The sequence below is a fragment of the Miscanthus floridulus genome, chromosome 5 (assembly GCF_019320115.1).
Source record: "Miscanthus floridulus cultivar M001 chromosome 5, ASM1932011v1, whole genome shotgun sequence".
Lineage (NCBI taxonomy): Eukaryota > Viridiplantae > Streptophyta > Magnoliopsida > Poales > Poaceae > Miscanthus > Miscanthus floridulus.
In genome coordinates, this window is record NC_089584.1 from 11,161,783 (window position 1) to 11,231,366 (window position 69,584).

The 69,584-nt window shown below is 45.2% G+C and overlaps 7 protein-coding genes and 2 pseudogenes across 9 annotated transcripts; 5 read left to right on the forward strand and 4 right to left on the reverse strand.

The window, feature by feature from the left end:
- Positions 1-12,458: 12,458 nt before the first annotated feature.
- Positions 12,459-13,985, forward strand: LOC136449499 (transcription factor bHLH150-like). The gene has a single exon (XM_066449543.1). The coding sequence runs from the start codon at positions 12,983-12,985 to the stop codon at positions 13,580-13,582; it is 600 nt and encodes a 199-aa protein (XP_066305640.1). The 5' UTR covers positions 12,459-12,982; the 3' UTR covers positions 13,583-13,985.
- Positions 13,986-14,121: 136 nt separating this feature from the next.
- Positions 14,122-18,440, forward strand: LOC136449498 (probable folate-biopterin transporter 4). The gene is made up of 7 exons (XM_066449542.1): positions 14,122-15,105; positions 15,604-15,731; positions 16,016-16,237; positions 16,319-16,771; positions 16,863-17,060; positions 17,694-17,831; positions 17,924-18,440. Exons 1-7 carry the CDS (start codon positions 15,004-15,006, stop codon positions 18,183-18,185), a joined length of 1,503 nt encoding a protein of 500 aa, XP_066305639.1. The 5' UTR covers positions 14,122-15,003; the 3' UTR covers positions 18,186-18,440.
- Positions 18,441-18,591: 151 nt separating this feature from the next.
- Positions 18,592-25,985, reverse strand: LOC136449500 (kinesin-like protein KIN-14A; annotated as a pseudogene).
- Positions 25,986-29,530: 3,545 nt separating this feature from the next.
- Positions 29,531-31,464, forward strand: LOC136451511 (GDSL esterase/lipase At4g10955-like). The gene is made up of 2 exons (XM_066452208.1): positions 29,531-29,818; positions 30,386-31,464. Exons 1-2 carry the CDS (start codon positions 29,559-29,561, stop codon positions 31,335-31,337), a joined length of 1,212 nt encoding a protein of 403 aa, XP_066308305.1. The 5' UTR covers positions 29,531-29,558; the 3' UTR covers positions 31,338-31,464.
- A 3,445-nt stretch (positions 31,465-34,909) lies between these two features.
- On the reverse strand, positions 34,910-37,087 carry LOC136449504 (large ribosomal subunit protein eL20z-like). The gene is made up of 4 exons (XM_066449548.1): positions 36,674-37,087; positions 36,127-36,206; positions 35,826-35,940; positions 34,910-35,170 (listed from the first exon to the last, which is right to left on the reverse strand). Exons 1-4 carry the CDS (start codon positions 36,848-36,850, stop codon positions 35,105-35,107), a joined length of 438 nt encoding a protein of 145 aa, XP_066305645.1. The 5' UTR covers positions 36,851-37,087; the 3' UTR covers positions 34,910-35,104.
- Positions 37,088-37,418: 331 nt separating this feature from the next.
- LOC136449501 (C2 domain-containing protein At1g53590-like) lies at positions 37,419-49,209 on the forward strand. 2 transcript variants are annotated; one of them, XM_066449544.1, is made up of 12 exons: positions 37,419-37,835; positions 39,254-39,328; positions 39,488-39,628; positions 39,804-39,899; positions 39,990-40,121; positions 46,329-46,481; positions 46,559-46,600; positions 46,724-46,772; positions 47,140-47,235; positions 47,306-47,489; positions 47,707-47,827; positions 48,029-49,209. In XM_066449544.1, the coding sequence occupies exons 1-12, from the start codon at positions 37,710-37,712 to the stop codon at positions 48,857-48,859; spliced, it is 2,046 nt and encodes a 681-aa protein (XP_066305641.1). In that variant the 5' UTR covers positions 37,419-37,709; the 3' UTR covers positions 48,860-49,209. The 2 variants fall into 2 exon arrangements, with proteins under 2 accessions (XP_066305641.1, XP_066305642.1); XM_066449545.1 differs by having other exon boundaries at positions 37,771-37,835; positions 39,504-39,628.
- Positions 49,210-49,268: 59 nt separating this feature from the next.
- Positions 49,269-52,193, forward strand: LOC136449503 (uncharacterized). Of its 2 annotated transcripts, none has more exons than XM_066449547.1 (9): positions 49,269-49,588; positions 49,663-49,754; positions 50,427-50,493; positions 50,619-50,649; positions 50,749-50,889; positions 51,288-51,313; positions 51,398-51,471; positions 51,594-51,695; positions 51,763-52,193. In XM_066449547.1, the coding sequence occupies exons 1-8, from the start codon at positions 49,547-49,549 to the stop codon at positions 51,652-51,654; spliced, it is 534 nt and encodes a 177-aa protein (XP_066305644.1). In that variant the 5' UTR covers positions 49,269-49,546; the 3' UTR covers positions 51,655-51,695; positions 51,763-52,193. The 2 variants fall into 2 exon arrangements, with proteins under 2 accessions (XP_066305644.1, XP_066305643.1); XM_066449546.1 differs by having other exon boundaries at positions 49,273-49,588; positions 51,594-51,679.
- A 3,492-nt stretch (positions 52,194-55,685) lies between these two features.
- On the reverse strand, positions 55,686-58,581 carry LOC136451512 (probable small nuclear ribonucleoprotein F). The gene is made up of 5 exons (XM_066452210.1): positions 58,436-58,581; positions 56,788-56,875; positions 56,637-56,674; positions 56,427-56,491; positions 55,686-55,874 (listed from the first exon to the last, which is right to left on the reverse strand). The coding sequence occupies exons 1-5, from the start codon at positions 58,439-58,441 to the stop codon at positions 55,811-55,813; spliced, it is 261 nt and encodes an 86-aa protein (XP_066308307.1). The 5' UTR covers positions 58,442-58,581; the 3' UTR covers positions 55,686-55,810.
- A 7,875-nt stretch (positions 58,582-66,456) lies between these two features.
- Positions 66,457-68,246, reverse strand: LOC136451513 (mevalonate kinase-like; annotated as a pseudogene).
- Between the last annotated feature and the right edge of the window lie 1,338 nt (positions 68,247-69,584).

A 69,584-nucleotide genomic window follows, 5' to 3' on the forward strand; every position in this document is an offset into this window, starting at 1 on the left:
CTATGTTAGAACTCCGATGTATGATAAACTATTTGTGAATTTGTTGTAACATGTGGCTTGTATGTTGAATCATGTATGATCTTGGCTTGTATGTTGGTTGATTCGAGATCCTTCGTGATACTCGATGGACTACCGGATATATATGGGCTCAAGTGTGATGGTTTGACTGCCTCGGTGGTTGCTATTGTACTTGTGATCTTATAATTTGGATGATTTTGTTACACTCGCTCGCCACCGCAACACCAGGCTATGCCGCTGGAGTCATGCCTGCCACCTGCCCCTACCCTCATCGCCGACACCAGCGTCGATGTCCTCCTCGTCAGCTTCTCCTATGGCTAGAGACCACGAGGGCGTCACGGTCATGCCTTATTTTGCTCTCTCATCGAGGCTCTGCACACCCTAGTGCCCCAGCGAAAGGAAGCTCATGGCAGCCAAGCTCATGGTGCTCTTCCTTTTGCCACCTCCTAGCCACGATCTGCCCATCATGGCAGTTATTGAGTTCCTCAATGCGCTTGTGGGGGTATGCCCCCGGTATCCTCAAGACAAGACGTGGGCCACACCATCAGAGGTGGCCCGGCCCACAAGATTAAGGCGTGCATGACACTACTCGGTGTGCACCGCAAGACATTGTATAGTACCAAATAGGATACTTTACTTATAACCCTGTCTCTCCAGACTATATAAGGAGAGGTAGGGTCCCCTAGTGGACAAGATCCATCAAGATCTATCTACTACATCTCAATACAATACACCAAAGACACAAGACGTAGGGTATTACGTCGGTCAGACAGCTCGAACCTGTCTAAATCGATGTCTCTGCGCCTTGTGTCACCATGCGGTTCTTGATTACGCGCACCCCCACCAACAAATCTACCATCATGGGATACCCCTCGGTGGACTGTCGACGATATTCTGTCGACAGTTGGCGCGCCAGGTAGGGGTGTGCGCTTGATCCATGGCGGGCCAGATGGGATCTCAAGATCAACGTCGTTCGTGGCAACTTGATTTTCCACAATGGTGTGAGCAACCTGACGGGCTCGACATCACGGCAATGACGGCTTTCCAGCAGCCTACGATGGGACTTCACATCTCCAGCAAACCAGATCCGATCTAAGCTCAACTTCGCCAATGCCGACCAGATAATGCCATACATCACCGACCAGACTTTCTGCCTAAAGCTAAGTCACGCTTTAATATTTTTCTAAATATTATTTAATCTTCGTTAATCGCCATAATGTTTCTCCGAGCTATTTTCTCTATATTTGCTCTCCAAATGATTTTTTGAACACCCAAACAGTCATGTTGATGCTCGAATGCCTCCAGAGACGGCCCTATCTCCGGCTCCTCCCTACACATGCTACGGGCTCCGAGCTCTGCATTATGGGTGATCGGCAGCGGCTCCTTGGTCACGCATGTTCCTCCTACACGTGCATGGGCTCCACGCTCGATGTTATGGACTATGGGCTAGCTAGGGCTGGAGACTCAGCTACACACTAACTGGTCAGGCAGTTTATATTAAACATAAATATATTTTCACACCAACTGATCGTTGAACTGCATACGTCATTTCATCACCATAGCTGATTTTTCTCTAGAGTTCATGTACTACCTATTCTACATGTTTGTATTACAAGATCATCGTCCAGGTGATCGGACCACCTGGTGCTCGGACTTCTCCACTGATCAACTGGTCGGACCGCTTGGTTCATGGGCCGACCAGTTGACTAGACTGTTCGTCGCTCATGCTTCATCGCCAGCTACACCGGTTACTCCTCGACGCATGGATACTTCGTGCTCGAGGACTAAGTGGGCACACTTCACCGCACGGACATCGTTAGCTACGTCGGTGCTCGGACCTCGCCGCCTACGCCGAGGACTCCTCAGTGCTCGGACCTTGCCGCCTACGTCGAGGACTCCTCGGTGCTCGGACATCGCCAGCTTCACTGGGGACTCGTCGGTGCTCGGACCTCACCGCCTACGCTGGGGACTCCTCGGTGCTCGGACCTCTCCACCTATGCGGAGGACTCCTCGGTGCTCGGACATCGCCAGCTTCGCCGAGGACTCCTCGGTGCTCGGACATCACCAGCTTCGTCGGGGACTCCTCGGTGCTCGGACATCGTCACCTATGCCAAGGACTTCTCGGTGCTCGGTCATCACCGGCGACACCGGGGACTCCTCGCTCCTCGGTGCTCGGACATCGCTAGTGACGCTGAGGACTCCTCGCTCCTCGGTGCTCGATCATCGCCAGTGATGCCGGGGACTCCTCGCTCCTTAGTGCTCGGTCATCGCTAGTGACGTCGGGGACTCCTCGATCCTCGGTGCTCAGACATCACCGCCTACGCCGGGGACTCCTCGCTCCTCGGTGCTCGATCATCGCCAGCGACGCCAGGGACTCCTCGGTGCCTGGACATCACTAGCGACGCCAGGGACTCCTCGCTCCTCGGTGCTCGGTCATCGCCAGCGATGCCAGGGACTCCTTGCTCCTCGGTGCTCGGTCATCGCCTGCGACGCCGAGGACTCCTCGCTCCTTGGTGCTCGAACATCACCGGCGATGCTAGGAACTCCTCGCTCCTCGGTGCTCGATCATCGCCAGCAACGCCGGGGACTCCTCGCTCCTCAGTGCTCGGTCATCGCCAGCGACGCCGGGGACTCCTTGCTCCTCAGTGCTCGGTCATCGCCAGCGACGCCGGGGACTCCTCTATCCTCGGTGCTCGGACATCGCCGCCTACACCGGGCACTCCTCGGTGCTCGGTCATCGCCAGTGACGTCGGGGACTCCTCACTCCTCGGTGCTCGGACATCACCAGCGATGTCGGGGACTCTTCGCTCCTCGGTGCTCGGTCATCGCCAGCGATGCCGGGGACTCCTCGCTCCTCGATGCTCGGTCATCGCCAACGACGCCGAGGACTCGTCGCTCCTCGGTGCTCGGACATCGCCACCTACACCGGGGACTCCTCGCTCCTCGGTGCTTGGTCATCACCAGCAACGCCGGGGACTCCTCACTCCTTAGTGCTCGGTCATCGCCAGTGACGCCGAGGACTCCTCGCTCCTCAGTGCTCGGACATCGCCTCCTACGCCGGGGACTCCTCGGTGCTCGGTCATCGCCAGCGACATCGGGGACTCTTCGCTCCTCGGTGCTCGGTCATCGCCAGCGACATCGGGGACTCCTCGCTCCTCGGTGTTCGGACATCACCAGCGACGCCGGGGACTCCTCGCTCCTCGATGCTCGATCATCGTCAGCGACGCCGGGGACTCCTCGGTGCTCCCTTGGTGGTCGGATCTAGCTACGTCTCATCAGTGTGCTATCAAGCTACTCCATGTTGTTCGAATCAGGGTGCTGATCTTAGGCAGCACGTCTGGGGTCTTGATATGCGCATGTCAGACGACATCAGCAAACTTTCAGACTTCTTTTCCTTTGACCCTGCTACAAGATTCATTCTTCATCTTCTAGCAGGCTCGAGGACTAAGTGGGCACACTTCACCTTACGGTGAATGTGCTTGTTCTCATCTCAAGGCTATGCCCGGGGACTGGCTGCCTGCTCGGCTGGTCTTCTACTTTCTGACCCTAGCACCACGTGACTATGTCACCTACTGTCAGGCTCAGGGACTAGCTGTGGGGGTATGCCCCTGGTATCCTCAAGACAAGACATGGGCCGCACCATCAGAGGTGGCTCGGCCCACAAGATCAAGGCGTGCACGGCGCTGCTCGGCGTGCACCACAAGACATTATATAGTACCAAATAGGATACTTTACTTGTAACCCTGTCCCTCCAGACTATATAAGGAGAGGCAGGGTCCCCTAGCGGACAAGATCTATCTACTACATCTCAATATAATACACCAAAGACATATGACGTAGGGTATTATGTCGATTAGATGGCCTGAACCTATCTAAATCAATGTCTTTACGCCTTGTGTCACCATTTGGTTCCTGATTATGCGCACCCCCACCGACAAATCTACCATCACGGGATACCCCTCGATGGACTGCCAACGATATTCTGTCGACAATGCTTGACATGGTGGTCGCCTCCCACTAGAGTGTTGCGCTTGACATATTGCAAGCATATGTTTCAGATGTTCCAGAGGTATGTTACATTGCAAGTGTTTCTCAAAAAAGGTATATTGCAAGTGTTTCATATGGATGTTGCAAAAGTAGAACGGGATGTTGCATATGTTGCAAAGTATTCCATAGGCATGTTGCAAGTTGTAGAGGCGTGTTGCAAGTGTTTGTTCAAAATGTTTTATTTGTTTCAAACGTATGTTGCAAGTATTTTTTATCTAGATGTTGCATATGTTTCACACATATGTTGCAAGTGTATGTTCAAAATATTTTAGCTGTTTCAGTCTTATGTTGCAATAAGTGTTTCCATGTTGCAAGTTGCAAGTGTTTTATCTGGATGTTGCATATGTTTTACATACATGTTACAAGTGTATGTTCTAAATGTTTCATCTACTTTAGATGTATGTTGCATTCAAGTGTTTCATGTTGCAAGTGTTTTGTGTTTTAGAGGTATGTTCATAGAGTAAACGGGGCGTGGCCTAGGAGCCATGGGAAGAGGTGCGGCGAGCCGAGGGCCTACTGATGGGGCGCGCGACACACCTAGGGTCCTGCGGATGGGGCATGCTCGTCTTTATCCTAGTTCCCGAGTCCCATCCATGTGGAGAGAGAGGAGGGGGTTGAAAGGTCCTAATATGGCTAGAGAGGGAGTGAATAGCCTATTTAAAATCTACAAATCAACTAGAGCAATTTGATTAGTATAACAAATAGCGAAATGCAGACTTGCTCTAGCTCTACAAGGGTTGCAAGCCACCTATCCAATAATTCTAGTTGTTATGATCACTAGGCACACAATCCACTAGGTCACTACTCACTAAGAGCTCTCACAAATGCTACACTAAAGAGCTCCACTAGGTGAACTTAATCCACAAAGCAAGCTCTCAATTCTAGATACACTAAAGAGCTTGATATAGCTAGTTTGTGGGAATGTAAATGAGTTAGTGAGGTGATTATACCGCCGCGTAGAGGAGTGAACCAATCACAAGATGAATACTTTATCAATCACTAGGAGAATATCAAAGGGCAAGAGACAACCAATTTTCACCCGAGGTTCACGTGCTTGCCAACACGCTACGTCCCCGTTGTGTCGACCAACACTTGGTGGTTCGGCGGCTAAGAGGTGTTGCACGAACCTCATCCACACAATTGGACACCACAAGAACCTACCCACAAGTGAGGTAACTTAATGATAAGAGTAATCCACTAGAGTTGCCTTTCAGCGCTCTGCCGAGGAAGGTACAAATCCCCTCACAATCACTAGAGATGGCCATGAACAATCACCAACTCATGTCAATCCTCCTCCGCTGCTTCAAGCCATCTAGGTGGTGTTAACCACCAAGAGCAACAAGCAAATCCCGCAGCAAAAACACAAACACCAAGTGCCTCTAGATGCAATCACTCAAGCAATGCACTTGGATTCTCTCCCAATCTCACAAAGATAATGAATCAATGATGGAGATGAGTGGGAGGGCTTTGGCTAAACTCACAAGGTTGCTATGTCAATGCAAATGGCCAATAGAGTGAGCTTGAGCCAGCCATGAGGCTTAAATAGAAGCCCCCACGAAATAGAGCCATTGGGCTACTCACTTCACTGAACACGGGGCGACCAAACGCTCCGGTCATATTGACTGGACGTAGGACCCCAGCGTCTGGTCATGCGATGCATGCCACGTGTCCCTTCTCTTTAAATACTGAGTGACCGATCCCAATGGTTAAGTGATGACCGGACGCGCTGCTGCGAAGTGAGCATCCGGTTGTTTCTAATAAGCATCCAGAAGCGAGAAATCACGACCAGACGCGTCCGATCATGCTCGACCGGACACACCCAGCATCCGGTCACTCAACGTCATCATACGTCAGACTGACCGGACTCAGGCCCTGAGCATCTGGTTAGTTTTCGCGCCAGTGAGACCGAAACAGCGCGCCCTCTACAGCCACTAACCAGACGTGCCGGTCCAACCGAGACCAGCGTCCGGTCACTTACAGTGACCTCCGTCTTTTCTATATAGGGCGCCGATGACACTGTCGAACTGTCTGCACTCTATGGGCGGACACTCCACCGGTGAAGTTCCTAACCCTTGATCAAATGTGCCAACCACCAAGTGTATCACCTTGTGCACATGTGTGTTAGCATATTTTCACAAACATTTTCAAGAATGTTAGCACTCCACTAGATCCTAAATGCATATGCAATGAATTAGAGCATCTAGTGGCACTTTGATAACCACATTTTGATACGAGTTTCACCCCTCTTAATAGCACGACTATCGAACCTAAATGTGATCACACTCACTAAGTGTCTTGATCACCGAAACAAAATGGCTCCAACCATTTATACCTTTGCCTTGAGCCTTTTGTTTTTCTCTTTCTTCTTTTCAAGTCCAAGCACTTGATTATTACCATGGCATCACCATCATCATGCCATGATCTTCATTGGCTCCACCACTTGGACTAGTGCTACCTATCTCATAATCACTTTTGATAAACTAGGTTAGCACTTAGGGTTTCATCAATTCACCAAAACCAAACTAGAGCTTTTAGGGGTAAGGGGAAGGAGCGGTGGGCGTAGGACGGGGCGATGTACGCATGCAAGGTGGGATGAGGCAGATGGGGAAGGACTACAACGATATGGTAGAAGTGCAGCGCGTTTCTAATGGGCCGTTTCGTACTGTCCGATGGAATCTTATCCCATCGGATGTCCGACGCCAGCAATTTCCTTTCATTTTTGTGAGGTTCAGATATGTTCGTTAACTCTATTAAATTGTCTATAGCTATGGAGATCTTGGGTTCCTTCGTGCAAAAACAAGTACCATGACTACCAATACATATCCTGATATACGGTATCCCCAAAAAATGATTATGAGGGGGCTGGTGTAGGGGGTGTTTTGGACTACTTCAGATCACATTTTTAGCCAAATAGATTTAGCTCCACATACTCTGCTCAAGCAAAAAGTATAGTTGTGAAAGCACCTAAAAGGGTGCTCTACAAATTCCAGGCTTTTTGTGGAGCTGTTTCATAGTGGAGTTCATGGAGCAGTCCCAAACATGTTCATAATATATTCAGGATGTAACTCATGCTCCTTAGCTTCTTATTTTGTACTCTAAGTCACAAAACTCGTCCATGACCCTCCCCTTAGGAACTAGCTTCGCCATCTGTGGTTAATATGTCAGGTGGAGATCTATCGCCCCCATGCTGCTTTCATAAAAAAACAAATACCGCAAAGCCATATAAGTCATTTTGGTAACTACGATCCATTCCGATCCAATGAGCGACTCGGGGGCACCCTCGCTGGTGCTCTAGGCGCCCCTCCATGCCTCCCCTTCCGGCCACCATCGCCGCCATTTGGCGTGCGATGGCCCCAAAAAAGGGTGTTGATCGCAACCCCCCACTCCCTCTCTCTCTCTCTCTCTTGTCCAACCACCCCCACCCCCTACCGTCTACCCCTTACCGGATCCGGTGCCTCCTTCCTCCTACACCCCTGCTAAGGCGCCTGTCGTTGGTCGGCTACCTCTTGATGGTCGCTAGATCTAGGTCTAAGGCTAGCTGAAAGGTCTTAATATGGCTAGAGGGGGGGTGAATAGCCTATTTAAAAATCTACAAATCAACTAGAGCAATTTGATTAGTATGACAAATAGCAAAAAGCAAACTTATTCTAGCTCTACAAGGGTTGCAAGCCACCTATCCAACAATTCTAGTTACTATAATCACTAGACACATAATTTACTAAGTCACTACTCACTAAGAGCTCTCACAATTGTTACACTAAAGAACTCCAGTAGATGGACTTAAGCTATAAAGCAAGCTCTTAATTCTAGCTACACTAAAGAGCTTGCTACAACTAGTTTACGGGAATGTAAATGAGTAAGTAAGGTAATTATACCACCATGTAGATGAGTGAACCAATCACAAGATGAATACGTATTCAATCACTGGGAGAATACCAAAGGGCTAGAGACAACCAATTTTCTCCCGAGGTTCACATGCTTGCTAACACGCTACGTCCCTGTTGTGTCGACCAACACTTGGTGGTTTGGCGGCTAAGAGGTGTTGCACGAACCTCATCCACACAATTGGACACCATAAGAACCTACCCACAAGTGAGGTAACTCAATGACACGAGAAATCCACTAGGGTTACCTTTCGGTGCTCCACCGAGGAAGGTACAAGTCCCCTCACAATCACCGGAAATGGCCACGGACAATCACCAACTCATGCCAATCCTCCTCCGCTGCTCCAAGACGTCTAGGTGGTGGCAACCACCAAGAGCAACAAGCATATCCCACAGCGAAACACGAACATCATGTGCCTCTAGATGCAATCACTCAAGCAATGCACTTGGATTCTCTCCTAATCTCACAAAGATGATGAATCGATGATGGAGATAAGTGGGAGGGCTTTGGCTAAGCTCACAAGGTTGCTATATCAATGCAAATGGCCAAGAGAGTGAGCTTGAGTTGGCCATGGGACTTAAATAGAAGCCCCCATGAAATAGAGCCATTGGCTCCTCTGTCTACTGAAAATCGGGGCGACCGGACGCGCCGATCAGATCGACCGGACGCTGGACCCTAGCGTCCAGTCACGCGATGCATGCCATGTGGCACCTGCTTCAAACGTTGATCACCCGATCTCAATGGTCAACAATACATTTAAGTTTTAATCAGACACGCTGCTTCGAAGTGATTGGACGCAGGACCTCAGTGTCCGGTCGTTTCCAGTAAGGTTCCATTCGTGACCGGACGTGTCTGATTTATAATGACCGAACGCAGGACTCCAGCGTCCGGTCACTTCCAGTAAGCATCTAAAGACAATTTTTCATGATCGGACGCATCCGGTTACTCTTGACCGGACTCACCCAGCGTTCGGTCAGTCACCCTCTTCTCTATACGCTGCCACGTTAGTAGGACCGGACGCACCCTATCAGCGTCCAATCATGAAGTGACCTAGTGTCCGGTCGAAGACCGATGCCAGTGTCTTCACTGCTACCACTAATCGGATGCTCCGGTCTAGTTGAGGCCAGCATCCAGTGCACTCTGTGAAACCCTATCTTTTCTATATAGGGCGCCGGTGGCACCGTCGGACACTCCACAGGTGAAGTTTTGAACCCTTTCTCCCAAGTGCTAAACATAATGTGTATCACCTTTGTGCATGTGTGTTAGCATATTTTCACAAACATTTTTAAGGGTGTTAGCACTCCACTAGATCCTAAATGCATATGCAATGAGTTAGAGCATCTAGTGGCACTTTGATAACCGTATTTTGATATGAGTTTCACCCCTCTTAATAGTACGGCTATCGATCTTAAATGTGATCACACTCTCTAAGTGTCTCGATCACCAAACCAAAAAGCTCCTATCAATTTCACCTTTGCCTTGAGCTTTTTTTATTTTCTCTTTCTTCTTTTTAAGTCCAAGCACTTGATCATCACCATGGCATCACCATCATCATGTCATGATCTTCATTTGTTTTACCACTCGGAATGTGCTACCTATCTCATGATCACTTTGATAAACTAGGTTAGCACTTAGGGTTTCATCAATTTACCAAAACCAAATTAGAGCTTTCATCGACGGCCTATGCCCTTTGGGTAGGGGCCAACGGCTACCTGTGGCTAGGGAAGTCCATGGCCTAGCTTGTCGTGCAATTGCGCGTGTTGGTCGGTGCCCCGCGCTGGCCCTCGCCGATGCCTGGTCGGTACGGTGCCGCACTGGTCGGTGTCCCATGACCATCCAGTGCGAGGGACATGACGCCTTCTACTATGCGAGCGCCCCCGTCCTCCCGCTAGTGTGTAGAACCGAAGTGGGTGCGCAACGTAGGACTGGCTCCCTAGGCCAATGCTCGTTGGTCGGAGGTGCCGCTCGGGGGCGCGGCTGACCTGACTGTGGTTGATTGGGTCTATGGTTGCAGCTGGCAAGGTCGGCAGGGGCCTCAGCCACTTGGGACGATCCGTGCCATGGCCTGGCTCCGCGCCCCTAGGGCCATATGGGCGGGCGAGGTGTGTGTCTATGGCCGGGCATGCCCCCCGGAGTGGTGTGTTGTCATGGCCAGAGTGCGTGCTGGCGATTGCGTCTGTACCACCATGGTGTTCTAGGCAAAAGCTCAGCCCGGCTTTGGCCGGGTAGACGACGGTGACGCCTCGAGCGCCACATTCCTCCTTGGAGGCGTCGTTGTTGAACCTATACCTCTGCACCGACAATGCTAGATTCTAGGCGTATGCCCTACCTTAGATGCCTCTAAGGCCAGCGGCGATGGCATCCATGGTGGTAGCCTTGGGCTTCACCCCTTCTAGAAGGCGTCGTTGAAGAATCACTAATGGCTACTTGCTTGCTCCTCGTGTCATCGTCAACGTCTGTGGTTCCTGTCGTGCAGCCGGCTCTTGGAGTTTCTAGCTGTGCCTGTGTATGCCTATGTTCCACCGCAATGGTTTGTCCTGTTGCACTTGACCTTGCCGTCATCGTTATAGCAGATGCTTTGCTGCTATCGCTTTATCCTTTGGCGGATGCTTTGCCATTGTTGTCGTTGGCCTCCTCTTTGGTAGATGCTTTGCTGTTGAGAGTGTCATGGTCGCTCCCCTCTGTAGATGCTTTGCCGTAGGGGTGTCTTCTTCCTTGACAGATGCTTGCCCATTTGTGGATCCCTGACGGATGCTTTGCTGTCATTGGCTCTTTGGCCCCCTCTCTGGTAGATGCTTTGCTGCCGAGAGTGTGTTGGCCCTCTTCTTGGCGGATGCTTTGTCGCCGTGGTTGCTCGGTCTTTGTTGGCGGACGCATTGCCGCCGTTGCTGCCGCATGCTCGTTCTCTGGGTGGATGCTTTGCCACCATGACTTGGTCTAGTGCATAGGCAACCATTGCGTTGTTGTATCCTTTTTCCTGCAGGCTCAGTTGGTAGGTCTAGGGTGGTGGAGATTGTCGCTCTATATTTTTCTTTTTCTTATCCTTTTCTTCATTCCAGGTCACTAACCACTACATTTGTGGTTTTGTGATATGTGCTAAGAGGGTTCTCTCGTAGCAGTGTCGTGTAATTCACTCTGCTTAATGGAAAACAGGCTATATTCCCCGATCGCGAAAAAAATTATAGTTCCTAAACGTATAAATCGTTTTACAAGAAAAGTGCACTTCCTTTCATTTCAGGAATGCATTTGAAATGCATCATTTTACAAGAAAAATGTATCTTTACATTTATAATCAAACAAATGCACTGCCAAAAATATATTTTCGATGCATTTAATGAATTTTGTTTGATGTTGTAAATGTTTGAAGTTTTTATATAATTTTGGTGAAAACTAATGAAGTCTGACTTAGAGCTATTAAAAAATCAGCTAAAATAAGTTGCCAGCTGCTAAAAAAGGTCTAGCTAATCCAGCATAGCTTATAACATGTTTGGAGCTTTCCTATAATAAAGCTATCATGGAGTGTTGTCCAGACACCTTCCTTTCATTTTCGTGCCTTTCACAGGTAATCTAGCTCTAGATATCATGAGGTGTTGATAGGCAAAACGTTTCTATATGGTTACACAAATGGGTTGCTAACGCACTAAACACACAGAGAAATTCTACAGGTACACTTATTTTGCACACAAGTAAAGGACAATTACGCACCTAAACAGTTCCATGTATACATGCAGCTTCCATCCAGTGATCCAGGTGATTTTAATCATTAGAACAGGCTAAACTTTTTAATTTAGTTGGTAGGTGTGCCCTTTCATATAATAGCAATACCCCTTTCATATAATAGCAATACAATCAGTAGTAGAAGGATGTGATGATGGAATTACACATTGCACTGCTTAAAATCACGGGCTAAGATATTTAGCTGCTACCTTTTTCAAAATCTATAAAAAGCTATATCAAGTTGTAGAGGAAGCTATTTCATTTAGTGGTATAGAAAACATGAAAATTCTGAATTAATTATGCACGAAAGCACTTAACCAAACAAAATTATATGAACCTAAATAAATACTTAAATACATATAAGAGCTCTAAGAGAACATATGCCTCTAGATGCATTAATTAACATTTACCATATCGATCAACATACTCACTACTATGCCATTCAATATTCAATGACCGACTGTTGATTTATTGCATCAGTATCAAGTAAAGAACCTAACATAGAGGCATAGATTGTAGTCCTTTAGACTAAGGAATGGATATTTTCTTCAAATAAGATTAGTGGTGCTAAAACTATTATGTGGCTAAGCCAAAATAGCAAGCTTCATTAGAGGCAATACTAGAACAATTGATAAAATCATAGCGGTAAACCCTATAGAAAAACTATATTGGGCTATTTACAACATTGATTGTCGAGAACCAACCGAAGATAAACAACTACTAAGAAGAGTAAACAATGCCTTCCACATGGTATCTAGACATCTAGTGGATCACTAAGGTTGTGATGCCGCCTTGCTACTAATAATGAGTGGAGCAGCAAACATGATGCATACCCGGACCATTTTAAGTGCAACACAACAGGAGCACTACAATGTAAAGGGCAAGGAAGGAGAAGCAACAAGCCAACAACCGACCAAGCCAAGCAAGAAAAAGAAAAGAAGATAAGAGAGAGAGGTGGAAGTGGAAGCAACGAACCCTCCTCCACGTCTACTACTCTAAAAATAATCCGCTGGCTGATTAGTCTATGAAATGATGAATCAGATCAGCAACAGCGCGGCAGCCCCGCACCGCACCGCACCCACTCCAACCCACCACCTTCCAAAAGCAAAGCACGTTGCTAATCTAACCACTCCCCCCCGCTTGCTCTCCTTTCTCCTTCGCCTTCCTCCTCCCACCACCAAACAGCACTACCACCAGCTCTCCATCCATCCTCGCCTCTCCCCCTGCCCCTGCTGCCCCCTTCTCCTCCCTCCCCGATTCCCTTGCTCCGTCTTGATCGGGCGGCAGGAGGGTCAGGCTGGCAGGTCGCGCGGCGATGATCTCCTCTCCGTCTCCCTCACCGTCGCCGTCGTCGTCCCGGACGCCCAAGGGCGGCTCCGCTGCGCCGCCGCGGAGTCAGGCCAGCAAGTGGCGCAGCGGCGCGGTGCGCGGGGTGTACGGGCGGCGGCTGCTGGACGCGCTCCGCGCCACGGGCGGGGGCCAGCCGCGCGCCGTGAAGGCGGCGGCCGACTCGGCGCTGGCGCTGACGGCGCGCGGCCAGACGCGGTGGAGCCGCGCCATCCTGCTGGCCGGCGCGGCCTGCAGCCGCCGCCGCGTGCTCGTCAAGGCGGGCGGCAAGGTCCGGCGGCCCCGCCGCCAGCCGCCGCCGGTGCAGGCCAGAGACAACGCGGCGGCGGCGTTGCTCAAGGGAAAGGGCAAGGAGAAGGACAAGGTTCAGGAGCGGCTCCGCGTGCTGGGCCGCCTCGTCCCGGGTTGCCGGAAGCTCCCCGCGCCCGCGCTGCTGGAGGAGTCCGCTGACTACGTGGCCGCGCTGCAGATGCAGGTTAGCGCCATGCGCGCGCTCGCCGACGCGCTGGCGGCCGCGCAGCTGTCGTCGCCGGCGGAGGCGGACGCGGACGCGGACGCGGAGAGGTGAGGCGTGGCCACGTGGGTGGGTGGGATTGATTGCTTGACTGGTTGGCCTAGCCGCCTGGCCCCATGACATGATTGATCACCAGCTCCAGCCTCCAGCTCGCTCCCCTACCTGCCGGATTCCGATGGGGTGGGGATCGGGGAGGGGAAGAAAAACAATAATCATTTGCGGTGCGTGCGTTGCTCTTGTCGGGAGCGATTGGTGGTGGGACTGGCAGAGTGATGAACTCGTGCCCAGTTGGCTTGATCGCTTGTGTGACTTATAAGCCGGCTGATGTTGTTTTTGTTGTGAAAGAAAAATACTGTATCATAGCTGATAAGCATTGCTGATATGATCAAGCGAGGTCATAGACCGTGATTTGTTGTAAATTCCTTAATCCTTACTCCAACCCCCTTTCTGCTTGCTACTTGTGCATAAGCAAATGCTGCTCCTTCTCATCCTGTGTCTTCTTTCTGCTCTGCTGTGCTGTGGTACAATACTCTTGTGTCAGTACGAAAAATTTGGTGGATAATTGTGCGTTGCGTGCCATGATTTTGGTACCAGGGAATGAACGATCAGAATTAATTTGGTGGATAATTGTGTGTGGCGTCCCATGATTCTTGTGCAACGGAATGAACGATCAGAATCAATTTGGTGGATAATTGTGTGTTTCGTGCCATGATTCTGGTACCAGAGGGATGAACGATCAGAATTAGCGTTGTGTTGTGACTGTGGCCCGTTTCATCAGTAATGCTTTGGCCATGTGCCCTCTTTCATCCTTTTGTGTTTGGGACAGAAATTAAAGAAAAACAGAGGCATCTTGTATTTGAATCCTATACGAAAAATTCCCCATGGAGTGCTTTGGAGCACAAGGTGAAAGCCATCTTTGATTAGCGCTCTGGCAGGCAAAGCCGCCGGCCAGGCAGCCATCCTAGCCTCCAGGCAACGCCTGAGTGGCATGAATGGCTCCAACGTGTGATGATCTTCAAGGATGGTTTGGTTGGGTCGTACCACAGCTGGTTTTTTCATTTCGAAAAATAACACAGCTAGCACTGGGCTTGGCAACAAAAGGCCCCCCAAAAAGGAATCCAAACAAAAAGGCCCAACATTAGGAACCAGGCCCCGCCAACCCCCTCGTAAAAGCCCATCTCACGACGGTCAGTTTTACTGCGGTCAGCCCCGTCCCCGCACGTGCTGCGGTCTGCGCATTCCCCCGCGCCGTCCGCCCCTCCGGTCCTCGCCCTCTCCCCGCGTCGTGTCGTGTCGGCCGTCGGGGGCTCCTGGAACTGGAAGGAAGGAGACCCGGTCACCCGGCCCCTCGTCCGGAGAAACCTCTCCCCTCCGGCATCTCATTTCGCCTCCCTCCACCTCCCTCCTAGTACCCGGTGGATGTGGATCCATACCGTGTCCTAACCCCACCACGCAGCACAAGGGAGCAAGGAGCCATGGCGGCGGCCCAGCATCGTCAGGTGTGGTGGCCGGGGCGGATGGCGGCGGCGTTCGGACCCTCCTTCCTTTGCCTCGTCTGCCTCGTCTACTTCATCCAGGTTTCTCTCTCTCCCCATTTTTCCTCTTCTAGGTTCCTAGCATTCTATTCCTCTGACCTGATCTGATCACTGCTTCCGGTATAATTCCGTTTAGTAATTGTCCGCCTGTTGATTGTTTAGATCTCAATCTTATTGCAACCCCACACGACGCTGTTTGGGAGAAATGGACATATCAGATACGCAAATATGCCTTACTATAGCTTCTAGTATAGGGCAAAAATGCCTTACTAGCTTCTGAAGTTCTGATATAGGGCACGGAACCAGAAAATTTGATCATTCATGCTGCCATGCTCTGCTGATTTATCAAATCAATTCCTTATGGTGCCTAGTTACCTTCGAGATCCTCGTTTCATCAGTCGATCAACATCTTCAAGCATTACCAAGAGCCTAGCCTTTCTGCAAATCTGAATGAGCCAGCTTGCTCACACACGTACTGCTCTCTATTTTTTTTTTCCAGATCACTCTGCTAAATTAATTATGTTTCTTCGGACATTCTAGGGTTTCAGATCTTTCGTCTGGACAGCTGTCTCCTACCAAATGAAAGACGTGATGAAGCTATCACCCTCCACATCGCAGTTTCTGGTCTCCCTTGCATATTTCCCTTGGAGCATTAAACCTATATATGGGTAAGGTTTTGTTCCCTCGTCAACCTTCTATTGCTTTTCCTCTTCTACTGCTGGTACCGAAACTTACTGGTGATTCAACAATGATTTTTAGTGAGAAATAGTTAACACGTATGCTACATTTAGCTTCCTGCCTGCAGAGTTGCATGCTTATTTTCTTGTTACTTAAGAAACCTATATGGCTAAATGCCTTCACGCATGCATGACTGAATCCATTCTGTTTCATGTTTCTCAGTAAAATCTAAGTCCTACCTTTTGGCTGCTTATATGCCAATTGTTTTCCGCAGGATCTTGTCAGACTGCATTCCAATTAAGCAGAGGAAGCGTATACCCTATTTGATCATTTCTAGCTGCCTTTCTCTACTTCCGTGGCTTATCCTTGGACTCTCACAAACTTTAAGGAGCTCAGCCAATATGCTTACTGCCTTGCTCGTAGTACAGAATCTGGGATCTGCGATGGCGGATGTTGTTATAGATGCAATGGTTACAGAAGCAGTTCGATCAGCAGGGTAGGTTTCTTGATGTTTCCTGTGTCCCTATTTGGTATGCTGCTATGGAGTATTGTGAAAACCTACTAATTTTCTTTCCAGGCCGGAGTTTGCTGGTGATCTACAGTCATTATCTTGGTCATCGATGGCTGTAGGTGGGATTTTCGGGAGCTTGCTGGGAGGATATGCATTATCCAATCTCCCAATACATGCTATATATGTTGTTTTCTCAGCCCTCCCATTCTTGCAACTAGTTTCCTGTATGTTTGTTGAAGATTCTCCAAAAGGATTCCACAGTGCAAATGATGAACATAAGTATGTAGACAATCAGAGTTCTGTCACTGCCTTTTCTGAAAAAGGCTCTAGTGAAGCACTTAGATATGAGGGCACTAGAAGGCGAAAGGGAACTCGTAAAAATAATAAAAGGAGATCACTGTCAAAGCGAACTGAGCCTGATGAGAAACACAATGGGTCAATTAATTCGTTGCCAAGTTTGTCTCTGAGATCAGCCTTCTTCAGTCTGTGCACAGCTTTTAAGCAGCCAAACATTCTGCGGTAAGCAAAGATTCTTTTCCTATATTTTGCCCGTTGTATACCCCTACTTTGATAGAAGGTACTAACTGGTAATTTTGTTTTATTTTTCCAGGCCTATGGCATGGTTTTTCTTTTCAAATGTAACAATTCCAAATATCTCCACAGTCATGTTCTATTATCAAACAGAGGACCTAAATTTGGAGGCATCCTTTCTAGGGACTGCACGTGTGATTGGGTGGTTCTGTCTAATGCTTGGCACCTACACCTACAACCGCTACTTTAAGCAGAAGAATCTCAGGAATATTCTTGTGTAAGTTATCCATTGAAGTTTCTGTGTCTGATAGTTTTCCTTTTGTCATCATGTCCATATGAATTAACGGGACAAAGTAGCTTTACTGAAGTACATTATTTGTCTTGACAAATATGGTTATTGTACTTGAATAAGTTGTCACCCTCTTCTTTTTTGAGCTAAGTTTCAACACCTTTGTCCAGCACCTGCCTGGTTCCTACATATTTGCACAGTACAGGTTTTGTCTCACCTGTACAGGTTTTGTCTTCTTTTCCTGTAACTCTCTTTCTCTTTCTTTTTAGAATAAAATAAATTGCACAGTAGGGGCCTCCCCTACTGCATTTCCCCTAAAAAAATTGCACGTGTGCATTAAACTGAATGCGTGTTGGATTACATCTATCCTTTTCCTTTATGTGCATTATGCTATGCTTCTATAAGCCACAGCTGGTCACATTTAGTTGTACTATTAAGCCCCTTCTAGCCCAACTTTGCTGTTTTGGTAAACAAATAAGGTTTGTAGTTTTTGTTATTAGTTACTCTTGTTCCAAGATACCAACTAAACTTTTAGAAGTCATTGTCCACAGTAAAATAAATAAATATCTATTCAAAGCTGTTATGTCCGCTACTTCTAACATGTGCTGTTGATTTTTCCAGGTTTGCTCACGTCGGTCTTGCCGTAATTACCCTACTGGACATTGTTTTGGTGTCACGGTTACACGTTCAGTATGGAATTGCTGATAAGTACATGGTGCTGTGGGGTTCTGCTTTGGGTGATGCAATCAACCAGTTCAAGTATGCTTTGTTTAGTTGTGAACCAAGTAGCTCTATGGCATTTGATATCAAACCATTTGCAAGCTTCTCACAAGAATGCTTCTGTTTGGCAGGATGATGCCGTTCCTGATCCTGTCAGGACAGCTTTGCCCACCTGGAATCGAGGGCACACTGTTTGCTCTCTTCATGTCAATCAACAACCTTGGTTCAACAGTAGGTTCATTCCTGGGGTCTGCTCTGACATCAGCTTTGAACCTCACCACAGGACAGTTTGACAATCTTGCTCTGGGTTTGGGTGTACAGATGATTTGTACTCTCTTGCCGATTGGGTTCCTATCTCTGATTCCAAAGGAAGTCACAGGGCTAACATCATAGGTTGAGGTGTGCGGGCCTGACCATACTTGTTTTATTCCTGCTGGAAGGTAATGGTCTGTGCCCGAACCTCAAATTCCTGACTCATGCACAAATATACTTACAGCTCTGTACCAGAGTGAGGAATATACATGAGGAAATTAAAGATAGTTGGAAGATAGACAGTTTTGTTGACAGTACACAGCTCTGTACCAGGATGAGAGGAAAGAAGAGTGCAATAGATTTTTCGGCAAAAAAAAAAAAAAAGAAGAAGAAGAAGATTTTTAGACAAAGATCTTGATGTTGATGCTACTTGACGTCTTTGGTTTTCATTAGCTGCGTTGTGCATGTATTACGAAGTGGTTTGTGCATATATACTCCAAACTTGTTGCTATGAATATGATCATTAAATCCATTGGAGCAGTGAAAACTGTTTCAGAAGCGCTCGTGCTCGGTTCAGTTAAGTTGAACGAAGAACCAATGTATCGAACAAGTGAGCTGCTACATGATAGAAATTCAGAATACAACAGAAATGCACCCTTCCCTTGTACAACTAATGTTTCAGCTGTTGCAAAGAACGTAACCACCACCACCCAAAGCCTAAAACTATAGTTAACTGATGACATGAAGGTCTCGTTCGCTTCGCTGAAAAAACAAGCCGAAACACTGTTCCGACTGATTTGTTGTAAGAGAAAAACACTGTTCCGGCTGAAAAAAACAAGCTGAAAAGTACGGATTATAAGAGAAGCGAATAGGACCGAAATTAGGTGTCTGCCTCGAGCTCTGCTTGGAGTCAAAATTTTCTGACAGTCTTGCTTCAGATTCAAAGCCATCTTTTAGCCTTTGCTGCCGAGTTCACTGGAGGTAGTGTTTTTGCACCTCTTTTGTCGTTTGAACCTGACAATGAAGCAAATGCACTTTCAGTACAACAAAATGGGAGGATCAGACAAATCATCCTTTGTTCCATAACAACAGAGTACATCATAATCTGAAGTAAAATAAATCTGGTTTATATTCATCATCAGCAATTTGTTTTACCAGTAAACATCCCTAGTGCTATTAAAAACAAATAAATCCACTCCAGAGCGTCAACCGGGGATTAGCATGGGGCATTAAAAAGAATCCCCCCTGATAATGATTCTCTATCCAAGGTTAAACTAATTAGCAAGCAGGTAAAGGGTGATCAGCTAAGTAAGAATGGGCATTGACCTTGTTCAGGCCATGGGATCCAGGAGAATGGCAGTGGCTTGTACTTGCTGGCAGCACATGCACTGGTGGTTTGACTATTTCTTATACCTTCCATCAAATCACAAGGCAATGGTTACACTTCAGTTAACTCGTCCAGACACAAAAACCCTAACCATATAACTGATTTAATCACTATGCTAGAGCAACCTACATTGTTATGATTTCAAGGATCAATGTAAACATATTAAGAGCAAATGGAGTTCACTGGATCTGAAAACTTACTTGTATCCGACTTCCCTCCAAGAGAAGATCTGCGTGACATAGTTGACGGCGGTGGTGGGATACCTGTCAGTGATTGTCTTCTCCTTAACCTAATATCAGCTGTAACTGGGGAGGCAATATTATGGCACACGTTGGCTGTGATTTTAGTTGGAGTCCCTTGTGCTGAATGTTGTGCATTCCTGCTAAGTTGCAGAAACAGGAAGGCTGTTATCATCAGTGATACGTGTCACAAGAAAAAACATGTATCCTAGGGCATACCTTCTTTCAGTGCCATGAATCAATCTCCCTATGCTGCTTTGAATTGACTTCCTTAGATGAGATCCTTTCTTCACTGCAGTACCTGTCATTATTTTCTCCAATTTGGCGGTGGAAGAAGGAGCATCACCGCAACTTGCTTCAGTGCACAGGTTCCTTGACCTACATGGTGCTGCCTCTAGAGTATTTAATCCTGATTGCTTAAGTAGATTATAAGCTTCAGGGGGTAGCTGACAAAATTCCATTGTATCAACTGTACAAATTATCTTCTCCTCCTCTCTAACAAGATCTTCAGCGCTTGTCGCTGGCATCTTCCATAATGGGCAAGGAAAAAAATGTCAGCTGCCACAGCATTGAATGATATGAAATACACTAAGAGCAAGATGCGCCTGTATTAGTGATTCGTGGTGGTTGGTGTGAAGGAAGCCATCAGTGTTGCATTCCTTGTCATGGGTTATACCCATAGCTGAACGAGGCGATTTCAGTATCTTTCTTTCTGGCATCCTGGCTTTATCAGAACTAGCATTCTCTAGGCTTAATCTCCGTGGCCTAGGGGGGGGTACGATCCAGTACTTGCTTTGTTCTCTCACTTGTGGTTGCATTTTCCTTCAGTTTAAGAGATGATTTTTCCAGTTCTTTGCTTGCTAATGCCTTTTTCAGAGTGTCTACCTGAAGAAAGGCTAACTTTTCAGACTTTTCGGCATGTGGAACAAAATGTCATACATAAAGTCAAATATAAGATCATGAAACAGCAAGGATTCAATCAACATTAGTTACAGAGATAAACACATGTTGTTTTGAGGAAAAAATGTTCTATCAGATATTTCACCCAAAAATATAGTGACCAAAGAAACAAAATTTTAGCTCAGTGCAGCAGGACAAAAAGATAATCATATTACATCGTTGACCACTGGATTGTAGCGGATCAGAAAGTTACCTGTTCTTTAAGCTCTGTTATTTCACTGCTTTCTTTGTTTGCGTGTGCAGTTCCAAGTTCTACAGTAGAAACCCTCTGAGCAAATTCCAGTGTACTAAGGGTTTCTGCACAAGATTCTGCTTCCGGACTTATGTGGGCGAACATTAGCGTTTTTGCATTCCCCCCTGTCATTGATATTGCGAAATGTATAGAGAAGTTAGAATTGCATATATAGCTTGAATTTGAAGAAAAAGTGGCCCTAGGAAGCTTAATTTTACTCAAACAGAAAACAACAGTCAACAGGCATCAGCCAAATTCAGGCATGATGAAGCCATGAAGTTAAATTATGATGCTAAAAAGATGGGTCAGAGATGTAGAACCATTGGACCACCCAATAAGTTGTTGATTAATGTGCACAAAATTGCAAGATCATTTTATAATGTGCAGCCAGATATATACCTAATGAACTCTGTAGTAGTTGGGTGAGTTTACTATTTCTGTAAGGAATGTGAGAGTTCTTCTGAGCTAATGCGTTGATGACATCTCCAAGGCAGGAGAGTGACTTGTTAATATGCTGAGCCTCCTTCAATCTGTCTCCTGTGGCTTCTGACCTATCAACCTTTTCGCTTCCTGCAAGATCCACCAAGTGCAAACTGCTACGGCTCACATTGCCAGCAATGCCCTTTCCATTTACATGGACAGTTAAGATACTGCAAGAAAGCATCGGAAGTCAATTGCAGCAAGTAATAAAAGAATAACAGAAAACAAACATCACTAGAAAGTAGCCTCAAGACAATGTTAGTGCAGTTGTGCAAACCTGTGGGAACGACTGCTTCTATGGTTTATTGCTGTTGATCCGGAAGCTCGGTGCTTTTCACCCAATTGCATCAAATTGATAACATCAGAAGGGGACTTCACTGGGCAGATCTTTGCATCTGGAAGGTTCAATAGATCATTGTTCAAGGAAGCCCTTATATCTAATGTGAACTCAATGTCAGGAACTAACACAAAAACAAAAAGAATCATACTTTGACAAAAGTAACAAGAATAATATGTAAGGTGTGAAAGGATATTTTGTGCTTGATCTGTCCTCATTTAGAAGATCACGGACTTGTTCATTGTATATTTCAACCATCTGCACCCGTATATCATACTTGACATCCTCTCTAGAAGTTGATATGTTGAAGAGATCATTCAAGGCCATGTAATTAATTCCAAAATCCTTGGACAGCCCACCAGATGGACCACACTAATCACCAAAATACAGAGATAGAAGATCCATTAGATGTGACCAAAATATATTCCTAGAAAACTAAGAAATTACTGTATAAAACATGGTTTGCCTCATACCATTGTATGGATTTTGCCGGAACCTGTCTGCCCGTAAGCAAATATGCATACGTTATATCCATCCATGACAGATCTAACCAAAGGTTGTGTCTCCTTATACACCTCATCTGCACAAAGTTGAGAGTGATGATGTAAAACTAAAGAAAGATGTATTGAACTACAATTGATTTACCTTGAGTAGTTGTTGGCCCAAAAACTTTGTTGAACTGGAAGATTTTACGTGCACTTTGTGGTTTAACTGGATCACAGACCATCACTGAGCCATCGCTTCCAACATGTTCGATTGAAGAAATAGACTCTGAATTAAGCTCGACCTGCGGGGGGTTATGACGGCCCCCGGGTTTTCCGTTAAGAAGAAGGATCTTCTCATCAAGAAAACCCCCGAACCCCCGCCCCCATCCTGACGCAGGAGGTGCCGTCACCCTGTGAGAACCGGGCCGGGGCCTTCCACTGTGCTTTGGCACATGGGACGGGCGAGGGGATTTTTTTTAACCTCAGCCTGAAATCCGCTCCCACGGGGAGTCGAACCCAGGACCTGAGGAGTGCCGACTCTGAATTAAGAAGTGGCCTTATCCAACAGAAGACTCGGATATTTCCTACAAATAAGCTTTCAGAAATCTCTCGAACAATGACTTAAATAACAACAAAAAACAGTGAATTAGATCATGTGATACCTCGCAGTTCTTGAAGCATGTTATACAAGTTTCTGTTTTCTCTTACAGCTTGGTTATAACCAAGGGCAGCTTTGGAAAGATATTTGGATATTTTCACCTGTAAATATAAAGTTGCAGAGTTAAACCCACATAGTGCTGAGAGAATGTTATGTTTAGTGCAAACAGTGTACCTAATTTGGCCATGTCATCTAGAAATTGGGTCTGCAAAGATCTGAAGTTGACTTTAACATCTTGAAACATTTTCTTGAGGTCCTGCAAAAGTTACCAAGTGCCAACCATAAGAAGCATAAAATTTTTAACACCACAAATAAAATTTGGATATGATACAAAAATGCACTATGAATTCTCACCAAAAGTTCAGTTTCATGTGCTTGCAACAGCAACTGTTTGTTCTCAATCTGTGAGGTTGAATGCTACATGGAAAAATGGTACTTCATCAGGACAAGTGCTAGGAAAAATTTAGAATCACGGAAGAATGATAATTATTTTACTCCACCCTAATAACATGTGTATACATAATAAGAGTTCGTTATGTTCCTGTATTCCTTGAGAAAAATATTTATTCTGTGTCTTGGACATCAACTATGCTAGTAAGAATCCAGTATCAGTAATTGATAAAAATGAAACCTTGCTGTGGACTGAGAAGACAGCAGCTCTAAGTGCAGAATCCTGCTACAGCAAATTTCTTACTATTTGTCTGTGCAAAATTTTACGAAATAAAAACAACCTCCAGCTCTGTACTTTAATTAACAAAGAAAACCCTTATGGGTGTTAAGAGATTTGCATCATCATTGGTAAAGAGCACAAAGCAAAGCCAATTCTTCTAACTTCTTCTAATTGATTTAAAAAATATATGCATTTCCCCCACTAAAGCTGAATGCAAAACTGTACCTCAATACAATGAGTTGGCTCATTCTCCGCCATAAGCTTTTCTGGAGATAAAAGCTGAAGATGTTTGAAAAGCATAACAGGGATTATTTTGTGATGTAAATAGCCTTACACACAGCATGCTAGGCATTTTGTACAGATCCAATTGATGAAATCACTCACACAAGAGAAAAGGAAATATTTTAATTTACCTGTTCTTTTCCCAGCTGGTTTGCTAAAACAGCACCAATAAGCTTTGTTGGATCCTGAAAATAAAATCAATCCTTGTCAGTCTGGCACCTGACATGGACAGTACAGTATATTAAAACAACATGGAATAACTTATTATATTCAGAATCACCTTTTTCAGAATGTCTTGGTCAAAATTTTCCTTATAACTCAACATAGAATCTACTATAACTTTCTGAAGTTTCTCCACTGCCTCTGCAAATGCACAATCTGCAAAATTAATCAAGTGTGCAGATTATACTAATTATACAGGATAGCAACATCATAAATTGCAATTCTAGTAAAAGTAGCATTAATACGGGTAGCAGGAATGACTTCAATCAGAAAATATTTAGGCATAAAGTGTGTCGAGCAAGCCAGGAGAAATGTGGCACAAACCTTTCATTATAGGATCTACATTTTGAAATGGCTGTGTGTCAGCATCAGCCTCTGTCAAGTCTAGACGCTTTTGGGAAGGAGAAGATCCCAAAGCAACATTTTGGGATTGAATCTGCGAAGAACGCACTGCAAGCGGTGATTTCATGTACTTGATAGGCCCATTGGCTCCGCCGGCTTGCTTCCATTCATGGTAAGACTTCAATGAAATTACACAGTCCACAATCTTGCCCACCGTCCCAGCATCAAGATTGTCCTGCAGAAGCAGCCGTATTACAGTGAGTAAGCATCGTGCTGTCAACATTAGTTTCATGAGCAAATGTTGCTAACCTAATCTAAATCAGATGCCTCAAAACTCGGCAGCTTCAGTTTGTTCACAGCAACTAAGAAGTTGCGGATGTTCTCGAAATACTGAAAAGCCGTCAACGGCTGGCTATAACTTGTTGATTGTCTTGGCCACAGCACCGGGCTGTAACTTGTTGATTGTCTTGCATAGGACAATGCCATTCCTTAGAGAAGCAACAAATTCCTGCTCCGACGGATAAGGGGCCAGGCTGAAGGAGCCCACCATTGCTTGGAGCCAGGCAGCAGCCTGATGCCGCCTCAATGCTTGCAAAGAGTAAGAAAGAAGAGTAAGCAAAAAGAATATTATAGGGGCAAAACTTGAAACTGTGTGTTCCATTGAAGAAACTTCAATTCATTTGTAGCATAGCGTACACAGATTGAACTTAGTAAAGCCATGAAACTAGACTAGTATCAAAACCATATTGCTGCATAAATATATAGGGTGCTTGGTTCAAGCAATCACTCAATTCTAGATGAAGTGCTGCATCATAAGTCCATTTCTCAAGTTTGCTGGAAGTGACGATGGATCACCTATTCCATTCCAAAAAAGGTAAGGAGGCAGACGATGATGGATTAACTCATTCCTCAAAGCAAACGCTAATAGAGAGAGGGCAACACTGCCCTGGAATCGAAGAATCGCTCACAACTCGCTTCGTTTCTTATAGAAGCAGAGTTGCAGTCACGAACTCACGATCAAGCTAGAAACTGTATGTCCCCCGCCTCCCCAGGAATGGGTTACATACATCTCAAAAGCCTCGTTTAACCAACAAAACAGGGGGGGGGGGGGGGGGGGGGGGAGAAAATCAGGTATCCTACCACCGACACATCAGGCCATCTTTCAAGTCATCATAAGATTGAAGAACGCCTTCCAGATGATCAAGATGTGAAGCGACTCTATTATCGGCGAATACCGCACCCAAGTTGCCGCAGAAGACCGAGGACCGCGGAGGGAAACCCCACCTAAACCCCGAACAAAAACAAGGCAACGGTCGAAACCGAGAAACCCCTCGAGATCTAAGCACGCGAGCGGGATAAACCGATCGAAGGCCGAGAGAGCAAGGGACGAGAGATGCGTGAGGTCAGTACCGGCTTCCTCCGCCTTCCGCGACGCGAGGCGGCAGTCGCGGAACGACACCCTGCGCGGCTCCGCCATGGCTGCGCCTCGCGCTCCCCGGGGGCCGGGGCCTTCGGCGAGGGCGTACAAGCTTCGATGGGAAGGAGACGAGGAGGGGGAGAAAGGAGAGGGCTGGAGCCTGGAGGGGAGGAAGAGGTGGTTTGAATTCGAAATGGGTGCGGTTGGTGGGGCCCAACCCGACGCGGCGGCCGTTGCCCCGAGAACCGAATCTGTCCGAGATCTCGACACGCGCCGGCCGCACCGCAGCTCTCAACGCACACCTGTCGGATTGGACGGCAAGTACGTGGTTTCCTTTTACCGCTGGGGCCCACGAGGCGTTGGGTCCGTTGGTCAGTGACTGCTGTCTGCCTGTGCCCCAGGTGTGGCTATAGATGTCCATGCAGCCCGTAGCACGACGGCCCGGCATGAAGCCCGTATTTTTTGCTCGGCCCGAGCACGGCCCAGCCCGGTGGCGTGCGGGCCCGGGCTAGCATGGCCCGGAGTAGCAAGTCGTGCCTATGTCTTACCCCAAGCACAACGTGTCAGCCCGACACGGCTCGGCCTACAACAGCAGGCCCGGTAGCAAGCTAACTCATCTACGGCCCAACAACTCACCATAGGCCAACATCTTATCTCTAACCGTAGGCTGCTCATTGAGTCATTGACTACCTCAGCCACGATACGGATATCCCATTCCTCACCGTGACTCGCGAGTCCACTCCTCCTTCCCCGCTGCGCCACACAAACTCGGTCGCCCCATCTCGCGCTCCTCTTCTTCCTTCACTCAGCCCTCCGCAACGCCGGCTCACCCCGTCTTGCGCTCCTCTCCTCTCCGACCAGTGCGCCGCCAGTGGCCTCACCCCCGCATCTGGGATATTTCTTCCCCCCCTCCACGTCACAAATCTGATGCAGCTGCTGCCGAGTGGCTGCCACCTCCACATCGACTCGTGTCGTCGCCATCTCCCCCAACTCGCGTCGCCGCCTCCTCTTCCCTCCCTACCTCACGTGGCCTCAACCCTCGGCTCCTCTGCGCGGCTAGCGACGGCGCTCCCCCACGGCTCCACTGCAACGCGGGCTTCAAGCTGGCCCGTCTTGCTCCACAGGTCATGCTTCCTAGGCTAGCCCGGCCTGAAAACCAGCCCAGCAGGCCGTGCCTAGGCCGCTGGTTAGGCACGGGGCCTGTTTGGGCACGGCCCAGGTGGCACGATGTGCCGTGCCGGCCCGACCCCCATCGGGCCATGCCTGGCACGGGCCCGTGCTGGCCCGATGGACATCTATAGGTGTGGCAAAGCCAGGTAGCCAGACAGCTGACCATCCCCTCTATCTTTGACTTCTTGGGGGAGGAATTCTTCTAGTACCAAGTCAAAGCATTACAGTCAGTGGCTAATCACAGGTGTTTTATTTTGATTTAGTTTAATCATCGGTGATTCTGAAATGAGCATGGAGGCATGTACTCCGTTTGTCCGTGGTCCAATTCTCACTTTTCAAAAATCAAAATGATTTGAAGTTTGACTATAGTTATCTTGTAGCATTTATGATACAAGATAAGTACAATTAAATTAATTCTGGAATATATTTTTGTAGTAAAATTAGTTGAAGATATAAATGCTAATATTATTTGCTATATAAGTTTGGTCAAAGTTAAGCTACTTTAACTTGTACAAATCTCATAATTGCATCTTTTGTTGGTGGAGGGATTACCATGCAACAAAATTGATCCCGTGCCCTCTGTGACAACTCCACTAGATTGTTTACTCCAATAAAAAATGTTTAAAACCCTGCATAACTCATTCTACTCGACAATGTTAGTCCACTAGTACTGTAGAGCTTTTTGGAGACGACTATTTTAGCTTTATGGAGGCGAGCAAGGCATCCGTCTCCGGCAAGCATCACTGTTAAAGTCACCATGACACACTAGGAGGAGAGTTCAACGCCAAGCAGAGGTGGTGGCGTCATGTGCCTGCCACAGTGACGAGGAGCAGGTCGCGGGCGTGGTAATTGTTGTAGCGGTCCATGATGAGGATAGTAGTGGCCTCGATGCACCTGAGCATGGCATCGAGCCCCTCGTAACCAAGATGTGGCGATCGGTTGAGTGGAGCATAGATATGCTTTGGACCATGATTGAATACTTTGATAGATTTATCGGATACTTTAATGCATATATTAGAGATTCAAATCTCTATCTCTGTCTGTATATATTTTCAAATCTAAACATCTTATATGTTCAATCCTCACTAATATTCTATCTCGTCATGCAAGCTGTTCACATTAGTATTCACTAGCACATGCAATTATGTCTTCATCAAGATATTCACATGAGCAAACCACGCATCATTTCACTAACATAAGTTTAATTGTCCACATCAGAGTGCTAAAATATCCACTAACATGTATTATGATATCCATTCGTTTGTACAAGTAAATATAAGCAGTATAACTTTATCTACGATTCTTGTAGCGACGTGCAGGGTATATATTCTACTAGTTTTATAGTTTTTCGTACCTAAACGAGAATAATATAGAAAGTTAGTACTGTTCATGTAATTATAGGTTATGGACCACACGCCAGTCTCATGCTGGAATGCCGTTTAATTATAAGTTACTGACCACGCATCATTAAAATTTATGATGTGATATGTCTACTGAAGATCAGGATTGAGGTGTTTAAATAGTTTATGGATCTGGATATACAATTTCGTAGTTTGAAAACCTGTGAGATACTCCATATGTCCTGAAATATAAGGCTTCTCAATATCACCTGCCAGGCTGCCAAAAAACAAAGGAAAGATGGAGTTGAACATTTAGAATACCTTAAATCTTGATATAAATTTTGGACTCTTTATTCCTTATATTTCAAGGCGAAGGGTGTGTTGTTTAAGGGCTACTAGTAATTTTATGTCTCTAGTGTTCTTGTGATCTCGTAATGATTTGATGTCTGCTTGATCTTCTTACGAGGGTTCAACCACCAAAAATACATTAACACTAATTTCTAGCGTTCTTAATTCTTTACATAATTGGACTGAAATGAAAATTTATGAATATGATATGCCCACAAAAAAAAAAAAGAAGTGACGATGGCAAACACAAAAATGCATGGAAATGCACGTGACGATGTCATAGACTCAGACCTTTTGTAAAATTTTGGGGGTGGCACATGGATATCATATGAGGGTGTCGTATGGGATGTTCGAATACTAATAAAAAAACAAACTACTGTTAGTAATCCACGAGATAAATTTATTAAACCTAATTAATCCATCGTTAGCACATATGTTACCGTAGCACATTATTATTAAATCATGAACTAATTAGGTTTAAAAGATTCGTCTCACAAATTAATCGTAAACTATATAATTAATTATTTTTTAAGGAGGCCTCACGGATCAGAACCCGGAGTCTGTCAGCACTCAGCATGTGTGACGGTGAACCCTTGACCGCCTGGGTCTGCGGACTGGGGTTGCTTCTAGACCTGGGTTAGGCCGTTGGGGTCTGGGTTTAATTCTGACCTGTTCTGAGGCTGTGTTTAAACCTAAATTCTTAAAAAGTGCTATAGTAGCTATCACATCGAATCTTACGATACGTGTATGGAGCATTAAATATAGACGAAAAAATTAATTGCATAATTTGATTAGAAATCACGAGACGAACGTTTTGAGCCTAATTAATCTATAATTAAACACTAATTGTCAAATAAGAACAAAAATGCTACGATAGCCCAAATATCCAAATTTGACCACCTAAACACGGGCTGAGTCAGGCAGTGAGCACAAGGGTCCAGCCGGATGAGTCCCCGCCTACCCTTTTCTTTCTTCTCCCTCGGATCGGCGGCAGTTCCCGTGTCCGTGCCCCACAGGGGACGCGGCTCGCCTACTTCCCCGCCAATCCACCTGCCCAGTGAGAGCGAGCGGGGAGAAGAAGACATGGGGAGCAACGCCGCCGGCAAGCCGCCGGCCGCCGCTGCCGCCGTGTCGTGGGAGTTCCACGCGACGGGGCCTCGCAACCTCTCCACCCCCGGCTGGAGGGACCTCATCCGCTCCAGCTGGTATGCCCCTCTCGCTCCCCATTTCCATTTCCTTCCATAATTAGTACGGAGTACCTTCACTTCACGGACCCATTGGTCCTTCATTCTCTTCCATCGACCATCGCGCGTGTCGATTTCGATCTGACCGATCAATTAACCGAATTACGGAATTAGTATGGTATAATTCGGTTCCGTCCGATGTTTACTCTACCTGTACTGTACTTACCATAGGAACTAATGCCAAAATAATTCCATCTTCCGAGGCCACTCAAGTGTCTCTTTTTGGTTCTTGCGAAAAAGCACTCATAAGTGTCTTCTGAATATATCCATGTTCACATAATTCTGCTGCAATGTATAGTATGCATGTATAGCTGAAATTAGTCCCAGAATTTTGTCCCAAGAGCATGTGCCGTTGCTATTGCTATTTCCTTTTCCTCTCCTGTGCCTGTCTCGATCCTTTTACCAACTATTTTTTACTTTTGTAGAGGTCTTGTTCTTGCAGTAGCATTTGGTATTCTTGAGAACAAAGCTAGTGATGTCTGTAATACTGTTATACTGACGCTGTGACGCACGAACATTGTTCTGCAGGAGAGATCCAAACTACAGAAGAATTGCAATGTCGTGCTTTGTGCAGGCCGCATATCTACTGGAGCTGGACAGGCAGGAGAGCAGAACTGGTGAAGCTGCCCTCGCTCCCAACTGGTGGAAGCCCTTCAAATACAAGCTGGTGCGCCCTCTCATCGATTCCAGAGATGGATCCATCTACGGGGCACTTCTAGAATGGGACCAGCTCGCTGCTCTCGCTGATCTGATAGTGGTCAAGCCTCAAGGTGCTCCCAAGGTAGTCCTCGCTCTCAGGGGGACCGTGCTGAAACAGCTGACTGTGGTGAGAGACCTAGAAGATGACCTTCGGTTGTTTGCCCTGGACAGTTTGAGGGGTTCCGTCAGGTTCACCGGTGCGCTGGAGGTGCTCAAATCGGCAATCCATAAGCATGGCAGCGCCAATGTGTGCGTTGCCGGCCATTCCCTGGGGGCAGGCTTTGCTCTGCAGGTTGGCAAGGCCTTGGCCAAGGATGGAACCTTTGTGGAGTGCCATTTGTTTAACCCACCGTCAGTGTCACTTGGCACGGGCCTCAGAAAAATTCAGGAGAAAGCCAGCAGTGTCCTTAAGCGATATATAAGTAGAAGCGGCAGCAGCTCTTCATCAAATGTTTCCCCAGGAGAGGAGCAACAAGCCTCCTCTCAAGTTGAAGTTGGAGAAGAAGAGTTGAACAAGGAGGTCAAAAGATGGGTGCCAAATCTGTACATAAACAGCTGCGATTACATTTGCTGCTTCTACGCTGATCGTAGCGGTGTCGCTACCGTCACCACGGAGAAGCATTCTGGGGTGCATTCCAAGCTGTACGTGATTGCCAAAGGACCAAGCAAGTTCCTGGAGGCTCACGGGCTGCAGCAATGGTGGTCCGATGATTCCGAGCTCCACTTGGCCGTGCACGACAGCAAACTCATGTATAGGCACCTTAAGTCCCTCTATGTCTAACAACAATAGGGAAGTCAATAGTATTTATTTCTCAGAATGCCTTAGTTATCTTTTCTAGACAAGAAGACATGTAAATCTTCAACTGATTAAGAGCTCAATCTCTTGCAACTTATCTGAGTTCTTACTATATCTTCTTCTGTTCTAGCGTACATTTAATTTGTTTCCTTTGTGTGGACGCTAAACTCTTTTTCTAGCATGCGTACCTTGCCACCATTACATCCTTTCAGGATGAAAAACTCAATAAAAATGCTAGGATGTTTAAGCTTAAAAGTTCTGCAGGATGTTTCTTTAACACATCAATAAAAATGCTACAAACCATTTTATCTTACATAACACAGGCTCAAACATCAGATAAAAACACTTAATGACATGCCAACTCAAGCAAGCTCCAGCAGGGGCTACATGGTACAGCAACGACTACTCCCTCCATGCTGGTAATTAAGGTTGTTTTGGACAGCATTTAGCATACCAAGAAGTAATTAATTAGGGTGGATTTTTCCTTGTTTACCCTTATTAAATAGGGTTTGATATCTCCCATGCAACAACCATTTCGCAGCTTAAGTGGCTAGCTCGCCCTGTTTCCATGCAGAAGGGCATGGTTCGATCCCTTGCTAGCACTATATTTTTGCATGATGTGTGACTTTTTTTTGATAGGGCTTGACATGATTTTGCATGGCTCTATGCCGAGTTGCTACGCGTGATTTTTTTTTTTTTTTGAGATGGCGGCCGTCGAGCGCGTCCGTCCGCTCCCGGACCCCGTGCGTGCGAGCGAGCAAGCAAGGGGAAGCGGAGGGGACCGCGTCGCGATTTACTCCCGTGAATGAATGAGCGTCTTAGGAAACGAAGAGTCAGAGGCATTCGCGTCCAAAACCAGATTAGCGCAGCTAAAGCGACTTCATTTGCGCAAACGACGCCGCACCCTTAGACGACTTTATTTACCGATACGGCGGGACTACTTGAGCACGAATTTGGGAGGCCGTTGGCTCGATCTTCACGTTTATCATTCATATGACCCGCTCAATTGGATGACAGGTCAATAACAACGGCCTTCGAACCATCCCGTTCGGTTGGTAGAATTTTCACTGAAACTGGCTGAAAAACACTGTTCTGACTGAATTGTTATGAGAGAAAAATTATGTTCTAGCTAAAAAAAAGAAGCCGAACAAGCCGAATATGGGGTAAGCTGAACATATGCCCTTAAATACATAGTGTTTTTTGTGTCGAAATATTCCAAGATTCTGTGGAGATGTTCACGATGCAGGTACGCCGGCCTATTTCCTTATTCAATCCAACAAAGTTCATGCCAATATAATTACCATCGACATCAACAAGGGGCCCTCCGATATAAGAAAGTTTACTACAGTCAAGACTGCTTGTATCAGCAGTTAGTATTCCACTTGTAGCCAATAATGTGCCTGATTCGAAGATCCGCCCAACAGCTAATACCTTTGTATCTATTCATGGTTTCCAATATCGGTCGAAAACTCCTGAAATTTTTGATATATCCTCTTTATCCGTAGGTGCCGATAAGGAAATATCTATCTTTTTCGTACAATTTTTGTTTAAATTTATTTAAATTTACTTAAATTCAAATTAAATTTTATTTGAATTTGGTCCGATATTTTCGATATATCCTGTTTATCCTCTTTATCTGTGACCCCCGATAAATTTTAATTTCCGAAAATGAAAACCTTATTCTATTCTCTCATCAAGTTCGAGAGGAATTGTATGTTTAAGATTCACAGGATAGCGAGTGCGGCAATTCTTGACATTGACTAGAGCAACATTGTAATGTAAACTGTAATGTAGCAATGTCCCATCCACACGCTGTTTGTTTGGGAGCAACACTTCAATCCTCAAGCCTTCAACAATCTTATTGTGATTATAAGGATCCCTAACCAAGCTCGCTGAAGGCAGAATACTTGGACATTTATAGTCGAAGTCAACAAAAACTCCTGTGCATGCAAAAAACCTTGTCTTGCCATTGAAAGAAGCAAGTGCCACAACACTTCGAGATATTTCAGAAGAAACTATTTTCCTGATACTAATCCAGACACCTTCCGGATAGACATGACCAAAAGTATCTTCAAAGGTATTAACCAAAACCCAGCCACTATTAACCATACTCCTTGATGGAATGGGATAACCCAAAGAGTATAGATCCTGAAATTCTTCCTTGTCAGCACAATCATATGCCTTAGGATGGAAGCACTGCTCCCCACTTATAGTCTCAAACCAACCGTTCATTCCAACATAGCGAAATGCCATCCTTTGCATGGATGTCGACTGTTCGAGAACTATTCTTGGTGGCAGAAAAATGAAGTGGTTCATACCAACAAAGTTTCCATCAAAATCAAAAAATGCCGCCCCTAACCAATTCTCAGAGCATTTATCAGCATCAGAGAACACAAGACATTTTTTATCTTCATATGAAAGCAACCCAGTTGTTACCATTAAATTCCCAAAGAGATCACGCCCTATAGCAGCTACGTTCTCCTTGTGGGGCATGAACTCCATTCCATGATTCAGACGCACACAATGAACATCAAGGGAGGAGTTCACTTTGACAACAGCAAGATGACGGTCAGAATCATGTTCTTCGAGATGTCCTGTGACAACATTGCCTTCACAGTGTACTTCAATCTTATTTTCCAAACGGTAGAACCGTAAAGCCCTAACCAAACTTCCTGATGTCACAAACTTTGTGGCATTGCTGCGGCATTCTATGGCTATGGCAGAGAATTGATGTCTTGTGCGTCCACTGGTCAAAACAATTAAGATAACACTTCTTGACAAATTTGATGCAACTTCTTCATTCAGCTGACTCCAAATACCTTGATTGTTACTAGCAGGCAAGTCATAGCGCCGCAGGTTCTTTTATTCTTGTTTGAGAATTGGGTGCTTACTTGCTAACATCTTTCCAACACTTGGTCTGGCGTAGGGGCGTGCGATCGACGTGGGTAGCAGGCACGGGGACGTCCGATGCAAGGGCAAGGGGGAGCCGATGTCCGGAGCAGGTCGGACCTCCACGGCGAGGTAGGACGTCGAGGAGGTAAGGAGGCGCGGAGGGAGGCGATCGAGCCGGCGGCGTGGAGGCGAGGAAGGCCGGCGGCGCGCAGACGAGATGCGGCGAGGTGGTGGCACGCCACGGCCTACGGGTGGTCGGGACACGGGACGGTCGTTGCGTGATCTGGTGGAGGCCTACTTCTTGTCTGGACACGGTGGGAAGTTGGAGGATTGGGGATGGAGGAGGCTGCTGTGAAACCCTAGCTACTCTACCATGGCTTTGAGCGAGACCGCGCGAGAAAAACTTGGCTGGCATGTAACGCTGTCTCGAACCAGGGTTTGAACAGCCGTAATCAACCAGGAGAACCAGACCTAGAACTGGAGGCTGCAGGTTCCAATTTTGCACCGTGTCCTTCTCAAATTTCAGTTGGTGCTTTTTTTTATCTGGCTATCCACATGATTACAGGAAATCAGTGGCAACCAGCGAACCCTGGTTACAACTTCATAGATCAACAATTAATAGTCGTAAATACAATAAATTTACAGTTTCTTTCAGATTCATACTGTTTCATTATTCACAAGGCGGAGTCATGCCGGTCTGATTTATTTATGGCCAAGAGCAAGGTCTCTGTTCTCCTTGTTATAAACATGAATAATTGCGAATGCAGAACAAATATCCATTACAATGCTAATTGCGTGATTTCTTTGACGCATGGATAACATGTACATGTACGTTATGTACAATGACAATACAATGCAAGCTAAAATAAAAAAACATGAGTTCCAGCTGCCGCCCCATTGATAACAGCAATTGTAGCGAGGATAGCCTGTTACACCAAGTAATTCTCATCAGAATTGCTGAAGTTTCAGAATTACAATTAACAAATGACTCATAGATAAGTGATCAAATGCAGAATTCATGAGGGCATCTATAGAATTGCGATAGCTGTGGGCAATACCAAGAGAATAGACAAACATTCTTTTCTTTCAATAATGCACCACCATCTCTGGAAGTGCTCCCTTTCTGTCTCATAATTCAAAAATGGGCTCTAGATATACAAACAAGTTAGAACTCTCAGTGCATGAATTACAAACTAACAGTTCCATCAAGCATTTTAGTGGTCAATAGCCGGAATAAACTTCATTGAATATGACATAGCAGTCGCCATAACAAGATATTCAAGATGACTGAATTATATATATTTTCTTAGGTGGTCATATGAATACAAACTTTAATATTTTTCTTCTTCTTCTGGGAGTCTGGTGTCAACATGAATGAACAGCGGTCCAAATTTACTAATAACATCAAATTTAAGGCTCACTCTCATTAGATTCACAGTTTACTGGTAGTCATGCACAGATAAAGGAAGTAGAAGCTGAGCAAGCATGGAGGTGATTTAATTTACTAGTACCATACCATCTGATCTTATTGATGATGGACCACATGACACATGAGTTGTGTAATACAGGTTGTTTACTCACCGCTACTGTGCATGCGACATAGCCTGGTTTCTCCCTGTAATCAACTCTGGAACACCACAGCAGAAGGGCTCCAATGTACCAGGGAATGGCACCAAGAAAGAAACCGATTATGAACCTTGAAGGGGAGGAGTTTATCATTAGAAGAGTAATAAAGAAAAGGAAGGAAACAAAGGTAAAGCACCAGCACTGCTGTACCATGAATTCTGTCCAAGTATCAAACTGAATGACAATGTTGTTTGACACACATGAATGAAACTGTTATGAAAAGAGAAAGAAAAATGGAGCAGCGATGATGACTTACAGGAACCACCCAAAACCAATGCCGCAACAGGGAAGTCGATCATGGCTGTGTCCCCGCACACCTGCTTCGTAATCTCTGAGCTGAAAGCAGAGCAAACTGAGCAAGGTAAACAACAACATGGAATTTGGATGTAAGCATACACGGAATACATTGACAAGCAGAGCAGGCACTATACATTGCAGACGGTGGGCACTAGGACAAGAAGGGTTTGACAGTAAGTACTCTAAAACTGGGATTTGGATGTAAGCATACACGGAGTACTAGCGAACTATGGAACCGTCACTCTAAAACTGAATTGGATTAATATCCTGGTAAAAACAAGGTAAATTAAACCCACTATAATTTCCTTTGGTTCCAGCAAATCTGGTCCCGATTTGCGCAAGAGAGTCGCCGAATAGGGGCAGACAGTTGAGATCAAACGACGCCTAGAAACTTTTTTTTTTGAACGAACAACGCCTAGAAACTTGATCTTGATCCCGCAGTTTTTTAAAATGGTACGCCTATAAACTGAATTGGGATAGTATTCGAGAAAGGAAATCGCAGCAACGTTACCGGGAACGGACTGGTAGCCGCCGCGGTGGTGGGCGGAGAAGCCCGGCGGCGGGGCGGGCTGTGGAAAGCCGACGGGTGGCGGGCGCGGGGGCGGGTAGCTGGGCGGCCCCTGGAAGGTGCCGTAGACGCCTCCCTGGTGGGGCTTGGAGCTGTCGGCCTCCTCCCCGCTCATCCTGCTGGGCTGCTGCGCGCCCCCACTCTGACCTCTCCTCTCTCCCGGAGGCCGGAGCACGCAAGTTTGGTGGTCCGGTAGCCCGACAGCGCCACACTAGGGAGGGATCAAGCTGGAGGAGGGAGGAGGAAGAGGCCAGCTGTCGTCATATGGCCCATGTGCATCCGATGCACACCACGTGGACCCCCTCGGATGGACCGGCTTGGCCGTTTCGGCCCCAGCCCCCAGCCTAACCGTTCCACATGCCGTTCCGTCGCAAATTAAGGCACACTGTTTGTTACGAGAATATGCCAAAAGGCGAAATAATCGATTGCTGACAATAATAGAGCATGGCAGTAATAATCAATTGATTAATACGTACTACCACCCTATAAGTCGTGGGTTTCTTATAAGCGAAGGAACCCACGAGGCCCACAACCAGTGGCTGAAAAACGCCGCGAGACGTGGATGACCCGATCGCCTTCGCAGCCGCGGCGTCGGCGTCGGCGTCGGCGTCGGCAGGCACGTGACGACACACCAGGCGTGCCGCGTGCGGGCCGTGTGCCCGTGAGTACCACTTGGCCTGACACCTGCGCAGCTTCTTCTTCTTCTGTTGGGCCTGTGCCTGGCCCGTTGGCTGGTCGGCATGTCGCGTTAGCTTCTCACTTCACACCCTGTCGCTGTCAGAAATCAATTTCTACTACTCCTAGTCCTCGCCGTCCCCGCCCGGCTGGCCGGCCGTCGTGGTGCGGTGGTGGTGGTCTGGTAGGGCTCCCCTCTTTCCAGAGCAGAGCAGTATCACGCCACGACCTGCCAGACCGCCACTTGCCAACCAACGCCTTTTTACTTCTTCTTCTTCGCCTCCGGGAGGACAGCGGGAATGGACGCCGCCGAGCTGCCCCTCGTCTACCACATCGGCCTGGTGCTGGCCGTGCTCTGGGCCGCCGCCGCCATCGGCTTCCGCGGCTCCCTCCTCTACCTCCTCGCCTTCCTCTACCTCTACATGGTGAGTACTTGCTGCTACTACTTCCTGCCCCCCTCACGTATATACTCATTAAAACACTAAAGATTTGCCCCTTTTTCTTGCCAAAAGAAAGAACAGTACGCACCTGCCTTTCGTACCGCATCATACTATTCCAGTATATATATTGCCTTTTTCAGTAGGATTCGTACTTGGTATTTCGACCGTTTCTGTAATTTCCCTCACTGAGACTTTCTCCGATGAAACTCTTTTTGCCTGTTGCTGGCATCAAATTCCTTCGCCTTCTCTGATGCAGCCCGTGCCACCAAAAGGTTAATTTGCCACCTCATTCTGCACTCTGCTTTCTATCTATTCTGGGTGCTACGATTTTATAGATCATTTACCAGTTAGCCATGACATCCAGAGACCTTGCACTTGCGTGCTATCATGGCACATCATATGCTGCAAAATTCTTACTCCACTTAATCCAATCCAATTCATCAGGATCAAGTCTATCTCCTGTCTAGGTAGTATAGTTATTTTCCAAAACCGCGGTTTACTGATTCTATGCCCCAAAGATAAATACAAAATTAGCTTCCAAAGGATATAATTTCTCAAGCAACTAGTAACTATTCTGCTTTGGCACGGTGCTGGTGCAATAAGTTTTTTTTCTCGAATACGCAAAAGATTTGCGCATCATTGTAATTAAGAAGAAGAATGTAACCATACAAACGGCGCGCTTGAGACGAGCGCCCTAGGAGGTCGTACAGTCGTAGCCTGGACCGTCCTAGCAACCAATTTCAAGCTTGGATATTACATAAAGGGTCTACAACCGAGCTAAGAGCGGTGCTGCAACCTACGAAGCTGGGCGCCTCCGCTGCTGGCTACGCGATCCTGCTCCGGTGTCCGAGAAGAGCACGTTGCTCTTTCTACCAGCCCTGTTGTTGATCGCTGGAAACAGCCGGTGCAATAAGGTTGATGGCATGCGAGAGTGATATTACATGAATGATTGAATGCTTCCACTTTTAAAGGATTTATTGTATCATATTGTGATTTCTAGAGCATCACATGCTACAAACTAATTTCCTTCATCCGTTATGACCTGATATACTAATTTCAATTCATCAAGAACCAATCAAGACACCTTGGCACTGTATCGGAAATTTCCCCTTTTTATTCTATGTTATGGAATGAAATTTCCCTTCTCTTCATCAACACCAGCTCCAAGCTGGTTCAGAATTTTGAGACCATACTGCTTTCTTTTCCCTGTTTTACTTCCTCATCTTTTTCATGACACTTACTGTATTTTTAGCATGTTTCTCATTCCAAGTTCTACCTTTCTGCTTACATTGTTTTCCAAGTCTTTTATATCATGATCTAGTTGTTTGCTTGAACATGTATGATACCAGAATACTAGATAATCAGAAGAAATTAAGTTACAATAATGCTCCTCCTTGTTGTAGGTAAATGCTCGCTGTGCAGTGAGACTGCGGAAGAGGATACAACATGAGGAGATGAAATCTGCCTATCAACGAAGGGTATGCACCTTATTTATCTGTGATCCACCATTGTTGCACTTTTTGAATATTTCATGGATAAATGTTGTTGACTAGGCTGGAAATTTCATTTTTCTCCTTTTCCTTTTTTATAACTGTTCCTGCCTGTGTAAATTCAGCTCATATTGTTTTATATATCAGCTCCTCTCTGACGCAGAATCAGTACGCTGGTTAAACTATGCAATCAACAAGATGTGGCCTGTCTGCATGGAGAAGATCGTTTCACAACTTCTACGGCCCATCATACCATGGTTCTTGGATAAGTTCAAACCTTGGACAGTCGTATGGTTTCCTTCTTTTATCTTGATTTTCGGATTCATATTCTCTATTTCGTGGCATTTTACCTCGAACTGCTTCTTTAACAATGTTTTTCTATGACAGTCACATTTTAGCTTCGTTAAGTAGGCATTTCCATCCATCGATTCTCTGTAGCTTACTTGATATTGTTATTCTGCAGAGCAAAGCAGGTATTCAGGAGCTTTACATGGGCAGGAATCCACCAATCTTTACCTCCATGAGAGTTCTACCTGAGACATCAGATGATGACCATTTGGTAGGTACCACTTTTGTTTGATCTGAATATTTCCTTTAGTTCTATGGGCAATTGACAATAATCTGTGTTTATTTTAATGCCTTTATACAGGTTCTTGAGCTGGGAATGAATTTCCTTTCTGGTGAAGATATGAGTGCTGTACTTGCTATGCAGCTGCACAAGAGTGTGGGACTTGGAATGACTGCAAAGATGCATTTAACTAGCATGCATGTCGAGGGAAAGGCAAGTTAACTAGTAAGCTGAACCATTTTGCCATAGGAGTGATAAACTTGTGACATTCTCATAGACAATGGATTTTAATGATAGACTTGTAGGACCTCTAGGTGTAGATCAGTGGAGAAATTCCTAACTTAGATAAGCAGACTTGGTAATGTACCTCGTCGAGTGCAGTCGCGGCTGTGGCGCCACCAACAAGGTGGCCGCGACGTGTCGGTGTAGGGGAAGCCGTGCAGGCGCCCGCTAGGTCGTCGATGGTAGCAGCAGCGTAGGCGCGGACCAGTGGCGATGGTGAAGGCACACCGCCTTCACCGTCGCTTACAACGCGCCCTTCTAGATCGGACTAGGGCTATGAACCTTGGTGGGGCGCTGGCGGCTACGGTGAACCTCATACCTTGCGCCCCGGCTCCCATCTTCCTCTTTATAGCGCTGCGCGACGGGGGCCCATCAGCCAGGAGAACGGCTGGGCGCCCCCGATCAGGGCACGGATCAAGGGTTCAATTGGCCGTTGGGTCAACTGGTGGTGATCAATCTAACATTCTCCCCTTTATCTCACCTTATGACTTAAACTTAACTTATTTTATCTTTTTCCCATTCCATCGCAGATCAGTGCATAGAGCGTGCCTTATCGTCACGGTTAGTTGCCATTAGATTAAACAGCTACAATACACCTCTCTGTTTTGAAACAGATTCTCAACTAGGCCCTTAGTATCCAGATTTCATAGGCTTTCCCGTAAACCCATGTCGACTGTGTGTTCGCTGAACACACTGGGTGGTTAGCCTTTGCTAAGCGGATCTGCAAGTACTTGCTTGGTACTTATATGCTCAATGCTTTCAAAATGATTCTGAATTTTCTCCTTTACAACATATAACTTAATGTCAATGTGTTTGACGGCACACTTGACCTGTTGTCTTAGGAGTTAACTAATTTAAATGGTTATTACTGTTGATTACCATTGTTAAATCCGGGTATATATTCCCTTAACCACTTTTGCCTGTTCCTGAGGCCTCATGACAAGCTATACTACGGTATGCATCATTGATGACATCACAAGTGTTTTATTGGAGCTTTTTCACAATAATACTCCAACTGCGAGTGTTAACAACTACTATGGATTTCACTAAACATCTCGCCAAAATTTAACATTTGTACCCACAATTATTTGAGAGTACTTGTTCTTTCTTACTCATCTTGAGGCTTATGATAGTTTGCAAAAATTGCATGATATTCTTAACTCTATTCCAGTGATCTATATCTAGACTGGACTTCTGCCAAAATATCCCGGATACGTAAGCTACGTTAGGGTAATTTCCTACTTGTACATTCATTAAGCTTCCAACAGCTGAAGCATATGGAACCATGTTCATTTGAACGATCTCATATCGGTTCCTCGAACACTGAAAGTTTCCAAATCTATTACCCTTGACTATAGGAGAAGGCATAGGTTTACTCGCATACATACTTTATTTCTTTAGAATATTTTCTAAGTATGCCTTTGCGATAGTCCTAATACCCATTTTCATCTATCTCGGTGAATTTCAATTCCTAGAACCAATGAGGCTTCACCAAGATCATTCACATTGAAACTTGAGGATAAAGACTTCTTTTTCTCCAATGGCAGATTAACATTACTACTAGTGAGGAGGATATCATCTATACACAGGATGTGGAAAAAGATTTTTCTATTCTAGAACTTCGCATAAACGCTATTGTCTTTTTATTTTCTTTAAACCCAAACTTTCTTATCATACTACTGTCTAGAGACTTGTTTTAAACCATAAATGAATTTCTACAGGCGGCATCTCATACGTTCTTTTTCTTCTACGATAAAATCTTTGGGTTGTGCTATGTAAACGTTTTCATACAAATCCCCGTTGAGGAATGTCGTCTTTATATCCATCTGATGTAACTCTAAATCGTAATGTACCAATAACACCATTATGATTCTAAAAGAATCCTTGCATGAGACTGGAGAGAAAACTCTCATCGTAATCTATTCATTCTCTTTGCGTAAAGCCTTTTGCTACCAGTCATGCTTTATATCTTTCCGCATTTTCTTTGGAGTCATATTTTGTCTTGTAGACTCTTTCACGGCCTACTATTTTGGCTCCATTAGGAATTTCTTCTAAGTCACAAACATCGTTGGTATTCATCGAATTCATTTCAACTTTCATAGCTTCTTACCATTCAAACGAGTAAACGCTTCTCATGACTTCTTTAAATGGGGTAGGATCACCCTCTATTTGAATTTCTTCATTAACATAGACTTCATAGTCATCAGAAAACTGATTTACTAATTCTTTGAGACCTTCTGGGGCCTCAGCTACTGGCACTTTCATATGGGGCTGTTGTTGCTCTTCATTGCCAAGAGGCAATTGATTCTACATTCTCCTGTATCACAATATTCTTGTTTACATTATTCATCTTCTTCGAAGAGCCAACAATAGGTGTTGTATAAGTCATACAACATTAACAGGTATCGAGAAATTCGTTGTTTTGAATCACTGAAGTGGGCACGCAGTCCCGCTTCTCTTCAAGTCATAGGTCTCTACATACCGTGCTCCCCCAGATCGCCCCATATTTTATAAAGATAGTGTACTTTATAATTTCTTATTTGGGTTCAACCTGTTAAAACCTTATATGGCGCATTAAGCACCGCTTTAATATCTTTGATGGTAACTACGCTATCTTCCTCTCGGAACTTTAAAAAATCTAGGAATTTAGTTGTTTCTCTGCTTAGGGGTATCATTGTTATGACCGACGGTCACATTCATCAAAATCTTTATCTCACTCAGTTTCTTACAAAATCTGTATCTCACTCTTAATGAAGAGTACACATTCATCAACATCTTTATCTCACTCTTAATAAAGAGTAGTTTCTTAATTGATCTTAATTTTTACTCTTAATTCATCTCACAATTCTCCCCCTCGAAATATGGCATGAACTATACTGCCATAATTTCAAGAACTAATCGAAAAACTGTGAACAAGGAGACACTTATGACTTACTTCATTCACATGATTATGCTATGCAAATAAAGTTATTTCTTGATCTGTATAGGAGTACACTTTCCTCATTCCACTTCAAGAACTCGACAGTGTCTTTTATTAACTGTACTTTTGCAAGTCACTCTTGCATTTTTTCTTGTCCTTTGATTAGTATTGACCATGACGGTATATTTCTATTGTGCCATGGTCAATACTATGATAGCATAAGAGCTACTTAAACTTCTCTCGCTATGCGGGATATAAAAACATATGAGTCATCATAAAACTTCTCCCGCCATGCAGGATTGACTAGCATAAGTATTATGCCAAATTTCTCCCCATGCGGAATAAATATATATACAAATTACCGTAACGAAAAATTTAGTCATGATGACTAAAACATTCACGTATACTCTATTTTCCAATTAAATCATCCCATTGGTTCTAATTTAATCAGAAAATTAGTAAACTAACAAAAAATTTATCCTGAACTAGCTTGACTCAAACATTTTCATTCACATACCTCAGCATTGCAGCCTGTTGGCATGCAGCCGAGTGATCTCGTCGGTTAAAAAATAAAACTTACAAGATGCTTCTACATCACCGTTGGGCAAAAAATAGAATTAATACATAAAACTCATAAATTAACTTGAAAGACATATACCTACTCTTCAAAATTAAATTCTCCCGTTAGTTTGAATTTAATTAGAAGATAATCAACATCATTGCAACGAAACAACAACAATAACAATAACAAAGTCTTTAAGTCCCAAACAAGTTGGGGTAGGCTAGAGTTGAAACCCAGCAGAATCATTGCAGCGAAACACGATAATAAAATACATTTTATTAATTCAGGAGCATTTCTTGGTCTTTATTTACTCTCTGAAAAATTGACCATGTTGGTGTAAAATTTATCAGAGATTTAAACTTCAACCTTAAACTCGTTATAATATTGTTATCATCAACGTTAGTCAGAAAATAACAATACCATAATTTAACATAAACAAATCGGACTACTCTAATTTAAATTTTTCCGTTCGTTCCAATTTAATTAGAGGATAAACATAATCATAATTTACTAAAAGTAACTGTTCTTCAAATTAAATTCTCCCGTTGGTTTGAATTTAATTAGAAGATAATCAGCATTAAACTTTGCAGCGGAAATATGAAAAAATAATTTATCTACTTTTCAGAAGCATTTTACCTTGTACTTATCTACTCTCTAAACAATTTATCCCATTGGTTCAAAATTGAATAGAGATGAAAAACTAATCAGAATTCATCAAAATTCACTTTTGAAAATAATAAACAAATTCACACTCATTACTGTGCATTCGACTGGGCCCCAAGAAACAGTGTGCGGCCCATTTCTCTGCCCATCCGCGCGCGCGGCTCAACGGCGGCCTAGCGGCCTGCTTCGCCCCCGCGCGCGCGCCCGCTCCCCACGCCCAGGCCGCAACTTGGGCTTGGGCTGAGATTTTCCAACCCCGCCTGGGGCGCTTTCGGCCTGAATCTTGAGCCATCCATCTTCATCCGACGGTCAGGCTTCATTTTCGCGAGATCAAAACCCGGTCGCCTCGGCGGTGCGCCCTAACCCTAACTCATTTCTACCTTTCTTCTCTTTCACCGCCGCAGCCAGAAATGAAAAGAGCAGCGGTGTAGCGGCGCCGCCGCCGGTCCCCTCGTCGACGTGAGCGCTTGCCCTAGGCTGAGTGCGCCGTCGTCGAGTGGTCAGGGTGATAGTGCCCTAGTCCCCCATACACGCTAACGCTAGCTCTATCCCTCTCTTCGCCGCACACCATAGCTGCCGCACCCGAGATCTGAAGGGCGAACGCGACGCAGGAGGTGGCGGCGCCGCTGTGGCGCCCTTCGCCGGTGCACGCGTACGGCCGGGGCGGCACCGCGGTGGTGCTCTTTGCGCACGTGTACGCGACGCCGCAGAGCGCCGGCGAGGCGGCGGCTCTCTTCCAGCGCGCGCGGTCTTCCCGCACGACGGCGGTACCGCCGGCGGTGAGGAGAACCCGGGTAGGTCTCTCCCCTCGCCGACCTCTCTTCTAGGGTTAGGGTTTGGGTTCCGATACGATTTGAATCACTTGATTCTTGATTTATATTCTATTTTCTACCCCAATCTGCTAGATCTACACACTAGAACCTAGCTCTGACACCATTGATAGACTTGTAGGATCTCTAGGTGCAGATCAATGAGGAAATTCTTAACTTAGATAAGCAGACTTGGTAATGTACCTCGTCGAGTGCAGTCGCAGCCGTGGCGCCGCGAACAAGGTGGCCGCGACGTGTCGGTGTAGGGGAAGCCATGTAGGCGCCCGCTAGGTCGTCGACGGTAGCAGCAGCGTAGGCGCGGACCAGTGGCGACGGTGAAGGCGGTGTGGACTTCCCGTCGCTTACAGCGCGCCCTTCTAGATTAGACTAGGGCTAGGAACCTCGGTGGGGCGCTGGCGACTACGGTGAACCTTGTACCTTGTTCCCTGGCCTCCACCTTCCTCTTTATAGCACTGCGCGACGGGGGCTCATCGGCCAGGAGAACGGCTGGGCGCCCCCGATCAGGGCGCGGATCAAGGACCCAATTGGCCGTTGGGCCAACTGGTGGAGATCAATCTAACATTTAAAACACCAAATCCACACTTAGGAAGAGTGATGCTTTGGAAAAAGTGTGATTCACGTTATGCTTATGATGCTAACTTTTTCAAGTCCCATGTTATTTTTCTCTGTGCAGAAATAAGTGACATAATTTACGAAATGGTTAAAGTTTACAATACCTCTTTAGATTGTCTTGCTTTACGTTGTTAAAGTTCTCCATTATCATTGGGGACCGTGCTAAAAATTCAAAATAGGACGCACAGTTTCCCTTACCTTCATGAAGGCAACCACCAACACTTATGAACCAAAAATACACAGTTTCTTGTACAGACTGATGGCAAGTAACTTTACTGTAATCCTAAAGAAATTAATAAAAGTTTTCTGGTCAACAAAGGGCCTATACATATTCTCCCTTTTTTTGTGACAAACAGGAGATCCCACTGATCTTTAACTGTGTTAAGCAATATAAAAAATATATATACGGATTTGTTCTATGGAAAAGCATATGTTAAAGAAAACTTTAGTTTAAATTTAGAAAACCCTCATAGACAAAGGAAACAGTTTCTTCCCTACATGTAATGTCTACCTTGTAAAGTTGTACTCAACATAAGAATATGTTTTTGCAGATTTTAGTTGGTGTGAAGTTTGTTCGGAGTTGGCCATTTCTTGGCCGTGTTAGACTATGTTTTGTGGAGCCGCCTTATTTTCAGATGACTGTGAAACCACTTATTAATCATGGGCTTGATGTCACTGAGTTTCCAGGAATTTCAGGATGGCTGGTGAGATTTTCCTGTATTATAGTCTTTTCTTACTGTATAATTGGTGATTCTGTTTCTTACTGGGTTTCTTTTTCCAGGATAAGTTGATGGATACTGCATTTGGGCAGACATTAGTTGAGGTCAGATTTTTATTACGGAGTACTATTTTTGTTTGTTTTGCTTTCTTCAAAAGCCTTTTCAGGGCTACCTCTGAAGTTTGTCCATGTACCTTTTCCTTACTGAGGTATTTTTTCTTCTGGCAGCCCAATATGATAGTCATAAATGTGGAAAAATTTGCATCTACTCCTTCAGGTAGGTAGCAACTTATTTCTGCTTGTGTTTCAGAAATCTTTAAAAAATTACTGTGATTCTGAAATCCTCCTGTGGATGTGCTGTTAAAATTTAGTTATAGACAGTTCTCATATGGTATACCATATGAACTGAAATTTTTAGGTCACTTGCTTTATTAGTGTGTGCTAGGCTGGTAGCAAATGCTAGAATTTGGTATGCCCCAAAGTTAAACAAACTTTATAGTTTTATGAACTATGGCTGCAAAGTTCTATTTTGACTAAAATCATTGAGAGGAATAATAACTCCCATTTTGTAAATTATGTGATGATAAACTTTCAGTTCCCTTCTGTTATCTTCTCTATGGTACCAATTTCTTTTCATTCTGCAGATAATAATTGGTTCATCATTGAGGAGAGGCCTCCTATTGCATATGCGAAACTTGAGATTTTAGAAGGAACTGACATGAAGCCATCTGATATAAACGGTGAGGATGAATTGTGCAGCTTCTGTGTTACTCTTCATCGGTGTAACACATTTGATGATCCATTGCACAGGACTAGCGGACCCTTATGTAAAAGGTCGTCTGGGTCCTTTCAAATTCCAAACACAGATACAGAGGAAAACATTGTCCCCTAAGTGGTTTGAAGAATTTAAAATACCAATCACATCGTGGGAGGCAACAAATGAACTTGTCATGGAAGTTCGTGATAAGGACCCCATGTTTGATGACTCGCTTGGGTATGTTCTGTTTTCTAAGCTCATGTTGATAAATGATGCCTTGATAAGGAAATCTATAGGATAATGCTTCTACTGTCTTATTAGCCAGTTGCTGTGATTCGATTGGCTTTTGTTGAAGAGGACAATCTAGCACTTCCTGTAATTTTATAGTGATCTGACCAATTTGGCATTATTTGGAAATGAAATAAACATACATCTCACGCTGTTTTATATACAGACAATGTACCATTAATTTACATGAGCTGAGAGGTGGACAAAGACACGACAAATGGATGTCACTGAATAATGTCAAGAAAGGAAGGATTCACTTGGCAGTAACAGTTGAAGATATATCTGAGGTCAGTGGCAAACATTATGTCTATTTTCTTTTACCGTAACTTCTCAACACCATTTTAGTGGCCTTCGGTGAGGTAGCAGGGTTATACCAGAACGGCATGTTCAAACCTGAAATGTAGAAGGGCTCTGCTGGACTCAATTCTACTAGTTGTTTTTTTTTTCGAAATGGCTGCAAGAGCACTCAAGTCTAGTTGTATCTGCAGGACCAAAATAGATCAAGTTTGGACGAATCATTGAAGCAAGCGGATACTGAAGTACCAGTATCAACATATGTTTATAGCAAAGTGGATTCTGGTGAACTTCCTGAACAAAAGAAAGTCTTAATGGATGAAGTGGAGCACATAAACATTGATGGACAAGAACAACCTGGAGGTTTATATGTACATCGCCCTGGCACTGGGGTTCCAAGGACATGGGAATCCCGGAAAGGACGAGCACGAAACCCAGACACACAGATTCACCAAGAGGTTGACAAGTCAAAGGAAATCCCGACACCAAAAGGCAGTGGACAAGGGGGTCTATTTAATGTAGGCTCCTTTTTCAGGAGAAATTCAAGGAAGGGAAGCTCCAAAAATCTTGATCCCAGCCTTCCTGCGACTCCGGGTTCTCAGAGTGTGACAGAGCTTGATCCAAAGCTCCCTCAAACTCCACGTCCCAACCTGAAGGAGCTGGGCGAGAAGCGGACATCGATAAAGATTGTAGTGAATGAAGAAGCAAGCCGGGCCGACAAGGTGGGAGATGCAGAGACCTCAGGAGAAGATGTGGCAAAGGTGATAGAGAAAAATGCAGGTGAACCAGGCAGATCACTGACAAGCACAATGAGCAGGAAGTTTTCCAGAAAGAGAGCAGATGACAGGCTATCAGATATCCCGGAGCAGATTGAGGCTCATGGATCTGAGTCGGTGAGTGAAGGGCCTATTCTTGTTAGAGGTGAGCGAATGATAACAGAGGGCCATCCAACAATGGAACATGGCAATGGAGGTGGCGCTGAGCATGATGCGGCAGGAGCAAAGGTTGCTACTCAGGCCTCATAAGGATTGCGACGAGTTAAGGTCAGCAGTTTTTGTTCTTGTAATGTTGCTGGTAGATTTGTCAGATTGCGCATGCGGATTTGTTTGCTGGTTATAGACTCATGGCGGTGAAGAACGTCAGATAGTAGACTTGTTTCGTTGTCCATAGTTGCAAAGGATAGCCATTTAGAAATGGTGTAAAATATAGTAACAAAGAGCATCGTGCTGTGCAGTGATATACGCTCATGTTGATAAGATAAGGTGGCTGTGTTAGATTTTGTTTACTTCTGTAAAGAAACATAACTTGCATATATTCCTTGACACAATAATGTAAATCTTAATCTGTTGTTGTGCTCTTTCCTCTATGCACAGAATATTTTTGTCCTATATTATCATGTAAAATATTTTTGCCAAGATTTTAGTTCAGGCAACAGAAGAAATGCAAAGCCCAGCCCAGTAAACCACTGGCGCTTTTCACGGCCCGTCAACGAGGTGTTTGAGAAAAAACGGCCCATCAACGAGGCATCCGCGTTCGCATATTGCACTAGCTCCCCACCCGTTCTCAAAAAAACAAAAAAAAAACAAAAACAAAAAACTAGCTCCCCACCCCACACCAGAGCCGCCGCCGTTTCTTGGTCTCTCACCGGTGAGCGGCGACTCGTCCGGTCGTCCCTCACCACTGGGCGTGGGTGACGCAGGAGAATACACAGGATGAGGGCTGTGGTGCAGCGCGTCCTCTCGGCGAGTGTCGAGGTGAGCGCCCTCTTCGGTGCACCGCAATTCGCTCGGAATCTTCCCTGAATGCTTCTTCTGTGGGGTCGCCGCAGGTCGAGGGGCGAATAGTGTCGGCGATCGGCCCTGGACTCCTCGTCCTCGTCGGCGTCCACGAGGCGGACACCGACTCCGACGCCGACTACATGTATACAATCCTCTCCGTTCATCCCCTCCCACTTCCTCCAATTACTGGTTTATACTGCTTGCTAGTGCTAGCCGTTGTCTCAATTCTTGTCTGTTTAGACATGATTACATCTTCATAACTCATCAGAATCTGCAGTGGGAATGTGTTCGTCCAGATATCAGTTAGCTGTGTTGATTCAGTGACGAGTTACTTGAGCTGCGGAGTGATTGAGATGCAGGATGTCATAATGATCCTTGATAAATGAACGATAATACTAGTCACTTGTATTACTAAGCAGATCCAGTGCTCGACCTTAAGTCTCAGCCCCACCTACAAGATAGAACTTTTCTTAAAAAACTCATGGGGAGCTCCAGGGGGATCCAGGGCTCCGGTATCGGTAGGGGGGCTCGAGCCCCCCCCCCCCCCCCCCCCCCCCCGTTGAATCTCTGCCGCTGATATTGTGGCAGCTTCTTTATTGGTAATCTTTGGCAAACATTATGATTTATGCGTCCAAAGCACCGGGCTGGTTTCATCTCTTGTTCATTTACGAAAGTGTGTCACCTTTACCTTTTTGTTTTCTGATATGTTACTAACTTACCATCTTTTTTATGAAATTTTGTTTATGCTGAAACGTTAAGTTAGCATGGCCTGCTGTTATATCTCTAATTGAATGCTAATGTTACCCTTACATAGTTGTCGGAAGGTCCTGAACATGAGGCTGTTTCCAAACGACAAGACTGAAAAAGCATGGGATCAAAGTGTAAGCCTCAGATCCATCTTGGCCCATTAGAAGAATAAAGTTGGCTTACTTGAGAATGCTAATTATTTACTTCACTTCATATGAGCTTTGAAGACAAACTTAAATAAGATTTTTCCTCCCTGCAGGTTATGCAGCGTAATTTTGAGGTGCTATTAGGTAATATGATGATGCAACCTTGCCCCATGTATAAAATATAAACAGCCTCCATTAAATCTGTTATTAACTACTACGTTTCTGATCTGATATCTTATTCAGTCAGTCAGTTCACCTTATATGGAATCCTGAAGGGTAATAAGCCAGATTTTCATGTGGCTATGTCACCTGCAAAAGCGAAACCATTCTATGCTTCTCTAGTTGAGAAATTTCAAAGGTCATACTCGGCTGATTCAGTGAAAGGTAACAAATATGCATTTTATAGTTCATTGTGCTTTACACAGTTTACCAACCTGAATTCTTGATTATCAAATCAATGTTCTTTTTCCTTTTGTTAACATGGATCTGCCTATATTTGGGATTTGACTGTCATGATTGATGCATTCGTTGTAACTTTCCCACACTCCCCATTGTCCTGTATTGAACATTATTTGAACATTATTTTCTGCTGGATGTGCATTTCATCTTCTCGATAGCCACTTCCTGTTATGTTATGCCAATCTTCTTGCACTTGTTATTGCTGCTGCTGCTGCTATTGCTATTGCTTTTGCACTATGTTCCATCTACATCTAAAGATTTCTGCCATGAGTCACTGTATCACATGAAAATAAATGTGACGATGTTCCTACTTTGACTGGCAGATGGTGTTTTTGGAGCGATGATGAAGGTGTCTCTGAGTGAAACATGTTATTTGCCTTCATAGCTTTTGACCTTTTCAGGGGAAAAAAACGTAATTTGGAAAGTCTTGCAGGTTTCTTTGGTGAATGATGGCCCTGTGACAATGCAAATTGACTCACCCTCACTGCAAGGTGCTGCTCAGTCAAGGTGAGTTTGTTCAAATTGTCAGGTTTATTTTAATCTTTGTTGAATCGTATACTTGCTAGCTAGAATGGCATGCTTGGTTATATAGACTTGCCTGATTTATTCGATTTTATGCACTTGAACAGCAACGGCAATGATGATTTGGTTACATATGGTGACGCAAGAGTACCTAAGGAGACGTGTTAAAATTCTGGGTCGCCTGCTGGCCTAGGTGTGATGGAGCGTTGGTGAATATAAGTTCTCCATCACATCTTTCTCATTCAGAATTTTGATTTTGATTTTTTTTTGGTGCAGTTGGATCTGAAAGCCCTCCTGCTGTGCGATTGGTATGAGGTTTCCGTCCATCTGGCGCGGTGATCACAAAGGAAATATCAGAATTGAAGTTGGCATTAGTCATGTGGTTTGCCATTAATTTTTTAAAAACAGTCCTAGCGCTTTGTCATTGGCAGTCAGTTACAGCACTGCTTCAGTCTGTGGAAGCATAACCTTTTGCGCAAATGACAGAGATGGCTTTCTCTAGACTATATTTGTTATCTTATTCATTTTCTTCTGTGGGATAATACTCTTATTAATATGGGAGCTATACATGAGCTTGTCGCTGCTCAACAATGTAATTTCTAGGGTCTTATTACTGAAGTAGCAATCGTCAGTACAATGTCATCGTGGCCTGCTTGAGCAGAACACAAGCAACCAAAAATTAATACTTGGGATCCTCTTTTCGCCCAGTCATTACTCCTTGTTAGCAGCAGCTAGCATCACCTGCAGAGACAATGCAGGGATGCAATAACTCCCCAGTCCCCTCAGGCAGACACTGGAGGCATTTCCTCTATCCTGCCTGTTTCCTTCTCCATCCATTCCCATCTCACATTTCTTGTGTTACTTCAATATTTGAACGATGGCATTCCTGTTTCCTTGAATGATAGTAGAGTAAATACTGTCTTACATCATATGTAGAAATGGTTTTGTTCACAAATATAATATTTGGTTAGTTCAATGCATGGTTTAGATTTTTTTTTTTTTTTTTTGAGAATAATGCATGGTTTAGATTTTACATGATGGTAGCAATCTTTACGTGAAAGGTAACTGAACCTACAAAACGACGTGTCCAGAGTGACAAAGTAGCAAACAGCATTCACTCTAGGCATCGCATACCAGCGCCTGAACCGTGGCAACCTGAGTTAGCTACAGCTTTCAAAGAGTCAGAAGTCTCCATCGCTTTGATAAATGGTGCGTTTTCTTCATTGGGCCAGAATTGAACATCGACTGTCAATCCTGTTTGGTTCCTAGCTCCTAAATTTAAATTTAGGCAGCTAAACTGCCTTCTAAATTTTAGTAAAGCCATGTTTGGTTAGGTGACTAAACCTAACATATACATGTTTATAAAGACCAAAACACCTCATTGGATTTGGACGACGCGGGGCTCGCCGGGCTGCTGCTGTACCTACGCCCGTCGACGTCCCTTTCCGCAGCGGCATGATGGGGCCTTTCCCTTTCCTTGCGTCAGAAGTGGTCCAGCACCGAGTCCGCATCCACCGAATCCACCGGATGATGATGGTGGTGGTGGTTGTCCGCGCTCTGCCTCGACCTCACCACAGAGGAGCTCGTGGCGGCGGCGGCGACGCTGATGAGTCGCACCTCCCACACACACCTCGGCCATCTGCAGCATCCGTCGCTCCTCCTCCATCTCCTCCCGCATGCGCAGGCACTCCTGGCGGAGCAGCTCCACCTCGGCCTGGTCCTCCACCTCCCGGGTGAGCTTGGAGCAGGCGTCCTCCATCAGCTCCCGCGCCCTGCGCTCCATCTTGTAGCTCTGCGCCTGCTGCTTCGCCGCCGCCCGCGCCTCCGCCAGGTCGCGCAGCAGCCTGGCGTTGGCCTGCTCCACCTGCCGCTAGCGGACCCATGGCCGTCCATGGCAGAAGCGGCGCTAGCGGATACTCAGACGTGTGGCCGTCCATGGCGGAAGCGGTGAGCGGACAGGGCACTGTCGACATAGAATTTCGTCCCGCGTCGAGGACACACGCAGCAAGCCGGAAGGGTCCGCTCGATGGAGCAGATCCGCCTAGCTTCAGCGCAGGGGTGGTCGATCCTGCGCAATCCTCCCGAGGCGTGCCAGTCAATTTGACCATGCAATTGACAAGGAGATAAAGTTCATCAGTAATTAAGGACGGAACTTGCCGGTGTTACCAGACCGTCCCGAATGTACGGCTGTGAGAGCCGATATGAAAGGAAATCGGCTAAATAGCCGATTCCAGTATATTCATGAGAATAAGTCAATTAGAGCTCATAGGGTTGTGTGAAGAGAATCGGTTATCATTCAGGATAAACATCATTTAAACGAATATTAATCAATGGCAATAAGATGTCAATGATGATCGATCCATACTGATAATCGAACTTCTTTTTATATAAAGAAACAATTCAACATCACTTAATCATTTAATAAAGATAAATCTAATGAACATGTTAGATCTCATCTATCGCCATGACCAGTGGGGCATGAGACAGAATCATGCAGGCCGTAGAAACAACAATAGACTCGACGACCCTAACTCATTAGTAATATCAGTGGGGCATGAGGCAGAATCATGTAGGCCGTAATACAATAACAAGATCATGGGGCTAACACATTTTTCAACTTATCTCTACTTCAACGATCTCGCGATGTGAACTGTTCGTGAAAGCATTCGATATCGGCTAAACAGCCAATTCAGGCATAGCGCATAGTTAAGGTTATGTCTTCTCAGAAACGGGTCTATCAACCAACGATCCCCACTCCACGGTGCCAACAGTGGGGTGAGAGGCAGAATCCCACAGGCCATGATGACGGACCATGAAACGGTTCTCGCTAACCGATAGATGTACTCAAGATCGAACATGCATTAACTGCACGTTATGCACGATTAAGATTGACGCAAAACAGCCGATAAAAACATAACTCATCGCTTAAGATGTAGATTAGATCAGTTCTAGATTAGCAAACGATGAACTAAACAAGATATAAGGCCGATCCGGATCAATCTCAATCGGGCAGAGTGATATTGCTGTAATTAGATAAACAATGAAAGCAATAAGCAATATCGGTAACTTAATGAATCTATTAAAGACTGTCACTCTAAGATAGAGCCGATAACTTAACCTTGATCCAATTCAAGCAGTGGGGTGTGAGGCAGAATCACACAGGCCATACTTGAATTAGGCAAGAGTCGATAACTAGCTTATACCAGAGCTATAGTGGGGGTCGACCGGATCGATGCAGCCATACAAACAGAGGTATAAACCATGACGGTACTTACAACAAGCAGTGGAGGTCGACCAGATCGATACAGCCGTACTTGCCGAAGAACTCGCCGAGATCTACTCTACTCTTACTCCTAAGGGGTGGCCGGAACCGAAAAAAATAATTGACTTGTATTTGATTGATTGATTGCCTCTTACAATAGCCGGGGTTTTGTATTTATACCCGGAGCCTAAACATGAATCCTACTCGAGCACGATTTGTTACAACCTTTGGCATAAAATGAAAACATTCCTAATTTAAGATAACTTGGACTCTAACCTTTCTCTTTTTTAGAGTCCAACACATTTTCGTCCTGGCGTCGAGCGTAGCCTCTGTCGTTATCTACCGACGCTGTCCGAAGAAAGCCGGTTCCTAGATTTTGCATCTGAATCAACTGTTTCTGGTTCGCCCGCAACTGATCCCTTAATGATACGATCCTAGAAGCTTCTAGATCCTTGTGACTCTCCTTCCAAATTTTGATTTAAACAAGCGCATTGATGAAGAGCAAGCCCTATCCAGACATGGTTTAAGAAGCTACTAGTAAGGTTTGGGTTACTAGATGATTAAAGGTTGTTTAGTCTCTTTTAGTAAAGATGTTTGACAAAAAAGTTACTAAAAGGAACTAAAAGCTACTAAATTTAGGAAATGCTAGGTGAACAAAACACCCCCTTATAATATTTGCACCGTGTTACCAAGGCACTAGGCACCAATGCGTTTAGCTTCACCGACAGACAAAATAGTTCGGAATTCCATCTTAGCAATTGAATCCTGTCCATCACCTCTGGCAGGAATTCCAGCAGACAAGTTATTGCGCCAAAACATACAAGACAGGATTGGGATAGTCCGTACTACATTGACCAAATGATTTCACAATGTCTTGCCATGCCGAGCAAATGCATCTTAGTATCTTACTAGTATTAGATAGAACGGGGGCAGGAAATAGGCAAATGCATCAGCAATATTGTATTCAGTAGTGCGCATCTGAAATATCATCAACCAATCTTAAGGCTACATTGCTGTCAGAACACTATCATCGACCAATCTTAAGGCATGGTCCACGTCTCCTCACTCCGCATCCTCTATCTCTGTATCTTCTGGAACACCTCGGAGATAAAGGACGTTGTTGCATCTGTAAATTGAGCAAACAGAAATGAATCATACAAGTGGCAGCTGTGTTGGGTGTCAGTTAGGCCTTGTTCGGTTAATCCCCTCCGCAAGGGGATTGGAAGAGATGAAGGGGATTTTTACTTTAAGGGATTCAATCCTCAACCCCCCTCATACTCAACAAAACCAAACAAACCCTTAAAGGGATAAATTGTATTCCTCGCTAACTCAAACATTGAATCGATGAAACAAAATTTCTGTCCACATGATTCAATCAAAGTATTCAGAAAACCAAAATAAAAAAATAAAATCAAGAAACTATTTTTCCTAAAATTCTCCAACCTATTCAACTTATTTTGTGAAAACTGTAACCCAAACATCCAATGCTTTTTTACAAACTGATGCCACTCTTTCTTGAGCATTTACCTCATGACCACTTACATTCAACCTTTTTAGATCCACACTAAAGTACCTTTTCACTTCAATAATCAGACTTGGACAGCAAGCAAGCTTTTATTGGGTTATATCTAGACTAACACACCTGATGCAAGCAAACAAAAGGATCATGAATCATTACCTGATCAGAATCTCACCCAAGTTTCCAGAGAATTGTCCATCAATGTACTCCTCTGTGTTAGCAAGCTGCAACCAGTAGCAAAGGTAGTAATCACTTTTTTGTGGCATGTTCTTCCATATTGAACGAATGATGAGCTTGCAAAACAATAAAATACAGATAGATGTGGTCTAATAATACGACAGCCAAACTGCCAAAGACCAAAGGTAGTACCTGAAGGTTCATGTATGAGTCAACAGAAGTAAGATACCCTGGGAAAATAAAGCAAATGTTCATCAATATATTTATGGAAGGGCCAATTCAAGGAATAAAATTTAACATTTAAAATTTGAAATAAATAAAATTGATAACAATAAAAATTTACCTTTGTACTCCATACCCCACTTAAGTTTGACAATTACAGTCTTCCCTGTCAGATTGTTCAAGAAAGGTTTTGGGTTAACTGGCACAGTCTGCACAAAGCAAGAGTCCATCCATTAGTAAGTGTAGCATAACTGCATAATGTTAGGGCTTATTATGACTGGCAAATAGGAGTATACATAAACAAACTGTTATTTTGTTCCTTCGACTTCTTGGTTCCAATTATTAGCGAATTCCATGAGTCGACAAGACGGTAATTTCCCGATACAAAATGGTAAGGAAGGCATAGGATTTTATTAATACATGGCAATACATAAATTGATTAACAAATAGGAACAGAACAACAAGGCACGAGTGATGCACCCAGTGGCTGCCATTGCACTATCCTGGGAACCTAAGGAGTAATAACTTCATTGTGTGGATAAGAAAAGTACACCTTATATACAATAATTAAAATGTTATCATGGCAAAGTTATATAAACAGATCAATCATTGTGATGTGATTCAAGTACAGTAGATGGTTATCTGTCCCTTATTGTTTCTTTAGTTTAATTTGTTTTCTAGCCATAGCAGTTCAATGAACAATAGAACATCAGACAGAGATGGAATTATGCTTAGTAATAGCTTAAGCATGGACTAGCTCATTAGAAACTGATCCTCTTCTCATGAAGGTTGACATCATAATGAGCTTTATAAATTAACTTGAATCTCTAACCAGGCAACCAGCTGAGCTTGGATACACTTGGAGACAACTGTGGATGCATTTCTAGATTCAGCTCTAAGAGGAGCAGTTGAAGGGCGGGCCTGGTGCAAGCGGTAGAGTCTTACCGCCTGTGACCGGAAGGTCCCGGGTTCGAGTCGTGGCCTCTTCGCATTGCACAGGCAAGGGTAAGGCTTGCCACTGACACCCTTCCCCAGACCCCGCACAGAGTGGGAGCTCTCTGCACTGGGTACGCCCTTTAGCTCTAAGAGGAGCAGTTATAAGCTGAGCTATGGGCCATCATTGGTACTGGCAAAGGTAAATTCACTTATCTTAACCTTCGATGGTGGTACTGGCATTCACAACAAGACTACGAGACAATAACATAACAAATCTGCAAGAGCTGACTAGATTATGATGTATACATGACACTAAGTCAAGCAGCTTAATTATTATTGGTACTGGCAACGGAAAAAACAGGAAAAGCCCTATCGGTGCTTGGATCCAGTTCTTGGTTCAAGCATTCCTAATGGGCAATTGCACACGATGTTCAGTTCAAGCATTCCTAACCAAACAAGATTCAGGGGAGTTAAGACCTTAAATCGTGTTTGACACAATCTTCTGGTTTAAATAAAACCTCTAAACAACAAGTGTGATTAGTAATTGTCCCTTTCCCCTTCCCTGTACACAATGGCAAATTATCCATCCAACCTACTCCTAGCTAGGAGGCTCTGGCTGTAATTCGACCTACGTATCCGATAATCCTCTGTTCCAAACACGCCACAGGAGGCAGCTTGAACTTAATCAATCATGCACACCACATGTGACTAAGACTAGCCTCGGGGTACTACTGTCCGCAAATCACACTAGTTAATTAGACAGAGGTAGAAACAAAAACAGATCTGGTTCATAAATCGGGGACAGACAGAGAGGACGAGACGGTTGGTCTTACCGCCATTAGGTTGTGCGGGTGCGGGTCGACGAAGGCGGCAGTGACGGCGGCAGCGAGTCGATGACCGGGCGAAGCGGGCGGGCTGGAGCGGAGGAAGTGACGCTAGGGTTTAGAAGGGGACCGAATCGAGACTAATAACTGTACTCCTTGCGTTATAGTATATAGATGGGCAACGGGCCGGACCCGTGCCAGGTCTGTCCCGCCTAATAGGGCTTCGCGCCTCGCCATCAGGCTAGGCACGGCCTGCCTGGCTGATTTTCGGGCTGGCCTAGCCTGATCAACACGGTGTGTGAGGGAGGCTGGGCCAGCTCGACGTCTGCTTCAGCAGGGTGTAACACCCGTGGCTGCCGGCGTTAAGCCATCGACGTGAGCACTACAAATGGCACAGATCAGAGATGAACACCGGCGAGGTAAGCACCTGCCTTAGCGTGTTCGTATTTACTTTTCTTCGATGCGTTTCTCTTACAGAGTTCTGGCATTTGTATGCCGGTAACAAGACACTGGCCTATGGCCCACATGACAGACACTGAGTACAAAGCAAACAATGAAAAATACGCCAAGCTAATAAGAAGACGTCTTGTGCCCTGCTGTGTCACCTGTGACACTTCCCCCCGCCGAAGATGAAGCTTGTCCCCAAGCTGGAGCATTAGGAAAACGTTGCCGCAGAACATGATAATCTTCCCATGTTGCAGTAGATAGATGCAGACCAGTCCAGATAACCTTGACTTGAGGAATGGCTGTGTTCCCTTGACCAGACGCCTGTCGATGATCTTGTCTGGTACAGCTGCAGTAGCTGCCAAGTCTATAGTGAGGGTGCAGTCTAGCACAAAGGGCTTTAGCTGGAAAATGTGGAAGACTGGGTGGATCATATGGCCCTCCGGTAAGTCCAATTTATATGCAACTGAACCCACGTGTGCCAAAACTGTAGAAGGACCAAAATATTTGTATGCCGGCTTGGGAAAGGGGCGCTTGGCCGCTGTAGATTGAGTGTAGGGCTGTAATTTTAACAATACCTGATCACCAACAATGAAATGACAGTCAGTCTATTTCCTATCAGCCAGCAACTTCATCATATTCTAAGCTCTTGCTAGATTGTGCTTGATGGATTGCAAATGAAGTTCCCTGTTCTGAATGACCTCAACTACTGATGGAGAAGTATTTTGTGGTAGCTGGGGTACTGCACCTACATTTGGTTCATACCCATAAAGGGCCTTGAAAGGGGAGCAACCCAGTGAACTGTGATAGGAGGAGTTATACCACAATTCAGTTAGGGACAGCCAAGATTTTCAGGCCTTGCGAGAGTTTTGCACCGAACATCGGAGAAACATTTCCAAACATTGATTTACTCTCTCCGTTTGTCCATCCATTTGAGGATGATAGGCTATGCTCAAGGCTAGATTGACTTTGTACAACTTGAATAGTTGTGTCCAGAAGTGGCTGACAAACACTGTGTCTCGGTCACTGACAATAGAGTTTGGTAAGCCATGCAACTTGACTACATTATCCAGGAATGCCTGAGCAATAGTGTTGGCAGTGTAGGGATGCTTAACTGGAATAAAATGGGCATACTTAGTTAGCCTGTCCACAACCACTAAAATGACACTATAGCCATTAGATTTGGGTAAACCTTCTATAAAATCCATAGAAACATCTCTCCAAACTCCATCTGGCACAGGCAAAGGGTGCAACAGACCAGCTGGATGTTGTAATGAATGTTTAGCATGCTGACAGACTGAACATTGCTTGATATAACTCTCGACATCCTGTCTCATACTCTTCCAAGCAAAATGCTTCTTTAGTTTAAAGTAGGTAGGAGTAATACCTGAATGGCCTCCCAAAGGACTTGAATGAAAAGCAGCAATGATCTTTGTTTGTAAAGATGAATTCTGGCCCATCCAAATGTTGCCATTGTGTCTAATGAGACCCTGTTCTAGACTGCAACCATGAGCATCAGGGCTGGACATAGCTAATTGCTTCATCAGTAGCTGAGCTTTGGGATCTGTGGTGTAGGAATTCAAGACCTCTTGAATCCAAACAGGCTGAACAGTTAAGACAGCTTGAACAACCAGGAGATGAGCTACCCTGGATAAAGCATCTGTAGCCACATTTTCTTTGCCTTTCTTATACACAATCTTAAAGTGGAGACCCATGAGCCTAGTCATAGCTTTTCTCTGTAGTTCAAAATGTAGGTTCTGTTCATTGAGAAAGCTTAAAGACTTGTGGTCTGTGAGAATAGTGAATTCTTGTCTTTGTAAGTATGGTCTCCATTTCTCAACTGCCATAATTAAGGCCAAGAACTCCTTCTCATAAATGGAAAGTGATTTGTGTTTCTCTCCAAGAGCCTTACTAAGATAAGCAATTGGCTGTCCCTGCTACATCAAAACAGCTCCAATACCATCATTACATGCATCAGTTTCTAGAGTAAATGGTTGAGTGAAATCTGGAAGACCCAAGACAAGAGTTCTAGTCATGGCCATTTTGACCTCATCAAAGGCCCGTTGAGCTGTTTCAGACCAGGCAAACTGCTTACATTTGAGCAACTGAGTAAGAGGTTTAGTAAGCAGTCTATAATGTTTAACAAACCTCCTATAATATCTAGTGAGTCCCAGAAAAGCTCTCAACTCAGTGACTGTAGTAGGTAATGGCCAATGTAGCATAGCAGTGATCTTGTTTTTATCAGTGGCCACACCTTGAGAAGAGATTATGTGTCCCAAATATTCCAGACTATCTTGAGCAAAAGTACATTTAGAAGATTTCAAGTACAACTAATGTTGTCTAAGGGTGGCCAACACTTGCTCAAGATGACTAGCATGATCTTCTAAAGTGTTGCTATATATCAAGATATCATCTAGAAAGACCAACACAAATTTTCTAAGGAAAGGCTGAAGTATTTGATTCATGATACACTGGAAAGTGGCTGGTGCATTAGTGAGTCCAAAAGGCATCACCTTAAACTGGTAGTGGCCGTGATGTGTCTTAAATGTTGTCTTGTGCTCATCCTCTGGAAGCATTCTGACCTGATGGTAACCAGACCTCATATCCAATTTTGTGAAGAATTTGGCACCGACCAACTCATCCAGTATCTCCTCAATTATAGGCATTAGAAACCTATTCTTTATAGTGAGGGCATTGAGTTTTCTGTAATCTACACAAAACCTCCATGTTCCATCTTTCTTCTCGACAAGTAGGACTGGAGAAGCAAATGGACTATGGCTGTGGCAAATTAATCCAGCTTGGAGTAATTGTTGAACCTACCTTTCTATCTCTGATTTATGGTGGGGAGAGTAATGATAGGGTTTTGAATTTATAGGAATGGAACCAGGAAGCAAAGGAATTGAGTGATCATAAGACCTTTGTGGTGGTAAGGTCTGTGGATCAGAGAAAACATCCTCATACTATGTCAACACCTATTGTATAGATGATGGAAGGATAGTGGAATTGGTAGGCTGGGTCTGGTGTTGTGGGATCTGGTCCACTAATACAAAGGTCCAAACATCATTGTCTTTGGTGGAATTATAGACTTTAGTGGTAGATATGGCTGTCAGCTGCAGAGGTGGTGGATTGATGCCTTGTAATTTCACTAGCTGTCCATTCACCTTGAATTCAAGAGTTTTAAGTTGCCAATCACACTGCATTAGACTGTGGCGCTGCAACCAATCAAAACCCAGAATAGCATCATAGGGGTGCATATCCAATACTATCATATCAGTAGCCAGTGTATGACCCTGACAATACCATTCCAATTGCTTGACCATTTTATCCGCCACTATCCACTCCCCATTTGCAAGTTTTACTTTGCGAGGGGACATCGACATAGTTGGTAGGCTAGCTAGTTGGGTGAACTAGGCACTTACAAAGCTATGAGAACTGCCACTGTCCAATAGAGTAAGCATAATCTTGTTCTTGACCCTAGTTTTTAGTTTAATACTATTGCTTGTATCAGTGCCGGTCAATGCATTGAGGGACAATTGACAAAATTGGTCTGGTAAAGCATCCTCGATGGCTAATTGATTGAGAACATCATCACTGAATTCTCTATCCAAGTCATTGACCATCAGAGCATTGCTGTGTGGTTTGGTTCTCTTGGGACAGACCTCAAGATGTCCTGGTTCAAATTTCTCCCCATAGGTGTAGCACAATCCATTAGCTTTTCTGTAGTCCCTCAGCTGCCTAACCCTCCATAGAGTACCAGAAACTGGTTGTGGCTTGGTCTCAGTTCTGTGTTGTGGGGTTGACTTGGGAAGAATAGGAGCCTTCTGGTACTTGTTTTTCTCTCTATCAAGCACCTTTTGCTGAATCCTGGCGATAATAGCAGCTCTGTGAATAGTTGTTGGTACCTGGGGCTCAACCACTGCCCTAATGTCATCTTTAAGACCACTGACATAATGGGAGGTGAAGAAAAGATCATCATAATGACAGCTATGCATAGTAATATCAAACTGCAATTGCTCAAACTTAATAGTATAGTCTTCCACAGTGCCTGACTGCTTGAGATCAATCAACTCAGTGAGGGCATTTCTATAATCATCAGCTCCAAATTGTTGTTCCATAGCCAAGCAAAAGGTGACCCAAGAGATCTTAGTATGTGTCTGTTTATAGGCCTGGTACCACTTGGCAGCATTGCCCTCTAGATGCATGGTGGCAGAAGACACCCAAAGTCTCTCAGGCACATTATAGATAGAGAAGTAATTGCAGCAATTGTCAATCTAGATTTTGGGATGAAGGCCATCAAACTTGAGAAAAAACATTTTAGGTAGAGCATGATGAGGTACTGTCAATGTTTTACCACCGATAGCCTGCCATAGGGGTACTCGGGATAGTTGTTCGGGCTTCGGCGAATAGTGGAATTCAGCGGTTACGCAAAGAGACTCACGATTTATACTAGTTTAGGCCCTCGACTTGGTTGAGTAATAACCTTACGTCTAGTTTTGACGTTAGTCTCTTTGCGTTGTATTGCTTTGAGTATCGGGTATGCGTTCTCTCCTTACAATGGGTACCCTCACCAGCCCTTTATAGTCTAGGCGCTGAGAGACGTTGTTTGTGTCCTATTTGGATACAAGGTCAGAATCCTAAGCTACGCTTCGGGCACCTCTCCTTGTATAGTTTGAGTTGGAGTTTCGGTTTTGCACGTTGCTTTGCTCCACGTTCTTCTTGGTGATTGGGCTGTAGGCCTTGTTACCAAGGCGCCTTGTTATCAAGGCCTATCTCCCTGTAGTATGGTCTATGGGGGGCTCGTAGGGTTCCCCATCGACAGTTACCCCTTCTCCCTTGTCTTGCTCCAGTTTGGATCTATGATACTTGGACTGCTCAGGTTTCTTAATGTTCTTGTCCTTGGCAAACATGTTCTGGAAGTGCTCTTCTTCTTCATCGTACACCAGGGACGATGGACCATGACTAGCAGAGCTGTTCTCCTCCTCAAACTGTCGCAGGGTCAGTTGAGCTACTGTCTGGCCATTAGCTCTAACTTGTTGAGCAATGAACTGTTGATCTGCAGAACACTTGTCAACCTTGGCATTGTTTAACTCAATTTGAGTTTTCATCTCTTGCTGGACAATACCCATATCCGTCATACGATTGAACAAGAGATTGAAATGATCCATCACCTGGTCCCACTTGGACTGGTCATCATCAATGCTCTTCGACATCTGATCCAACAGAATTTGGGTCTACTTGAATGGTTTAGGATTGGAAGGCTTAGACGGAGCCGTGACTGAAACTGGTGGAACAATAGGTTCGGTTCACACCTCCCCTATTGACTACTCCACACAACAACTAATCACCGCCGCCTGGAAGTGAGGCTCGACCGAGGAATTTTACACAGAAACAAGTGTCCCGCAACCCAAGTCGATGGACACTTCCCCTCCGAACGCCACCACACCGCAATTGAACTAGTTGACTATAGAATTTTACATGAGAACAAGCGCCTCGCAACCCTCACCACTGATTCAAGCGTGCTAGAAGGAAATGGAGTGAGAAGTTGGAGAAAGTCACACAAAGGGTCCACGCCACCGAACCAAATTGTTGATGTAGTCCCCCAGTCGAGAATCGTGCCATAGAGGATGGAACCGTCGACAAACGGGTGGTGATGGTGCCCGCTCACAGTCAATTGTGGACGAAGAGAAACCCGTTGCAGTGCCACCACACAGATGGAGGGCAGGAACTGCAGTGGATCCAGGTATCTATGGAGGAGGTAGGGTGGGTGGATGGAAAATTTATGGATCTCGGAATCGAGAGCGGAGGCCGAGGATAAACCATCTCTAATACCACTATAACATCCGTGGCTGCCGGCGTCAAGCCGTCAACGTGAGCACTACAAATGGTGCGGATCAGGGATGAACGCCGGTGAGGTAAGCCCCTGCCTTAGCATGTTTGTGTTTACTTTTCTTCGATGTGTTTCTCTTACAGAGTTCTAGCATTTGTATGCCAGTAACAAGACACTGGCCTATGGCCCACATGGCAGACACTGAGTACAAAGCAAACAATGAAAAATACGCCAAGCTAATAAGAAGACGTCTTGTGCCCTGTTGTGTCACCTGTGACACAGGGGAGGAGAGGAGTCGAGGACGGTAGCGCTCGAGGCCTTGGAGGCGATGACGGCGTCGAGGAGCGCGACCGCGTGAAACCGTGGAGAAGGCCACGAAGATTGGAGAAGCGCGAAGTTGAGGGGACCGTCAGCGGCATCAAATCCGCGCGGCTTGCGCAGCACGCTCCAACGGTGGCGGCATGCCGGTGCCCATGCCGGAGAGGGGCCGCGGCGCCCCCGGAGATCCGCGCGCGATGGAGAAAGACAAGTCGACGTGTAGCCGTGGAGGTCGACAGGAGAAGAGATCCCAGCAGCAGTCGGAGAGAAGAGGAGGAGCGCGAGCAGACTCGCGTCGTGAGCGATGGACTGCGAGAGGAGGCTTCGCGACTCGGACAGTAGCGGTGGAGAATCACTCGTGATCCCAGACTCCCGGTGGGAACTGGGGATGGCCGAGTTAGTCAATGGGCCTATGGTGTGGGTGGTTTTGAACAGGCCAAATATCGGGCCATATCTATTTAGCGGGCCGAGCCGGGCCGCCCAGCATACTTAGGTGGCAGCCCAAGCACGGCCCTAAACATCGGGCTGGGCCCATTAGTCACAGTGTCGGGCCGGGCTGAAACATCGGGCTTTAGGCCATGCCAATGGGCCGCAGGCTGCATGTCCATATATAATTTATAGAAAATAATAATATTAGAGTTGTACCTATTAATTAATTAATAATAACTGGAAAATAGAATTAGCACTTGTATCTACTAATAATAATAATAAGTACTCCCACCGTTGATTAATGAAAAATATCATTAGCATTTATATCTCTAAATAGGTTTATTATAAAAATATGATGAGATTAATCTAATGATACTTTTTTATATAATAAACATTAGTAATTTTTATTTATGTTTGGTTAAATTTAAGTTTGGTTGGCTCCTGGAAATACAAAAGCCATGTTCGCTTGTCTTATGAATCGTACTGTTTCAGCGAAGGAACAGTGTTTTCCTCTCACAACAAATCAGCGAACAGTATTTTCAACCATGGCTTTTCCGCAAAGCAATAAGGGCCAAAATGTGTTTGGGGCTCTTGCGTTTGTACCCTTGTTTTGTATCGAAATTGTGATTTTGCCCCTATTTTTTTGACTTTGTGAATTTACCCCTACTGTGCCGTTCACGAAGCACCAGTTTGCCCCTGCTCCGTCATCCACCCCTAACGGTGTTAAACTTTGTACAAAAGGACATGAATGCCCATGCGATTTTGCCCCTGTTTGTTATGCCTAATTGTGATTTTACCCTGATTTGGAATTACAGGACTATTCTCTAAGTAGATACCATTGAAGGGTCAGACAGATGAAAAACTTACAGGACTATTCTCTAAGTAGATACAGAACAGAAACTCAGATATGATGAAATCAAAGGATATTTAGAAATTTGAATAGCTACAGTTCCTGTCCTTCCACATTGATAGATTTATTCACAAAAAAAAACTTGTCTATTAGATGGAATGGAACCCAGAATCATTCTAAATATTATTAAGTAATGAACACTCCATTCCAAGTTAAAGAAATTTGACTTAGGACAAAGCCAAAATGAACTACGATGTCAAACGGAGGGAGTACAAGACAGGCCATTGTAGTTCTGAATCTGAAGTTCCTATACTGTCAGATTCTTTATTAATGCATATCAAGACCCAGATTTCTGAAAAGCTTTGAGTTGAAACGTTAAAGATTAACAGAAATCACACATAAGTTGTATGGTGTTTATTTTGTAAAACCATGAAGGAAAAGATGCCATTGTATGGAAGACAGAAGCCATAGCATCTGGATGCCTAGATGCTCTTTCAGACACACCAGCAACCAGGGCCTTTGTGTTCCTACCAACTCTTGTGTCAGTAATAAGCATTTTGACTGGGTTCCTGGACTCAAGGTTTGTCAGTTCCCCCTTCTTGAATTTGATCATTTTCCCTAGTTTCAAACATAAGATTTAGTGAACCAAAACAAACTTAGGAGAAATGATAAGAAGGCAATTAACATTCATATGATCTTATGATTATTAATAAATTACTTAAGTTCACCCATTTGCAAAGGTTTCCATGCCTTAGACCTAAAACTAACAAGAGTACAAGACTTCTTTGGTTAAATTACTCATTTCAATACATAGATACATCATCTATAAGTAGGTGCAAGTCAAGAACATATATAACTATCATACCATAAGTAAACTAGGGGAGTTGTTTGAAAAAATAAATAAGTGAACTAGAAGCAATCCTGACTGCGACAAGAGTGGCGGTGCCATTAAGCAATCAACCATTAAGTTATTGCGAACAACCTCAATACGAATTCCACTAGAGGTCAACCCTGAATGCAAAGGCATTTCAATACTACCAGTTTTAAATAAAGGTTTCAGAACTCATCAATTTCATAGCATACCGAAAGTGCTGACGGAATTGTCGATGCCAGAAGGCTTGCCATGAATGATCTTTTCCCCTTGGAACGCCCATTGGTTGACCAGCTCAAGATCACCCTTCTCCAACACCTCCCACCCCTCAGCACCCCTGTGTGCTCCAACACTGACTGCGCCAGCAGCCGTCAATAGAGCCCCTGACATGGACACACAGAATGCCGACGACGAGCCGAGCCCTGCACCCATGGGCAGGTCCGAGGTCACCACTGCCTTGCCAGGCCTGCATCTGCACAAGAACACAGCGAACAACCACATGTGTGAAAAAACGTGATGTGAGCACAGACTGCAAACGGGAAGGGAGAAGCAACCAACCCCAAATGGAGGTGTAGAGGAAAAGGAAAGCGGACAGACCGGCAGAGAGCCAGATCTTGGCCTCAGGGATCTCCTGGTCCTCCAAGAGCCTGGCAATGGTGGCCAGTTGGTCAGGGGAGCACGGCGCCGGAACCTCGGGGTTGGCGCTGATCTCCTCGCCTAGCGCCCCGCGGAGGCGTGAGCACGGCCACGAGAAGGTGAGGCCCGAGTCCCTGAGGTACAGCTCCACCGCGCCGGAGTCAGCGCCACCACCCTCTCCTGCGTGGCACCGGGAGAGAGGAGCTGTGAGAAGGGTACCAGCGGCGGCGACGCGACAAAACGAAGAACCGAAGAAGCCAGGGTGGGCGGGAGCACCTGTGGGGCGGAGGAGGAGGGAGGACCTGGTGTAGAGATCGATGGCGGCGGCGACGGCGGCGGAGCCGTGGACGACGGCGTGCTCGCCTGCGAGGATGATCTTGCCGGGCGCGCGGGCGCACACTAGCGCTGGTCCCCGATACCCCGCCGTGCCGGCGACTGCATCCATGGCACCGAAGGCGACGAGATCCGCGGCCAAAGAAAACGGAACTGGAGGACGGACTGGGAGGGTGTGTGAGCCGCGCGATCCCTGTCCTCGCGGCGTCCTTGGCTCTGGAGCTCGAGGTGGCCGGTACCGTCAGTAGTGCATCTACTGGGGTCGTCGCTGTCGGTCCTCCGAAGGTCAAACGGGCGGAGCTGCCAAGAAATAGGAACAGCGAACAACCACTTGTCGTCGGAACGGGTCGAGCGAAGGGGTGAGAAAGGAGAAAGGGACGGAGGGTATCGTTGTCTTTTGATATAGGTGTCTTTTCTTTTTTCTTTTTTTTTTTACCATTTAATCCAAGCATTTTAGACGGTGTTATAAAACAGGGGTAGACGGAAGCTTCGTTTGAAAAAAGCGAGGGTAAAATCACAAAGTTAAAAAAAGAGGGGCAAAATCACAATTGAAGTACTGGACAAGGGCAAGAACGCAATTCTCCCATATATATATATATATATATATATATATATATATATATATATATATATAAAAGACGCGCGGAGATACTGCCTAACCTACACTACGGCCCAAAAATCTTGTACTGTACTATACACATGCATACACCCATCAAATCAAGTGGCAAGTTCTCTATCCTGAGTCCGGCCTGGACCCAGGGTCTGTTCGGCTGATCTAATTGTTGCTGATTTTGATTCATTCAATAGTGTTTTACGAAAAAGAATAAGCTCAAGCTAAAACAAACTGGAATGTGACCCGCGAACACTTAGTACAGTTCTTGACAGCCCGCCGACCTTTCTACTCCTACGTAGTACAGTACTCGAGCTTCTCAATTTCAGTGGCCCGTGGTCACTTCCGCGGGGTAAAGGTACGCGGTGGGGCCGGGGGCTTGTTCCATCTGTACCTTTTTTTAAGGCTTTATTTAAATACAGATCGTAAAAGTTCTGGGTGTTAAATCGGATGTCATATGATGGTGTCGTATGAGGTGTTTAGATATTAATAAAAAAATAAATTATATAATTAGTCAGTAATTCGTGAGACGAATTTACTCAGCCTAATTAATTTGTCATTAGCAAATGTGTGTACCGTAGCACCACATTGTCAAATCATTGACTAATTAGACTTAAAAGATTCGTCTCGCAAATTAGTCATAAACTGTACAATTAGTTATTTTTTAGTCTATATTTAATATTATATGCATTAGTCAAATATTCAATTAGATAGGAAGTAAACTTTAGGGGAAAAAACCAGACAAGACCTTCGTACATGACTAAATTCTAAAGGGGGGCGGAGGCCGGACAAATGAGCAAAGCAAGGACTCCAACCAAGGAATCAGACATCAAAAGACAC

Bases quoted from the DNA above. Each gene is read 5' to 3' on its own strand.
- LOC136449499 (XM_066449543.1), top strand. From the start codon at position 12,983: ATGATCTCCTCTCCGTCTCCCTCACCGTCGCCGTCGTCGTCCCGGACG.
- LOC136449498 (XM_066449542.1), top strand. From the start codon at position 15,004: ATGGCGGCGGCCCAGCATCGTCAGGTGTGGTGGCCGGGGCGGATGGCG. The intron at 16,238-16,318 runs GTAGGTTTCTTG...TTTTCTTTCCAG, and splicing joins GAAGCAGTTCGATCAGCAGG to GCCGGAGTTTGCTGGTGATC. The intron at 17,061-17,693 runs GTAAGTTATCCA...TGATTTTTCCAG, and splicing joins AATCTCAGGAATATTCTTGT to GTTTGCTCACGTCGGTCTTG.
- LOC136451511 (XM_066452208.1), top strand. From the start codon at position 29,559: ATGAGTCCCCGCCTACCCTTTTCTTTCTTCTCCCTCGGATCGGCGGCA. The intron at 29,819-30,385 runs GTATGCCCCTCT...ATTGTTCTGCAG, and splicing joins GACCTCATCCGCTCCAGCTG to GAGAGATCCAAACTACAGAA.
- LOC136449504 (XM_066449548.1), bottom strand. From the start codon at position 36,850: ATGAGCGGGGAGGAGGCCGACAGCTCCAAGCCCCACCAGGGAGGCGTC. The intron at 36,207-36,673 runs GTTGCTGCGATT...CTCTGCTTTCAG, and splicing joins ACCAGTCCGTTCCCGGTAAC to CTCAGAGATTACGAAGCAGG. The intron at 35,941-36,126 runs GTAAGTCATCAT...CTCCCCTTCAAG, and splicing joins ATTGGTTTTGGGTGGTTCCT to GTTCATAATCGGTTTCTTTC.
- LOC136449501 (XM_066449544.1), top strand. From the start codon at position 37,710: ATGGACGCCGCCGAGCTGCCCCTCGTCTACCACATCGGCCTGGTGCTG. The intron at 37,836-39,253 runs GTGAGTACTTGC...TCCTTGTTGTAG, and splicing joins CCTTCCTCTACCTCTACATG to GTAAATGCTCGCTGTGCAGT. The intron at 46,482-46,558 runs GTGAGATTTTCC...TTCTTTTTCCAG, and splicing joins CAGGAATTTCAGGATGGCTG to GATAAGTTGATGGATACTGC.
- LOC136449503 (XM_066449547.1), top strand. From the start codon at position 49,547: ATGAGGGCTGTGGTGCAGCGCGTCCTCTCGGCGAGTGTCGAG. The intron at 50,494-50,618 runs GTAAGCCTCAGA...TCCTCCCTGCAG, and splicing joins AAAAAGCATGGGATCAAAGT to GTTATGCAGCGTAATTTTGA. The intron at 50,890-51,287 runs GTAACAAATATG...TTTGACTGGCAG, and splicing joins CTCGGCTGATTCAGTGAAAG to ATGGTGTTTTTGGAGCGATG.
- LOC136451512 (XM_066452210.1), bottom strand. The intron at 56,675-56,787 runs GTAAATTTTTAT...TTATTTTCCCAG, and splicing joins GTGGGGTATGGAGTACAAAG to GGTATCTTACTTCTGTTGAC. The intron at 55,875-56,426 runs GTAATGATTCAT...CTCAATTTACAG, and splicing joins TTGGGTGAGATTCTGATCAG to ATGCAACAACGTCCTTTATC.